Source organism: Nicotiana sylvestris, chromosome 8 (assembly GCF_000393655.2).
Source record: "Nicotiana sylvestris chromosome 8, ASM39365v2, whole genome shotgun sequence".
NCBI lineage: Eukaryota > Viridiplantae > Streptophyta > Magnoliopsida > Solanales > Solanaceae > Nicotiana > Nicotiana sylvestris.
In genome coordinates, this window is record NC_091064.1 from 207,637,255 (window position 1) to 207,709,343 (window position 72,089).

Genomic DNA, 72,089 nt, shown 5'->3' on the forward strand with positions numbered 1-72,089 from the left:
ACAGTGTTTGGGGAGTAGTGGGGAATAAAACCTTCATCATTTCCAATGTGTCAAGACTACTGGAGTATAATTCAGACGTAGTATCTCTTGACTGCATCCGCATTTACTGCTGTGTCGGGGTCATTTCCTTCGATATCACCTAAATACAATGCTCCTCTCGGCAATATCTTCCTTATGATGTATGGGCCTTTCCAATTTGGAGCAAACTTCCCTTTTGCTTCCTCATGATGCGGCAGAATACGCCTCAGTACCAGCTGACCTACTTCGAAATTCCTGGGTCGGACTTTCTTGTTGTAAGCACGGGCCATCCTTCGTTGGTATAACTGTCCGTGACAGACTGCGGCCATTCGCTTTTCATCAATCAAAGTCAATTGCTCTAACCGAGTCTTGACCCACTCGCTGTCTTCGATTTCTGCTTCGACAATGATTCGAAGCGAAGGAATTTCTACCTCTGCCGGTATTACAGCCTCGGTCCCATAAACCAAAAGATAAGGAGTCGCTCCTACTGATGTGCGTACCGTAGTGTGATACCCCAACAATGCAAATGGTAACTGCTCATGCCACTGTCGGGAACTTTGGATCGTTTTCCTCAAAATCTTCTTGATGTTTTTGTTTGCCGCTTCCACAGCACCATTGGCTTTCGGCCGATAAGGAGTAGAATTCCTATGCGTTATCTTGAATTGCTCGCATACATCTCCCATCAAGTGACTGTTCAAGTTTGCTGCGTTATCTGTAATGATAGTCGCAGGAATACCGAAACGACAGATAAGATTTGAGTGTACAAAATCCACTACAGCTTTTTTAGTGACCGACTTGAGAGTGACAGCTTCTACCCATTTTGTGAAGTAATCGATGGCAACCAGTATAAACCTGTGTCCATTCGAAGCCTTTGGTTCGATTGGTCCAATGACGTCCATGCCCCAGGCGACAAATGGCCAAGGTGCAGACATGGGATGCAGCTCCGTGGGAGGTGCATGAATCAAATCACCGTGCACCTGACACTGATGACACTTCCGAACGAAGCTAAAGCAATCCTTTTCCATGGTCATCCAGTAATAACCTGCTCGAAGGATTTTCTTTGCTAAGACATAACCGTTCATGTGAGGTCCGCACACACCTGCGTGTACTTCGTGCATGATCTTTCTTGCCTCCTCGATATCGACCACTTGCATGTCGCCTAATGGTCCTCTTTTGATCTCCAGTAGCGTGCTCGGGGTATTCTTGTGTCTTCAGGAACCTCTTGATGTCATGGTACCAAGGCTGCGTATTTGATCCCGCCTCGATTACATTGCAGTAACCGTGTCTTTCCTTGATTTGGATTTCCAAAGGATCGACGTGGGCGTTGCCCGGGTAGGGTAGCATTGAAGCCAAAGTAGCAAGTGCATCTGCCAGTTCATTGTGACACCTCGGGATATACCTGAACTCTATTGATGTAAAGCGCTTGCTGAGGTCCTCCACATGCTGTCGGTAAGGGATAAGTTTGACATCCCGAGTTTCCCATTCGCCTTGGGCTTGCCGGATAATCAGGTCAGAATCTCCCATAATCAGTAAGTCTTTGACATCCTGATCGATTGCCATATGCATGCCCATGATGCAGGCTTCATACTCAGCTATATTATTCGTGCAAAAGAAACGAAGTCTAGCTGTGGCGGGATAATGCTGACCAGAAGGCGAGATTAAAATTGCCCCAATCCCTACACCTTTGGCGTTCACGGCTCCATCAAAGAACATCTTCCAAACATGAGCGTCCTCTGAGACTACTTCTACAGTATTTACCTCTTCATCTGGAAAGTAGGTATCCAATGGCTGGTATTCCTCATCGACCAGATTTTCGGCCAAATGATCTGCTAGCGCCTGGGCTTTCATTGCTGTGCGAGTGACATAGACTATGTCGAATTCCGTAAGCAAGATTTGCCATTTAGCCAGTCTCCCAGTAGGCATTGGTTTCTGAAATATATACTTCAAAGGATCCAACCTGCTTATGAGGAACGTAGTGTGGGCTTGGAGATAATGTCTCAGCTTTTGAGCAACCCACGTGAGAGCGCAGCATGTCCTTTCCAGCAGAGTGTATTTGGCCTCGTAGCCGGTGAATTTCTTGCTCAAGTAGTAGATTGCTTGCTCCTTCTTTCCGGTTACGTCGTGTTGCCCGAGGACGCAACCGAAAGAGTTCTCCAAGACTGTCAGATACAAGAAAAGTGGCCTTCCCGGTTCTGGAGGGACCAAGACCGGGGGATTCGAAAGGTATTCTTTGACTTTATCAAAGGCTTCTTGACACTCAGTTGTCCATTTAATCGCCGCATCTTTCCTTAACAGCTTGAATATGGGCTCACACGTGCTTGTCAGCTGGGCAATAAACCGACTGATGTAGTTCAACCTGCCCAACAGACTCATCACGTCTTTCTTTGTTCTCGGGGGAGGCAGATCTCTGATGGATTTTATCTTAGTTGGATCTAGCTCGATACCTCTCCTGCTTACGATGAAGCCCAAAAGTTTGCCCGACGGAACTCCGAAAGCGCATTTGGCTGGGTTCAGCTTCAAGTCATACTTCCTTAATCTCTCGAAGAATTTCCTCAAGTCTTGGATGTGATTATCCTGCGTCCTGGACTTGACTATCACGTCGTCCACGTACACCTCTATTTCCTGATGCATCATGTCATGGAAAATGGCAGTCATGGCCCTCATGTAAGTAGCCCCAGCATTCTTCAAACCAAATGGCATGACCCGGTAACAGTAGGTGCCCCAAGGCGTGGTGAAGGCAGTTTTCTCGGCGTCCTCTTCATCCATCAATACCTGATGATACCCAGCGTAACAATCTACAAAAGACTGTATCTCGTGTTTGGCACAATTATCAACGAGGATGTGGATGTTGGGCAGCGGGAAATTATCTTTAGGACTTGCTCTGTTCAGATCTCGGTAATCTACACATACCCGAGTTTTCCCGTCCTTTTTTGGTACTGGAACCACATTCGCCAACCATGTTGTATATTGGACTACCCGAATCACTCCCGTTTTCAGTTGTTTGGTGATCTCCTCTTTAATCTTGTCACTGACCTCAGTTTTGAACTTTCGTTGCTTTTGTTGAACTGGAGGACAATCAGGATGAATCGGCAATTTATGAACCACTAGATCAACACCTAGTCCCGGCATGTCATCATATGACCAAGCAAACACGTCTTTAAATTCAAAAAGAAGTTGAATTATCGCCTCTCGCGTTTTCTTGTCCGTGTGAATGCTTATCTTGGTCTCCCGGATTTCTTCCGGGGTTCCTAAATTTACCGGTTCAGTGTCATTCAGATTTGGCTTAGGTTTATTCTCGAAATATTCCAACTCTCGGTTTATCTCCCTAAAAGCTTCTTCCGCATCATATTCTGGTTCTGGGTTCATTAATTCGCAGTTAAATAGCTCATTGTGATCTGGGCGTGAAGTCCGCAAGCATGTCATATTTAAAGCCGCATTATTATGACTGAAAAGAAAGATAAAAGGAAAAATAACAAAAATCAGAACAAAAGAAAGAATGGGAAAGCAATGATGATTTTTTTTATTTTTCTTTGGAAAGTTGGAAGACAACAATGTTTACAACTTAAGAATTCAAAACAACAATTGAAAAAAAGAAAACGTTCAAGTTATGTCCTGGAGATAACTTGTGACACAGGAAAGGTGGCAGGACAGGTCTACCCGGACTTCCGTCTAGTCGGGAATGGCGTAGCCTCCCAGTTTTGAAGTTTGGCGTTCGGCCCCATGTACATCATCTCAGCAATGCTTGTGCCTTCACCTGATTGAACCATGTGGATCTCGTAGAGCATCTCTATCATCGCTCCACATATATCCTCGATTTCCTCAGCTGTGAAGACCTCATCATCTTCTTCTTCGGCATACCTTGGCCTGATGAAAGTTGCATATAAATCTGGCAGTGGTCGAGGTAACTTCCAACCCTCGTTTTTTCTTTTCTTTGCCCACTCTTCGTCTGCTGAAGTAGGTTTGAAACCTAGTCCAAAAGGTTTCTTGGTGACTGGCAAGGTAATGGGTTCTGTTATTCCCTGAAGGGTTCGTCCAAGCCCCTTCCCTGGCCTAAATCCGTGCTGGATCATCTCTTTGTCCACCATAACCGAGGCGTTAGACAAGAAAAGCTGGGGGCAGGGTATTCCCTCTTCGTACTGCTCTGTCAGTACAATCTCGAAAGCTTGATAGACCGTATGTTCGCTCCCTTCTCTCGGTTCAAGATATGGGATGGATGGGTCCCGATAGATAGCATGCTCATCTTCCCCATGGACCACGATCTCTCGGTCTTCGTACTCAAACTTCACCATCTGGTGAAGAGTGGAAGGCACAGCTCCTGCCGCATGGATCCAAGGTCTGCCAAGGAGAAAATTGTAGGATGTATCCATGTCGAGCACCTGGAAGGTTACTTGAAATTCGACTGGTCCTATGACCAACAACAGGTCTATTTCTCCCATGGTATCTCTCTTGATGCCGTCGAAAGCTCTTACGTAGACATTGTTGGGTCGGATTCTTCCGGTCCCAATTTCCATTCTTTGTAGCGTGGAGAGCGGGCAAATGTCAACACCTGAGCCCCCATCCAACATTACCCGCTTGACATAAAAGTCTTCGCATTTAACTGTTAGATGCAAAGCTTTGTTTTGTGCCGCTCCTTCCGGGGGTAGATCATTCTTGCTGAAAGAGATTTGGTTGACGGCGAAGAATCTTTTCGTCATCCGCTCTAATTGTTCTACCGAGGTTTCAACTGGTACATATGCTTCATTCAGGGTCTTCAGTAAGATCTTTTGATGCTCGGTCGACCTCATTAACAATGACAGCATGGACACTTGCTCGGGGTACTTGCGCAGTTGATCTATCACTTCGTAATCCGGCATTTTCATTTGTTGGAAGAACACTTCCGCTTCTTCAACACTTACGGGCTTCTTTGGCGGGAAGCGCCTTTGTGTGGCGTTGTTCAGTTCTTGGGTATTTGAATACCTTCCAATGAAAGTATTTTCTGGAAGTTCTCCCATGACCTCTTTACCTTTGTACATTACCAAAGTCTTTTGATAATTCCACGGCACTGTGGACGGGTTGGTCATTGGCTTTTGTGGCACGCGTCCGATAACCACTGGCTCATTCGGCCGAGGTGGTTGAATCGTCCCCCGGACCACATAGGCCCCTTTTGGCACGTACATAGGTTTTGTCTTTTTGATTCCGAAGTTCTGCGTCTTCTCAGCTTGACCTCGTGGTATGTAAAGAACTCCATCCTTTACCGGCACCACTTTCTTCTCCACCTTCTTTTCAGGCTTGCTCTTTACAGCCTTGGCCTTCTCCCCTTTTTCTGGTTTCTGGTCTGTTTCGGGCCTCTTTCCCGTGTCGACAATGGCAATTATAGCTTTCAAAGTAGGGTCGAATTCTTTGTCTTCGCAAATCATTCCGATCAACGGCCCATTATTGTGAGCAGGTAATGGATTGTTAGTTACATTCGGGATCTCTTCGTCCCTTAACACTATTTTCCCTTGCTCTATCAAATTTTCGACCACTCTCTTCAACGACCAGCAGTCATTTGTATCATGTCCCTCGGCCCCTGAATGATAGGCGCATCTGACTCTAGCTTTGTAAGAAGGTGACGTCGGGTTTTGCCTTGTTTGAGGGATTGGTTGCAAGAAACTCAACTGGACTAGCTTCGGGAACAAAGTTGAGTATGGTTCACCGATGGGCGTGAAAGTCCGCCTTCGGGGTGGCTCTTGAGGGCGGAAGTTATTCTGCGGGGGTTGTGGGTTATAGTGGTTGCGGTAAGGAGGCTGATTTCTGGGAGGTGGAGCTGGGCCTCGGTTGGCTTGTTGTGGTGGATGGGCATAAGGCTGGGCATTCATGACCATATAAGGTTGATGAGCATATGCCAAATTTGAGTGGGGGTAGTAGTGTTGTGGGGTTCTTTCCGGAAAACGGGGCCTGGGATGATGATACTCCCTTGCTTCCGAGGCTGCCATAGTCGTTTCTTCTTTCTTCTTCCCTCTTGTCATTCCTCCGGACCCGCTTTGGACGGCCTGGGAGGTTGCCCTTATGGCTGCTTGACTCAGAATCCTACCTGTTTTCAGACCATTTTCTACCATCTCTCCAATCTTGATCGCTTCCGCGAATGGCTTACCCATGGCTGACATCATGTTTTGGAAATAGTCAGACTCTTGAGCCTGGAGAAAAGTAGTGACCATTTCCACTTCATCCATGGGAGGCTTCACTCTTGACGCCTGTTCGCGCCACTTAATAGCATATTCTCTGAAGCTTTCTGACGGTTTCTTCTTCAAATTCGACAGAGAATTTCGGTCTGGCGCAATGTCGATGTTATACTGGAATTGTTTCACAAAATCTCTGGCGAGATCATCCCATATATGCCATCGGGACATTTCCTGGTCCATATACCATTCCGAGGCTATCCCTACTAGACTTTCCCCAAAATATGCCATTAGCAGTTCTTCTTTTCCGCCGGCTCCCCGCAATTGGTTGCAGTATTTCTTAAGATGTGCAATGGGGTCACCGTGCCCATCGTATTTCTCGAACTTTGGGGTCTTGAAACCCGCTGGCAGGTGCACGTGAGGGAACATGCATAGGTCGGCGTAAGAGACGCTCTTCTGTCCGCTCAATCCTTGCATATTCTTCAAACTTTGTTCAAGGCTTCTCATTCTCTTGGCAATCTCATTTTGTTCTGCAATTCTGGGGTTCTGATCTTGCCCGGGTGCAAGCTCGCACTGAGGCGGTAGAGGTTAGTGCTGGTGGCGAACCTAGTTGGTTCCATTGAGAACGATAGTGCTTGGAATGTAAAAGAGGATGAGTCAAAGCTTGGTTTGTACGTGGCAGGTTGTGCCGTAATCGGGCAAGGCGATGCAGTAAAGATGTTCACGCTTGCATCGGTGGCTGACATTCGGGGATGAGGCTCAGAAGGCGATCCAGCAGAGAAGGCTGAGGTGGCTGGGTACCCGAATGGGGTAGCATGATAATTTATGGGGACATTAGAAGTCCCACTTGACCTGGAGAATAATTCAGGGAATCCGGGGACGACACTTGGCGGCTCTTTCCCATTATTCCAATCGTCCAACATTTCCAACATGCGGAGCCGTAGGATTCTATTTTCCTCCGCAGTTGTGGATTCAGGTGTGAGGACGGCTGAGATCGAGCACTCCTCGGAAACAGGGATTGTTTGCAATGGAATTTCTGAAGACATTTCCACACTTCCTTTTGACCTTGTGAAGTAAGTGTGAGTACTGCTTCTGGTCCTAACAACAGGTAGTTGAACACTTCCCCTTGACCTCGTGAAGTATGAGTGCGAGGCCAGACTTTCACCAAACCAACCGTCTTTTCAAAAACCCTGGGGATACTCAACGACAAACGCACTGTTAATTTGCAGCAAATAACATATAGTCAATCTCACGTTGGGCATGATGCACCTATACAGTTAAGTGGATTACTACATGTTTGCTACGAGAGCATGCGTCATTCCGGCATTTTCTTCTTATTAGTTTTCCCCCTTTTTTTCTCTTTTTTATTATTATTATTTTTATTATTTTGCAGTAAAAGAAATGCGACCGGATCCGATGAGGATTGCCTACGTATCACGATGCCTACGTGAATCAGATCATTACGTAGTTCGAAAAACACAAATGAGCGTAAAAGAAGCAACCTCTTTATTGTTGAAATGGTCTATTACAAACTACATTTTGCAAAAGAAAAAGCGAACTTTGAAAATAAACCTAGACTCAAAATAGACTAAAAATCACCCTGATGGGAAAAACAAGCAGAAGATGCTAAGATACAGATTTGACTTATGAGTGCATTATGGTTTTGAAAATTGGTGTCCGCGGGGCATCGTTCGACCTCGCCGCGGTCCTAGGCGTGAGATCCCTCTCAAGTTGCTCCAGCTCGTGCATAGTCTGCTTGACATGACCCATTACTGCCGAGAGGATGGTAACGCTGGACATGTTCTCACATCGTAAACATCGTCTGGTGATGGCATGGGCAATGACCTTGATCCTATCTCTGGTTTGCTTCTTCTCTACGAGTAGGCGTTTTATCTGATCGCTGCATATCTTGAAGACTTGAGCATCCTGTACATGCTGATGCCTCAGTCGCCGTACTTCCAACTTCATCTAGGCTATTGAGTCGTACCAGTATCTGCTCTCAATTTGGAAATCCTTGGCCTGATTAACTGCTTTGATCTCAAGTGCAGCCATTTCTCTCTTTATTTTAGCAATAGTTTTCCCGTGGTCGCCTTCCAATTGATTCAGGTATCGGCGATGCTTATCTACTCTTGTATCCCACTGTGCCCTGAGCTCGGCTATGACGTTTTCAGATTTCTCCAAACCATCTTGTCATTCCCTGATTTCGCTTTTTAGCCTTTTTATCAGTTGCTCGTCTGATCGACGCCTTGGCTGTTTACCCGCATCCACCCTTATCTGTTTGATCTGGGCTCTGAGCATTTCGTTTTCCTGAATTAACCTGTTCCGCTCTCCCAGATCGGTAGCAACTTGCACGTTGTGCTCATATTTCAAGCTTTCCACTTGTTGCTTTAACCTGCTGATTTCGGCGCAATAGCCTCTTTCTTTCGCTAACCAATCCCACTGCCTTTGTGATGATTCGGTGAAATTCCGGATATGGGGTCTCTTAGCCGGCCTTTCATGCTCCAGTTCCCTTCTATACCATGCAAGGTAGCCTGGCGTCGTCTCTCCTTTGGCTCGATCCCGCACGCAAGTATCTGATTTCAAATATTGACACTCACTCCAGATTTGGCGAATCTTCGCTTCTGGGAATTGTCCGTTAGGACTTATCTCAACTGCTTGAGTGCTAAGATCTTCCTCATGAGGTACTGTCTGGCATCTTCCGAACTGTCTCAAAACTCGGCAGGGTGCGTAAGGTTGAATGCTCTTAAGCCCCATCAGTAAGAAATGAGTTTTAGCTGCCGACATATATAGGATCTCATCAACAGGCAACCATCCTAGCGTCCATTGTATTTGGCTGGCAGTAAGAGCTTGAAAGAACGAGGTCCATGCCAGGACTCCTTTGGGCAAACTGATCTCTTTGGTTCTCGTGTAAAATTCTTCTATGCAAGTCTTTTCCGGGGAACCATGGCTCAAAATCTCGGAATGATGGCAGAGGTGCTCGGTCATCCATATTTGTAGGAGCAAGTTACAACCTTCGAAGAAATTTCCCCCAGCTTTACAAGCTGTAAGAGCTCGAAAGATGTCAGATACCACCATAGGTGCGAGAGTACTGTCATTTTGTGTGAGTAAAGTTCTGACGACCCCGGATATCTTCAAATCAATGTTTCCGTCTTTCCTTGGAAATACCAGAAGGCCCAGGAACATCATCATGAAAGCTACTCGTCTGTGTTTGTCCCACTTCTGACGAACACCTTTGCTGCACAGTTTGTTGATTGGATTATCGAATCCCCCCTCATGACCGTACCTATCATATATGAAGCATGGAGTACAAAATCCGGCTGCCAGATCTGGGTTGTGGACCGTTCTGGGTATCTTCAATGAATCTAGGAACCGATGTACCGTGACAACTCTTGGGACGACCAAGTATTTTTGCCTCAACGGAAGTTCCGCATTCCCGATGTACCCGGCCATTTCTTCCAAAGTTGGGGTGAGTTCAAAATCAGAGAAATGGAAAACATTGTGCGCCGGGTCCCAGTAGGTAACCAAAGCTCTTATGATATCTCCCCGAGGCTGGATTTCCAACAAACCCACAAGACCTTTCAGATATTTCTTGACCTCATTTTGTCCTTCAACACCTAGATCATTCCACCATAGCCGTAACTTGACAGGGATTTTGGTCATTATTGAAAAATGTTCATTTTGCATCGTGCTCATCCTGCACATTTATTAAGGTGATTTTAACAAAAATGACTTGACTCAAAAATATTTTACAGAGGGGATCAAGTTTTGAACACGGCCTTTAAACACTTCGGGGACGAAGATTTTAAGGCTGTGTGGGTCAACTGGACAAAAATGCTAAACAAGACCCAAAGGTGGTTGTTTATGCAAAGTCAGCCTTCCGGCGTCCCTTTTCGGAATCATTCAGCTATTTATGACAAAACAGCATCACCTGACTTATTTATGACTCTTTAAAAATTTGACACATCTCTTTTTATTTATTTATTTATTTATTGATTGATTTCGGCTATTTTAGCAAAATGGGGTTGAACCCGACGAGGGTTGCCTACGTATCTCACATCCGGTGAGAATCAAACCGGCGTAGTTCGGGATATCGTGAATAGAGAAAATCAAATAAACCTAGAAAACGAGAATATTTTTTTATTATATTTTTGAAAAGAGATAAAGACTAAAGAAAAAATATAATTTTTTTTTAGGAAATATTTGGACTATTAGTCTGATTTTATAAAAAGGGTACTACGAAAGAAACAACATTTTTTGAATTATGAATTTTCCTTTTTTTTTTCTTTTTTTTTTAAATAAATATCTTTTTTTTTTTTTGAAAGTGATAAAACAAAGAAAATTTTTATATTATTTTTTTTAATAGCTCAAACTAAGAAGACAAATTTTGTTTTTATTCTTTTTTTTTTAGAAAAATTCCGGCGAGGTTTTGACATTACTTGGACATTGGTTTTATTTTTCCAAAATAAGTAATTATCTCCCTACGCTGCTATTTTCTTTTTTTTTAGGAACCGGTCAGCATGCGGAATTGAAGCAAATAAATGCGCAAAACAGATAGGAATGCAGCAGGATGGTCTTTTCATTTCAGGTTGCCTGTCCTAGACGGACCCAACCCCTGTGTTGAGTCCCCTAAGTCAAATGCAACATGATGCAAATAAGCGTTTCTACTAGGGATCCGGCATGAAGTCAAGTTATTCTAGGTTCGTAACCTGGGTATTTGTTCTGGACTGTGTACCCGAGCGGACAACTCGAGTCGAGGAGGGGGCTACGTACCGGGGACCCGCGAGATCGTCCGACTTTGTAACTTGTCCGACCTCTTTCTTATTTCAGGTATTGACACTAACAGAATAGGGAGTCTCGACCAGCGAGCTTCTCCCCGGAGGTAAGAAGAGAAGGGTTTCGGCACAGTTTATATACAGTTCAGATAATATCAAAGCGGTAAAAGACAACATTTAGCACGTTATGCAAAAACATGTAATAAAGATCAGATAATAAAGCCAAATATAACAATTATTCTAAGCTCGAATTCTTGAACCCTGAACCAGTGGTTCTGGGTTTATCCCCAGCAGAGTCGCCAGAGCTGTCACACCTCCTTTTTGCGCGCCCGCCCCGAAGGGTTAAATGCGCGGGTGGAGTTTTTCCAATTTAAGTGACAATATTCGAAATGGGATTATTTATTTAATTCAGAGTCGCCACTTGGGAAAGGTTTGGCTTTTGGTGTCCCAAGTCACCGGTTTATCTTGAATCCCAAATCGAGGAAAATATTCGACTTTTCCAAATGAAGTCTGCGAACCAGAAATTCTAAGTAAGGAATTCTGTTGACCCGAGGGAAGGTGTTAGGCACCCTCGAATCCCGTGGTTCTAGCACGGTCGCTTAAATTGTTATAATGGCTAAATATCTGATTTAAATACATGTTATGACTTACGTGCTTTTATTAAGTTTAAACCACTTTTATTATTATCACTCATTTATAGAATTGCAACGTCGTGAAAAATGCATCTCGAGCCACGTCACAATCAATGCACCCGTGGTCGTCAACACATTTTGACTCCGTTGAGACTTGGATTTGGGTCACATCAATGTGCATCCGTGTTTAAGAAGGTAATTTAATTAAGTCGCGCCTAAAGAGTCTAACGTGTTGTTATCTTTGGAGAAGGCAAGGAAATTCACTATACCGCCCATCTCCAAAATCTAAATGTTTATTTATTGCGTGCCCCGCAATGTGTATCTTTCTTCTAACGGGGCTCATCTCATTATTTAAAAGAGATATCCTAAAGTGGCTACATTTTCTATTATGTTTGTCTCTAAAATAAAAAGGGAAAAGGTACGTGCTAAATTACTTAACCAAATCCGGATTTCCTGTCAATCATTTGATTCATTTGGTGAATTGTTTGCAAGATGAAGAATGCAGTATCTCATGGAACCTGCCTTCAATTTTAATGAAAATGACATACAAGCTGGTGAAACGCTACAACTACTCCAAACATTTCTTGAGTTGAATTTAGCTAAACTTATTTAGGCAAGATTAAAGGAATTAACTACTAGGCGTTGTTACTAATGGGATTTGAATGTGATCTTATGTACTGCCTAACGAGACCCAGCAAAAGGACTAAAATAAAACAAGGCAGCATAGTATAAGTTTGGAGTATCCATACCCCGTATTAACAAACAACTACAAACTAAAACATGAAGGACTAAGCTCAGATGAGTGTTAGTTAACATACACTTTCGTACTATTGAATTGTAAACTAACAACTACACAGGCCCATTAATATACCATGAATATTACAACAAATAACTTTGAATTTCCTCAACCTTTTTCATTTCATGCTTTCAAACTGTTTCGGTTACACCAATATGGGACTTGAAATGTGTACCTGGGAGATGCTTACAATGAAGAAAGCAGGAGAGTCAGTTGAGCAGCAGTGCAAACGAAACAGCAGCAGTAGCAGATAAATAGCAGCAGGACAAATTCCAGTGCAAGATGCAATTATAGACGAGGGAAAAGGCCAAATGATGGCAGCACACAGTGTAGTAGAAATAGAACTCCAGACAATCCAATTCCGAGATAAACCAATGCAACAAACACTACCAGTAATCTCGACTGAAACTTAGAAGAAACAATACTACCTAACAGATTGACAGCAGATGAACTTCAAACAAAACCAAAGTTTCTGATTTCCTGTCTGTTTTTTATTTCTTGCTCTCTTTCTATCCCTATCTATCTCTCTCTGTCTGTGTATTTTAAAATCCAGAACCAGTCCCTCAATGTTTATACCTTCCTTGTTTTACTTCTCTGTCTTGTGTTATTATCGAAAATCTCCCTGTGTCTGTCTCCTGTATGTTCTGTGTGTATTAATATGTATGTATTTCAGCTCTCTCCTCTCAAATCTATATTCTCTCTGTTCTCTTATGTCTCTCGCTTTAAACTGATGGAAGTTCTTCCTTTTATAAGCCTAAAGTCTGCCCTTAACAGCCTGTTCATCAATCACCCAAACACCCTCCCATGTGCTCTCCCTTTTTCAGTTTCCACTTAAACCTTTAAGTATACAAACCTCCCATGTGATCTGTTTTCTTTTTCCACTTAATTACTTAAAAAATAAAACCTTCCCATGACATTCCCTGACAGTCCTCTTTCCCATTTTATTTACTAAAAGCAAACATGGGCAGCAGGAATATAATCTGACAAACATGCTGTCAAACTATTTTAATTCAAAAAGGGCCTTTATGCACATGTTGTGCACAAGTGCACATGCCATCAATTCAGATTGCAATTACAGACCAAACCTTAGGTTTCTGAAATCACATTAACAACTATAAGTAACTAAACTTAGTTCTTAATTGATTCAGGCAATGTTTAACAGAAGCAAATCGATTTATTTTTGTTCAGACAGTTGAAACTAATTGACGACACATGTCGACTCGACTATATTAGTTATAACACATACAATCGAAACCAAAATCAGACATTTAACAGTATAGGACACATGATTCGAATTGTATTGACTAAACAGAATTGTATCCGAGGAATCAGTTAATCAGTTCAAATTTGAAATTCAACTAATTGCACAACAAATACATACATACACATTATCAGAACAAGTAGAAGAAGAAACTCAATCAAACAACAAAGGTTCAGGCAAGGTGGATAGGACACAGTTGATCAAACTCAAAACACAGATTTCACGAAACATGAACAGCCTTTAGAACAATCACATGGACTAAAACAAATAAAGAAAAGAAAGCAAAACTCACCTTAAAATCCGAAAAATCAAAAGACCCTAGCTTGGACTCGAACAGACCTTTCTTAAGGCTGAACGGACTTTAATCGAAGTGTTTCTCAGATGAGAAACACTTCGATTAAGGTCCATTAGACCTTAATCTCTTCGGCTTGAACAAGACACGGACCATCGACGAGGAACCCTATGGTTCCAAAAATCAGATCTGGGATTCATGCTTCCCTGGTCAGATTCGGACCAAACCAAGCATGGTTTGGTCACGAGGGGGTCTGGGGAGTGTCTGGTGTGAAACTGGGGTTAAACGGTGTAAGTCAAGTTTTGCTCGAATCTTCAAATGAAGATTCGAGGACCTAGAGGATGATTCGAACTAAACGGACTACAGATCCATGTTCAGGGTGTCAAGGTGGTTTTAGGGTGTTAAGGTGAAGGTCATCGGCGTTCATGCCGCCGGGATTAACGGCGAGGGATAGGGGGCGGCTAGGGTTTCGTGGGGAAGGAGATGAAGACGGAAGCTGGGGTATTGGATAGGGGGTAGGGTATGGTTGGAAGGTTATATATGGGATGGGTGGGTTGATCTCGGTCGTTGGATGAGGCAAGATGGAAAGCCCAGATCTTTCATCTGATGGGGAAACAGTGTCGTTTCGTCCTAAAGGGGTTTGGGTCGGTCCGGGTGGAAACGGGTCGGGTTCCTCAGTGGGTTATGGGGAATTGATCTTGGCCGTTGATCAATTTGAGATCAACGGCCCAGATCGGACTGGATTAAAACGGTGTCGTTTGGAACCCCCCTGAGGCCAGCTGGTCTGGACCGGGTTTACATGGGGTTTGGGCTGAGTTCGTTTGGGCCAATTTGTTTAAAATTGGCCCAAGTCCGAAAAAAGATTTTTTTTATTATTATTATTATTTTATTTTCTTCTTTATTTTTTAAAAACAAAACCTAAGTAAATCAAATTAAAATTAAATAAACACTTAATACAATTATTTGCACACACATTAAAATATTTTAAAACAGGTAAAATCAAACAAAAACAAAATCACGGACAAAGATGCCTATTTATGATTTTCTATTTAACAACCGGATTACGGTTCAAATTATGCATGACACATACATTTTTTGTATTTTGTTTTAATAAAATAAAATGGGCAAAAAAAAAATCATAAATAATTAACAAAGTGCCATGTAAAAATCCAAAAATTGTACAGCAGGGCCAATTGTTATTATTTTTTTATTTCTTTTGGAGCGATTGTCGCGCGAAACAAAAATCACGTTCTCACAAGAGCTGATTCCAAGTTTGAATAAAGAGAAATAATTGCAGTCATTTATCACGAGTATAAACATTGAGTGCGACTAAATTTTTACGGTAAAGATAGTCTTATTATGGCAAGGGGACCTTGGTGTAACCGGTAAAGTTGTTGTCATGTGATCAGGAGATCACGCGTTCGAGCCGTGGAAACAGTCTCTTGCAGAAATATCGGGTAAGCCTGTGTACAATAGAACTTTGTGGTCCCGCTCTTCCCCGAACCCCGCACATAACGGAAGCTTAATGCGTGGGGCTGCCCTTTATAGTCTTATTGTCATGAGTTTACAAATACCTAATTATCTGCTGATTTCTATGCATTTCTTAAAAATTGATATCAAATTATTTTCTGCTTCCAAAATGATGAAGGAACTAGCTAGCAAGTGTTCTTAATAATTACCACTTGGTATGTCTCAATTGAGTATCATGACCATGGTCTCCTTCTAAGTTCTAACTGCATAATTACAAAAAATTAAATAAATACTCTACTTAATAAAAGGATAACCCGATATACAAAGAATTATGTATTCACCCAGGATTCAGAAAAGGGCTGCACTCCAAAAGTGAGATGTAGACGGCCTACACTAATGCAAGTATTAATGGTTGCTTTCACGATTTGATTCCCTGACCTATATATGACAGAGACAATTTTACCGTTGCTCCGAGACTCCCCTTCAATTTTCTTCTACTTCATATTTGCTACAATACATCTTAGATGAATTTTAACTCTTTATTAAATTCATTTCATGTGAAAGTATTTAAGAGTCTCACCAAATGTACTCGGGTATTTCTTTTTTCTAGCTGGCATTTCCCATGAAAATATTTTAATTGCGGTAAGAAAACTATTAAATTATTTTTTTTCTTTATTTAAGGAAAAAAATGTTAATTGCAGCACTAGATGCTTCTCCCCTTTAGTAACTTGAAAAGCTAAATGAAATATTATTGAGAAATTGATAGCACTAAATAAATATATAATTAATTAGTAACACAAAAGGAAATCTTTTAATGCTAACTTTAAGAATTATATATTTTTGGACACGAAAGATCAAAAATTATTAAAAGGCATAGCATGCGTAATTGGTCAATCTAACGACAATTACCTATTCTAATATTCTATGCGTATGAATTACCAGGTCTTGTAATTATTTATTTTCTTTGTTAAGATTATTTACATTACAATGTAATTGTTAGTAACTTGTTTGATATCTACCTTCCAAGTGAAATTAAATATATTTAAGTCAAAATAGTAAGGCTGGACATCAAAAACAATATTTTAAATGATTTTAAAAGTTAATTTTGTATGAATACTATCTTTGTTAAATTTATGTAATCTTTATTTGCTTCTTAAAACGTTCAAATTTTTAAGAATGAATAAAAAATAATACTTTATTCTACATAAGTTTCTTAAATTTCTGTAACTATTCAATTCGAAATTTTACAAAACATTCTTAACATTAATTTTTAAGTATTAGTTTAATTTTCTTACTATACTAATATACTCCAATTAAATGACTAAAATTAAAAGGTGTCCAAATTGGAAAAAGAGTAAAACCAATATTAAATGGAAATTAAGTCATTGACATTTGACTCATAAGTCATAACGAAGACCCAACTCCACATTGACAAGTGTAACATACGCTCCATGTGTCACGTCATAGCAAACCATCGTTAACTCCTAAAACGCTCCTGTAGCGCGTGGTACTAATAAATTCTGATTCTTCTGTATTTCTCCACGACCCAGGGTAGGGGTGATAGGGGGTGGGGGTGCGAGGGGGTGGGGCGTTAGCTTAGAAGAAGCTGAAAATATAGCTTACAGATTTCAGAAACCTGCAAAATCTGTTGTGTGATTCATTCAAAACCATGATTACAAGCCGACGAAAAAACAAACACAACCTTAAGAAAATGAATACACAATGAAACTGCCCACAAACACACATCTTTAAGATTAAAAGAAACAACCTTTTCTCATATACACTCAATTCCAATGGCTAATTCTTCTTCTTCTTCCTCAAAATCCTCCATTTCTCCTCGTCATCCCCCTCTTTTTACTCCTGTAAGTTCACCACTCACTCTCTTTTCCCTTTTTCTCTTTTGGGTTCTTGTCTTTTTTTACTAAGATATTTGGTATCTGATTTTCGAATGGAGCTTGCTGCCATGTGACCTGGAGGTCGAGCCGTGAAAACAACGCAGGGTTAGGCTGCGTACACTAGACCTTCCCTGAACCCCGCACGTAACGGGAGCTTTGTGCATCGAAACTGCCTTTTTGTATCTGATTTTCATTTTTTTTGTGTGTGTTTTTGTTGATGCAGATAGAAGAAGGGAATGAAGAAGAGGAATATTCACAAGGAAGAAGCAGTTTTAGAGCAGAAACAACACCAAGTGAAGTTGAATACAGACACCATTCTACACCTTTACATCAACACTCTAATAATACAGAGAATAAAGGCAAAGGGTGTACAAAAAAGAGGCCAGAAAATGGAGAAGATGAAAGAGGAGTTTTATGCAACAAATGCAGGCCAAGTAACAGAGAGAGAATTACTCATGTAGTTCCTTTAGACAACAAAAACAATTCTATATCAAGTCCACATGGTATTTTCAAATCAGTTCTCTCAACTTTAGTTAAAAAAAGTCCAAGATTATCATCATCTTCAGATGTTGAGTCTTCTACTGGAGGGTCAAGAGAAGAACAATGGAAAATAGCAGTAGCTGAACTTTCACATAAGTTAATTCAAGCTACAAGAAAAAGAGATGAAGCTATTTTAGAAGCATCAAGATTGAAGTTTTCTATGGTTGAGCTTGAAAAAAAGCTAAACAAGCTTGAAATTTATTGTCATAGTTTGAAATCTGGGCTTGAAGTTTGTAGCAACAATGTTAATTCTCAGCACCAAATTACCAAATCCCCTCATCTCCAACGTGTTAAATTTGGTGAAGAAGATAAAGTTATTGAACATTTCTTGGTTATGGTTTCTGAGGCAAGATCTTCTGTTAGAAATTTAAGTCGATCAATGACATTTCAGTTAAGACAAATTGGTGGTAAAGTTTATGATCGAATTGCATTACTTCTTCAACCATATGATATTAAGGTTTCAATTTCAAGAAATCCAAGAGGGTTAATTGTATATCTTGAAGCTTTATTAAACAAAGCTTTTTATGAGGATTTTGGGTCAATTGGATTTCAAAAAGGTTCTTGTAATCAAATCTTGAACCCCATTGATCGTTGTGAAGCAAATTTTGGTTTGTATAATCGTTTGAAGGATTTAACGTGGGAAGAAGTTTTGAGTAAAGGGACAAGATTTTACAGTGAAGAATTCAGTAAATTTTGTGATAGGAAAATGAGTGAAATTGTGGCTATGTTGGGTTGGAACCGTGCTTGGCCTGAACCACTTTTACAAGCTTTTTTTGGTGCATCAAAAGCAGTGTGGTTAGTGCATTTATTGGCTAATTCACTGCACCCTGGACTGCCTATTTTTAGAGTGGATAAAGAAATGAAATTTGACTCAGTTTATATGGAAGATATGGGTGGAGATAAAGCTAAGAAATTGGTTCCAGCCATGGTTCGAATCATGGTCACACCTGGGTTCTATGTCTATGACAATGTGGTCAAGTGCAAGGTGCTTAGCAGGTATAATAATAGTATTAACAATATTTCATTTGATGGTAATGAAAAGGGTTTAACTCCATCACCTACATAACAAATTAGACATATGATCAAATTATTATCATATAAAAATGTTTAGTTTATTTTGGTTGTATGTACTTAGATTTTGGTGGACTTTTTAAAGCAAAGTGAAATATTTGGCGTTTTGTTGGTGTAAGTTTTTGCATTGTTTTTCTCATTACTTGGTCAAATTGGTGATTTTCTTTATCAGACTTTTCTTGTTGGGGATTGGATTCTAACATTTCTTTGGAATGAAAGATTAAAAAGGGACAAAAATTCCTATATGGAATCTCATAATTATGTGCAAACTAGATAGATAGAAGAAGGTACAAATGAATGAATACTACTACTTTTTATGAGTTGTTTCATTTCTTGTGGTACCTAAGATAAATACAAGAAAGTAGTAAAGTTTCTTCTTGGTGTAATGAGTTGTTGTTGTCGTTGACAGCCTTCATCTAGGTTTCCTCATCCTGCATTTTTGTCTTATTAAGAACTTGCTGGGACCAATGCAAGAAGTCCAACTCACTCTTTTTTAAAATCACTTTCATAGATTCACTAATGATCTCCATATATTTTCACACCTAAGATTTGCATATACATCAAATGTTACCTTCTATTAGTACATATATAACAACCACAATAAACCCGATATAATCTCACAAGTAGGGGTAAGGTCTATTAGAAATAGCCTTTATATCCTCACAAGGTAGGGGTAATGTCTACGTACACTACTTTCTTCAGATCCTATAATATGGGATAATACTGAGTATGTTGTTATTGTTGTTGTAATCTCACAAGTAGAACCTGAGGAAGGTAGTATGTATGCTGATATTACATGTACCTTATGAAGATAGAGAGACTATTTCCGATTGACCTCGACTGCTAGTACAGATAACGGCCGATATATCTTCTCTTGAAAGGTTTAGACAAATAAAAAAAATCATCTAGCATTCTTTTGTCTCTATTAGGATTTTATTGTTAATCTCCATCCACTTTATTGATCGTTAGGTCACACCATCGAAGGAAGTTATCTCCATATATGATGACATCTAAGATTTACCTATCAAACAAACACTACATGTTAAGGGAAAACATTTTATCAGACTTTTTCTCTCCCTTTGGAAATAGAATACGTATTGAAAGTAATCTTTATCGGTTACATCTTTATCCTTAAAGATGATGTTTGAATGAAAAACAAACATTTGTCCTAGGTATTGTCATCTATACACATTAATTGTTTTAGAAATGGTTAAGTTGTCATCAGCTAGCTGATGTATTTTGATTACTTATAATATAAGGTCGACCACGTTTACATTAATAATACTCCACTACGTAGTTTTCTTTGTTGGTTGGTGGAATTGAAGTAAAGTTCAGCTAGACATTTGTGCATATACGTGATGCTACTTTTTCTCAGCACACTTGCTACATGGCATTTGCTTGAAAACCATTAGCTCACGATTTGTTGTTTTGCTTTCATATATTATACTACTAATATTGTCCCACCTAGTGTGGCATTATTTACTCAAAATAACACCTATAATGTTAACTTTTACCTTAAAAAATATAGCGGGAGAAAATAAGTTATTAAGTAAGATATTATTGAAAGCATAGTTTAGTTGAGGAAACTAAGAACAGAGGCATGATTTTGACTTTAAGTGAATTTTAGTCTTGAAACTAGTAAAAGGGTAACCTGATACACAATACATCCTACATTCACACAGAGTCTGGGGAAAGGCCGCACCCAAAGGGTGATGTAGAGTGTAGACAGTCTTGAAACTAGAAAAAATTGTATAAATAATATGCGTAATAGATAAGCAGTAGTAATCTTTATGAGAAATTCTGAAATATGAGGAGAGCTGCATAAATTAGAATACGATCTGTAATGCGTATAAAATAATGTTCACTCATCAGCACGAAAATTTAAAAAGAAACAATAACAATATTATCACAGTTTTGGGTGTGGAAGTTGGAAAACATAAAATTGATATGGACAACTTTCTTGTCTATTCTGATTATTTAATTTGAAAGTAGGAGGTACTTATTTAAACAAAAACATAATACAAGGGTCCGCCAGATGAATGAAAAGGGTATTCAATTTTATCAAGAATGGAAGAAAATTTACATAATACAAGGGCCAGCCTTAGTGTGTTACTTATGGCCTTATATTTAGAGGTTAACCATTTATTTAAAATTAGGCTAATGGTCCGAATTTTAATTTTGAATCTCAGATCAGGTAGTCAATTTCACACTCAGACCACTAGTGTAATTTTGAAAATATGACCAACTTCTAGTATAAATGTACAATATCACAAATGAAGCTATTTGTGCAAATCAGCTTAAATGGCTAATTTTTTTTTTTGGTGAAAAATAAATCTTTATTCATCATCCCAAACCAAACATACATATTTTTCATCATTCTTCCTCTATTTTTATTCTATCCTTACTGACTTTCCTCTATCTCAGCTATACTTTCATTATCATGGACTGTTTCTATACATTTCATTTCTATCTAGCTATATAGTGACTCTGTCCAGCTTATTTCTTTCTTGTTTTTCTTCTTCTGTACAGCTTCCATGCACCTGTATTTGCATGTATGTTGTATCTGCTCCAATATTGCTTGTGGTCTTGGCACTTTTTTTATCCATACTGCTTCATTCCTAGCTCTCCATGTGTGGTAGATGACTGCATGCTGCCAGCACTGTCATTGTGAATGCTCTACTTATTTTCCCTTTTGCTTTTCTTACCATCCTTCTCCATATCCCTGTCACCTCATTGTTCTTTATATTCATACCTAGCCATTTGCATACTTCAGCTAAGCACATCTTAGAAAATGTGCATTCAAAGAATAGATGGTCCATTGTTTCTACATTTCCTTCACATAGCATACAATCACTATCTTCTGTTATTTTCATTCTCAGTGTTCTATCCTTTGTCAGCAGTTTTCTTTTCATTAAATAGCTAAATTGGATAAGCTGGACTTAGTACAAGACATATAGTTGAGTCCTATAGTTTCTGGGTCGATATGAGATAGTGCTTTTGCATCTATACCCGGTTTCGGAGTCACAATTGATTCTATACCCGCTTTGCAAAAGTGTTTGCAAGCGTACCCACTTTATGATCAACTTCAAACTTATCGGGTCTGAAGTTAAAAAAGAAATTAGCCTGAAATGAAAAAATTGCACTTCAAATGCACTTAAGACCTGAAGTGCAACCAATGATTTCATGCATTTAAGGCCAATAAGTCTGAATTAAAATATTGTACTTTAGATGCACTTAAGGCCAAAATGTCTGAAGTGCAACAAACGTTTTCCTTCACTTAAGGCCAATAAGTTTGAAGTGAAAAATTGCACTTCAGATGCACTTAAGGCCAAATAGGTCTGAAGTTTAACCAATGACTTCATACACCTAAGGCCAATAAATCTAAAGTGAAAAATTGTACTTCAGATGCACTTAAGGCCAAAAGGTCTGAAGTGCAACAAACGTTTTGTTACACTTAAGGTCAATAAGTCTGAAGTGAAAAATTGCACTTCAGATGCACTTAAGGCCAAAAGGTCTGAAGTCAACAAATGTTTTGCTACACTCAAGGCCAATAAGTCTGAAGTGAAAAATTGCACTTTAAATGTTAAGGCAAAAAAGTCTAAAGTGCAACCAACATTTTCATGCACTTAAGGCCAAAATAGGCCTGAAGTGCAAATTGCCCAGAACCAGAAATTTATTCTTCGAATTATAACAATTAAATATACAATTTAATACCTAAATCTACTCCAAATGAGCTCGAATTTCAAACATAGCCTCCAAATATCAACATGAACAAACCCTAATCATCAATTTGTTAAAACAACAATAAATCTAGTGAACTCATTTTGCAATTAAGAAAAAGAAGAAGAAGAAACCCTATGTAATAGTAAAAATAAAGCGTCATAACAGCTCACCACTATAAAACATCATAAACTATCTTAAAATACGTTCACAAACACCATCTAAATCACTGTCACCCGAAGAAGAAGAAGAAGAAGAAGAAGAAGAAGAAGAAGAAGAAGAAGAAGAAGAAGAAGAGGGGGGATGTCTGAAGTTGTTTAAAAAGTGAGTACAAGTTAAAACTTTTTTAAAAAATGGGTGTAGGTTAAATGGGGGCGACCAAATAGGGTGCCCGTGCAATTTTACACAAACAGTCATTCTTAGGGTGCTTTTTAGAGATTAACCAATATTTATTTTGTCCTGAAATTTTGTACTCAAAATCTTAACTTTAAGACAATTTAGTGCATTTTTGTCCCAAGAAAATTAAACTGATAAATTAAAATTGAGGACATATTGACTAATTCCTAAATAATAGCTTTTTAAAGTGGCTATCTAGTGTCATTTCTACTATCCCTTTTTATAAGACTTAGAAACATACTTTTATCTATTCGTAAATATGAAACTACGTGTATGAATATTACTTTATATATCTTTCCAATGTAAAATGCTTACGTGATTTGATCTTCTCTATAGTACAGTACTTTACTGCAAAATAAAAGTCTGATTAAATATCTAATTTTAAAACTTAACCGAACTAACATAATCAGTTAGAAGATATTCTTCCTAACCCCTTTTTCCTATATGCTTGCAGCCTATTTAGAGAGGTTTTGCAAACAACATATGACAGTCTCTTTTCTGGAAAGTAAAGTTGGTGGCCAAATTATTGCCCATTTCTCTGTTTAAATAAATTGTTGTGATAAATCTCATCCTAATCCCCAAGGAGTAGTTGATATAGTCGCGATCATGCATGGTGGTTTCACCAAATGTAATACATGAACTTCGATTTGTATTACACGTACGTCCTTCTAGGTTGTCGTTCGACCAATTTGCTTTTAAGCTCGTATCGTTCCAGATCAAGCTAGAATTTGAAGTTTATAGGTTCAGAAATTTATCTTGTTTAACTAACTAGCATTTCGATTAACAAATCGTACATATATAAATAATTTCTCAAGATACATAAAAGATTTAGACCAAAATTATTGATTCTGTCAAACCTGTAACTCAAATGCTAGCTTCACCCTTGCATGGTTTTAATCGGTGGCGAAGCCAGAAAATTCCCTAAGAGTGTTTAGACTTGAAAAAAGTAAAAAGAAATTCAATACAAAGAGTGTTTAATATATGGTATATACATCTAAAATCTAATATTTCACTTATATACACAATATAAATTTTTCGTACTATTTTGATGACCACCCTTTAGCAAAAGGTGGCTTCACCCCTGCCTCCACTTATATAATATTGATATACATGGATGATTCTAATGTTCTAGAATTAGGAAGAACTTAACCGCGTGCATAATTTTCTAAATACGGCATTGTTTCTGAAACAATCAAAGCCAGGTGTTTAACCGTAATTCTCCAGACTTTCCTAATTAGGTCCTAGCTACATATTCCTGGCAGTTTCCTTTGTAGCATTCTTTTTCGTTCCCTATCAAAACAAAGCTCCGTATGACTTCCGCTGAAAGACATTTCAAAAATATACATTTTTATAGATCATGTGAAAACTAATATGTCACAATTTTTTATGGTTAACCTTTTAAAAGTAACACTTTGATCTATCCGTTTCAAAAATAATAAACTTATTTATTTGAGAAGTCAAACACGGTTTTTTATGATCATATTTTTGCAAATAGTTTTAAATATTCTAACTTTTAATACCTCTTATATAAATTTTAAATGTATAAAATTTATTTTTTAAAAAAAAACTTAAAGAATTTATATTCAAATTACACCGAACTCCAAAAAGATTCAAACAAATTGAAACAGAGAAAGTATAAAACTTGTACTAGTATAATAAAATTCTTTTGGTTCTTTAAATGGGAATATTCACTTTATTTTATTTTACATGACACTATTACTATTTTTGACTCAAATATTTTTTTTTTCTAATTTTTTAAATACTTGCTGAATTTGTATTCTAAAAAATGAAGAATTAAAGTACTTCTTGTATAATATCAAATATGTTAAAGATTAAGAAATAAATGTGAAATGAGACTACGAATTAGATAATTTGACCGCGTATCTGAAGCCACTTTATTCTTTTCGAAACGGCGTTTGGACGGCGGCTACATACCCGTTCGACCCGGTTCAATCTCCCGACAATGTGAATTTCGGGTCATAGTCATAGCGTCGGAGACAATTCAACTTTGGGGCTTTCAACAGTCAACGTTCGAAATTTACCTCATATTACGACTCAACCCCTTTTTCTCTCTCTCTCTCTCTGTTGATTGTTAAACCACTGAGAATTTCAAATTCGATCACAAAGTCACAGCGATCTGTTTGATTGATCAATTATTGAAGGTCACAAAGAGAGAGATATACATACATATAATTGAAACTATTGTTGGTGAAAATAAAAAAATGTCGATGTCTGATTCCGATACATCGTCGCAGGGAAGCGATTACAAGTACTTCCGGCAAGTTTCCCGTGACAGTGAGTATTTTATTTGCATAATTTGCTTAACTTTTTGCTTCCAAATGATATGATTTCAGCCTAATTTGGTGCTACTTTAAGGGTATTAATGATCGCAATTTTAGTTGAATAGAAATGTATCGTCTTGATCCAGTCTCGTAAATTGTGTTGTGAGGAATTATAATTACTCCAGCTCCTTTTGAAATCTGTAACATATATTTATGTAGCTACTTTCCATCTCAAAAAAAATATTTTTGTAGCTACTGAATGATTTTTCTTTAAGACAAATTGTAATGATCCTTAAAATTTTAAGACAAATTGTTTACCGTTGTTGTAATGAAATGTGCTAGAATAAAGCGGAGCGGACTAGTTGGGAATCGAGGCATAGTTTGTTGAATGATTGGATGCTTAATTTATGTTAACTTGCTTATGTTCATTTGAGAATTAGTGTTTGGTGATGTAATCAGCGAAGTCCTTGATTCTTTTTTCTTTTTGTGGAAGATAAAATGTTAGAGTATTGGATTGAAATGAACGCGAGTCCTCAGGATAGTATGTTATATTCATTATCAGTGACCTAAAATTAGGCTACCTCACGTGTTTAAACCCTGCAGTAGGCAAAATCTTGCTATTTAAGTGGAGAAGGGTAGGGGGCATAGCCTATTATCCAGCGAGTTTCAAATCGTGATATCACTAGCCCTTGGGGATTTCGCGGTTATAAACAACAACAACAACCCAGTATAATCCCACAAATGGGGTCTGGAGAGGGTAGTGTGTACGCTGACCTTACCCCTATACGGAGGCGAGGCTGTTGATTTCGCGGTTATAAAAAACTTAGAATTTTATTGTTAACTAATGTGATTGTCGTGAAGTCTTGTATTAAAGTAAGATTTTTTTACTGCATCTAGGTGGTAGTATAATTAAATTGGTGGCGGAGGTTTATGGTGTTGGATTTGGGTTCTGCAGCCTATAATGTTGCATTATATTGTGGGAAGCATATGAACCTCAGGATATTTGGTGCTGAGTCTCCATTTCTGGAAAATGGTTAAGAGTTTTATTCTTCATGCGTAAATTCCTTTAGATTACCAGACAACTGTTGCGGCTTTTATCATCCACTATGTCCAGCATCATTAACTGTAGCTTACTTGGTTGTTCACCGTACTAATAATGTGAGCTTGAAATGATACCCTTTGTTCTAGTGTAAGCTAAGAAAATGATCTGGAGTAATCGTAACTAATGTAATAAAGAAATATTTACTCTACAAAATCTAGGAAGTACTAACGGGACTTTTAGGGGTCGTTTGGTTTGAAGACAAGTTATGTTGGGATTAGCTATGCTGAGATTAGTTATACGGAGATTAGTTATGCTAGGATTAGTTACCTTGGTATTATTTCTTATTGATGTTTGGTATATTGTATTAATTTTGGTTATTGTCAATTTTACTGCGTTATCCTGGGATAACTTATCCTGAAATAACTATTCTACCCGCTGGCAGGTATAAGTTATCCCAGCACTATTTTTAATCCTGAGATAATTTATCCCTGGATTAGTAACCAAACATAAGGTTATACTAAATTTTTATCCCAAGATTAGTTTTGTTTATCCATCATACCTTTTCGTTGACCCCTTATTATTTAAAGAGAGACGTCAAGTTTATTGGTTGAACTAAAAAAGACAGTAGGTCATTTTCTGTCGGATGGATGGCATGCAACTCATAAAACTGACTCTGCCACTACATATGAAACTATAAACTCCTCAACAAGAAAATGCTAGGACAAATGATTGAATTATCTAAATGCCTCAACAAGAAAGGATTGTTTTGGAAATTATTAAATCTAAAACCATCATTACTTTACACTTCATAACATCCACAATCTCCCAAGTTTGAAATAAATTCTGGATGGAGTGTCTTGTCAGGGCAGTTTTTGGCATGGGATTTTAAAGGAAGTCATGGTCAACACAAATGTAGTGATAGGGAAGTTAACCTCTGGGGCATGGCATTCATACACCTATAAGAACCATGCAAATATGCGTTATTGAGTTAAATGATTGTTGGTTGTAACAAACCGAGATGATATTGTAATCATGATAGTCAGATAAGATTATACGACATCAGATAATGCATAGATTTAAGTTAGATATATATTTCTGGTCAGATGTTGATGATTCAGAATATAGGGGCTTTAGACTAGCATCGCATTCGTCTTGCAATGTTTAGACTTCCTTTTTAACAACTTTATCTCTGAATTTTAATGCTTTAATCCTTTGAATGGCCTTAAACAATGTTATCTTTTATCCTTGTATAAGCAATTTCATGGCATAAGATAATTTCTGAATATGCTATATTGTTAATAGGGATCATAGAAAACACCCAGTTCTATACGTTGTTGCTTAAATGTGATGCCTTATTTTAGATATCAAACAACTGCCCTAGTTTGGACTTCTCGCTTTTGGTACAAGTTCGTTCTACTTGTTATTTTTAGAACTTCCGTAATATCTTAGGCAGGATATGTCTAGGCCCAAGACAATGTTTGTGGACTTTGAGAACAAGTGCGACTTTCTTTTACCCATTTGGACTTGCACTACCTAAGCCCCAATGATTTTTTGGACTTAAGAGTTATTATTAAGCCATCAACTCCAAGCTTGAGTCCTATTTTTTTCCTCTTTTCTCCTATCGACAACGGGCTCTACATTTCTTTTCCTTTTCTTGATAAGGTGAGGTAATTTTATTAATATCAGTACCAAGAAGGTATGAAATAGAGTACAAAAGAAGCAGAATATCAATTTATGCTATTGACTCAAAGAGTCTGAAAAGGGGTTGCTATCAAGAGGGGTTGCTCTGATGGTAAGCAACCTCCACTTCCAACCAAGAGGTTGTGAGTTCGAGTCTCCCCAAGAGCAAGGTGGGAAGTTCTTGGAGGGAAGGATGCCGGGGGTCTATTTGGAAACAGCCTCTCCACCCCAGGGTAGGGGTAAGGTCTGCGTACACACTACCTTCCCCAGACCCCACTAAGTGGGATTATACTGGGTTGTTGTTGTTGTTGTACTCAAAGAGTCTGAAAAAATCCAAAAACTGTTACATACTATCCTAATGTGTTTCCTTTGCATCAGAACTATAAGTTCTGTAAGAATTTAAACTTGACAAAAGAAATATTCTCACCCTTCCCTTCAACACACATCCTTTTTGTTTCAAGCCACACAGTCCAGATGATACACATACACATGGGAATAGTCTTCCAAATCTATTTGCATCTGCTGTCCACCCTATGTCCTTCCCAACATAGTAGAAGTTGTTTGACATCTTGTGGCATTACCCATCTTACTCCAAACAGGTTGAGAAATAGAGACGAAATCTGCCAAGTGTAGCTGCAATGTAACAATAAATGGCTGCAATTCTCCAAAGAACTACTGCAAAGAAAGCATCTGTTACATAGTGAAATACCCCTCTTCAATTTATCTTGAGTAAGACATTCTCCCTTGCTGCTACCAAAGCAAAACATGAAACTTTAGATGGAACGATAGATTTGCAAATCAGTTTCCGAGGCCCAATCAGCCGGCTGCTGTAGGAATCATATATAGGGACTACTAACAGAAAAAGATTCAGACTTGCTAGCCAACCAAACCTGGGAATCTCTCGTATTTTCATCTAGCACCATGTTGCAAAATCATCAGCATAATCTAGAATTTGAAGTTACCGTTGTTCAAGGTCAGAGTTGGCTTGAATAGGTGCTAGAGGTGCTCTGCTGGGGTTGGCATTTGGTTTCAAGCATCTAAAATACTTGAAGTCAGCGAGCTTGGAGTCTTATTACTGCCAGCAGTCAAATGTCACTCCTTAGCACTCGTTAGCTGGAGGCGGAGGGCAAGATTAGTGGCACTAAAACCAAAATAAGGTGGACCATAGAAAAGACTTAAAATGGACTTGTGACTGCTGTTCTTTCCCCTGTTTTGGAGAGAGATAGAGAGGTGAGTCAAATGATTGCCTAGCAATGGCAGGAGCCCATTGGCCATTTGTCCAAAGCTAGGAGCAAACAAACAGCTGCTAGATATAATGAGGTTATGACGTGAGGATGCTCATTTAAGGAGCTGAAAACCATTGAACAGCTTGTTTTACCAAGAAAAGGATAAGGAAAGCTTTTGCGGCATCCATTGAAATCCTTCAGTCAATCAACTAGCCTCAGTTTCAAACTAGTTCGAGTCGATTATATGAGTTCTATATATCCTTTTCACTCAATTGAACACCTTACTTACTTGTTTTGCCAATGTTGCACTAAGATTATAAGGGAATATAGCAGATTGTCACCCTGGGAATAGACAAATGAGGCTGCTCTAGTGACAAGAACACTCTACCTCCAATCAACAGGTTGGGAGTTTGAGACAACGAGGAAGCAAAGAGGGAAGGACCACTGTTGACTCCTGCTTGGGAGGGTTGGGAGAACGGGGCTTTACCATATAAGAGAAAGATTGACACTCTAGGAGTAAATGGAAATGCTTTGCAACTAAAGAGAGAAGAAGTAGCTACGATGTTGATACACATCTTAACCTAAATTGTCTGCGCCTGTCACAACGACCTCCCTGTTTGTTTGCCTGTTTAGCTAAGCACTCTGACTGAACGCGTAATTTCCAGCACTCTGACTGAACGCGTAATTTCCTTTCTAGTTCCCTTTTCATCTAGAAGAATATTATTGAAGTATGTTGCTAAAAACCAAGAATTGTTGAAATATGACTAAGCTTTAGATGAGTGGCTCTAAGAGGAATTTGTCAATGTTCAGTTGGGATATTTATTATTTTTTTTTAAATTGTTTTTGATCACTTATGATGTTTGTGATGGGAAAAGGGTTCTCATTTATGGAGTTGTTACTTGCTTCTTTCTGCCATGATTTCTTGTAAGGGTGTTAAACGGGCTGGGTCAGCCCGGTTCCGGACCGGCCCAGACCAGTTAAAACCGGAACCGGTCCGGACCGGTAGAAGAGGGCTGGGTTAAGGGTGTAGGGGGGGTTTGGTCCGTTCACATTTTGACCACCGGTTAACCGAACCGGTCAAACCCGGTCAACGAACGACACTGTTCATCCGGTTAACCGGCCCAGACCGGTTTAAAGGTAACAATTTTTTTTTTTTTTAAAATGTGGGCTCAGATTCTGACCGTTGGCAACGGTCCATTTCACATTATGGCCGTTGCCCAACGGCTTAATTGCATTTTTAGCCCATTTTTGTTTTTTTTTAAAAAGAATTAACCCCCCTTTGAAAAACTATAAATACCCCCCCCCCTTCCTCATTTCTTCACTCATCTCTCAATTCTCAATCTCAATTCAAGACTTCAAGTTAAATCATGCCTCGTACTTCTAGAGTGCGCTCATATGTTTGAGAACACTTTGAGGTGGTAGAAGAAAATGAAGAAGTTCAGAAAGTAAAGTGCAAGAACTGTGGTCAAGTCTTAAATCTTCGTTCAAAGTCTGGCACAGGCAGTTTAAAGAGGCATATAAAGTATTGTCTTGAGCGTCCTCCGGAAAATCGTATTTAAGTTGGTTTGAGACATTTTGTGTTATTTTAAAATTATTAGACGTATTTATGCTTAATGTTTTAGTTTGTTAGATTAATTTGAAGTATTATTAATTTATTATGCATGAAAATTTAGTTATACTATTTTTTTGTTAATTTACTTGTTAAATGCAAACTTCAATTTTGTAATTTTGAAATAAATGTAGCACTTGCAATTTATAAGTGCCATTTTTTCCCATCTTCATTGTATTCTTTATATTTTTACTTTATATTAATATAACTTACAATAGTTATACAAAATACACAAAAAAAATTAAAAATACACTAAATCCGGCCCGGCCCGGCCCCCTCAACCCGTACGGTTCAATTTTACCCCGATGAACCCGAACCCGTTAAACCCGGTAAGCCCCAACCTGTAACCGGCCCGGACCATAACCCGTATGGGTACAAAAAATCCCAACCCAGCCCGGCCCGGCCCACTCGTTAAACACCCTTAATTTCATGTCAGCATGTTGCTAATTAATGCACTTCAGGATCTGCTATAGGTCTCCATCCAGTTAATCATTTTCTACTGTCTTTACAAATAGAGCTCTCAAGTTGCAGCCTTATGAGAAATACATGATAAATTATGTGTTTGTTAGCAACTAATGATTATCTCAAGTTCTGCCTTAAGAGTCTTATTCCTTCGCCACTTATTCTCACTTGCAGTGAAGTGTATTCGTCTAATATTCTGTTTGTATCAACCTATTCCATCCACTTCTTTCTATATTTTGTAGGATTACTATATGAAATGCTCAGGTCAGCCAAGGCAAAAGACTCAAAATCAGCATGGAAGGTACAGCGACTACAATCTGTTTCACAATTTGGAGAATTTATGAAAATTTTCACTGCAAATTATGTGATTTCAAATGAAAACGTGTTCCTTATCTATTCAATGATATAAATTTTGAAACTCCTAGCTTTATGACACTGAATGTTGCTTGTAAGTATTCTTTAGGAACTATTTTTCGGAAAAAGTTAGGAACTTCGTCTTATGTGTAAGATCTCATAGATATCATTTATGGTACAAATTGTACTCTTCTGCCATCACACACCCTCCAACAAAATCTGATGCCTTTGAGGTTAGAAATGATTTTTGTTGCACTTTCACATGCTGCTAATGTTGCATTTATGGTGTGATCACCTTTAATTCAACCTTTTTTCTTTTTTCGGAATTATAGCATTTTAGTTACTTCACACCTCAGATATTTATATAAATAGACTCAGGTACTCGTCCTGGGGGTTTTCAACTTCGTGCTTTCTGTTGGTGCTTGTCATATATCGTTGTTATAAAAAGTTATGCCCTCACTTTTTGAAAGGTTATGAATATACCAATTCATGACAAGGTTATGCCCTCACTTTTTTTCAAAGTGGCCGGAATACTTCTATTAAATTCCGAAAGACTACAGTTCGATGAAACACATAGACAGCTCTTCTATTGATTGATCCTCTATCCTGCAGGTACTCATCATGGACAAACTAACTGTTAAAATAATGTCATACGCATGCAAGATGGCAGATATTACAGAGGAAGGAGTTTCATGTAAGTATTAAAAAACCAGTCTAATTGATGGTTGTGTATAAGTTTACCTTATCAAAACAAAAAAGAATAAATTTTTGTATAAGGTTAACATGCTTTCAGATGTGAGACGTACTTATGTATTTGTGTATACACTTACACATACGAACATTTTCCGTGTCCAGATTGTATAGATGGCTCTCGACATGTAGTTAAATATGCAAATTGTTTTCTTTTCTTCCTAGGTTTATGTGGTCTTAAAAGTTTCACTGGAATGTATAGAAGATGATGCTTGTAGCGTCACAGAATGAAGTAAAGAACATAAATGATATTGGTGGTGTCATGTAGCGGGTGACATCTCTGTTGCAGACTTACAGTTATAATCTTGCCCTCTTCAACCTATTCACCTTTTACGTCACTGAATAGGATGTAGTGTTTTTACTTTTGTGCATTTCTATTCTAGCAAGCTACATTTTCCAGTTTACCATATATATGAAGTGCAAAATTACCTTATTCATGACATTTCTGCGGATTATTATCTTTTCCTCTGAAGGTGTAAGTGCAATTTATCTTTTACTGGTCGCCTGGTGCTTTTCTCCCGTTTCTGTTAAAGATTGTCAAACCTAAAGTTGGACCAGAGAAACATGTATTAATGCCTGAGGAAGAATATAAAACAAAGTCTTATTGCTATAGAATGTAGCAGTTAACAAAAGTTTCATGGGACAACACCATAGCATGTTCTGATCCTGTGGTTTGTCTGTTACTATTGTCTATTGGTGGATGATTGTTAATGAAAATTGATCTTGAACGAGTGAAATAGCAATTGCTGACTGTGTCTGCTGGGTCTTCAGTTCAGAGGTGTGGGGTTATGTAAATTCACTGGTTACCTCTCTTGTATAATACTGAACTTGATCGTTAAAAGCATCCGCTTCTGATGTTTTTTTTGCAGTGGTTGAAGACATATACAAACGACGGCAGCCACTCCCCTCAATGGATGCTATATACTTCATCCAGCCAACAAAAGAAAAGTACTGAATGCTCCCCTTATAATTTCTTTGTTTGTCTTTCATATCGTCTAGCATTTTTAGGTTTATGCTTCTATGTTGCAAATTAAGTTCTTTTCGCTTTGTACCCTCAGGGTGCTTGATTTGCACCACCGCATGGTTATTTTTCTCAGAAATGGATGCTATATGCTTCATCCAACCAACAAAAGAAAAGTACTGAATGCTCCCCTTATATTTTCTGTGTTTGCCTTCCTTATAATTCAATCTTTCATATCGTCTAGCATTTTTAGTTTTATGCTTTTATGTTGCAAATTAAGTTCTTTTCGTTTTGTACTCTCAGGGTGCTTGATTTGCACCACCTCATGGTTATTTTTTTCTTAGAAGAAAATAAAATGATAGGCTTCTCAAAAAGAAAATTAAATGATAGGGTGCAAGAAGCATGTACTGAGAGTGCAACTCAAAGAACTCCGTATTTTTAGAAAAATGAAGATATTAAGTAGTCATAAAAATATAAAATATAGAGTGCAAATCACAAAAAAGAAACAACATTAGGTTGCAAAATGCTGCAAATAAGCATTTTTATAAATTCTGGGTGCTTAAATATTTATGGAATTAGTTGATTACATTTGTTGAGTTTGATCGTTATACCTCCATTTTGGAATCTTTATATTTGGCACAATGTAATCATCAATGCTTACAAACTCCACAAACTATTTAGAAGTTGAATTACTGAACTATTCAGAATTGAACTCTTGTAGTGCTTTCCTCTTAACTCATGTACTTTGACCAATATGATATACCCATAAAATTAGCATTTATAATCCTATCCAGTCAAATGATGTCAGATAAATGGGACGGGGAAGACTTATACCATTTATTCTAATATGAATCAATATGCTCTTAATAAATCTATTCTACTTCATTATTTTCTTTTATAAGTATGGTAAACTTTTATAGATGCATGACCAGCAATAAATCTATTCTGCTTTCAGTTTTGGTATCCTTCACCATAATGTATGACGATAGAAGTTAAATTGGGGTCACTAAGAACTTTTGAGGTTGCAGCATGTTAAGTATGTGATAATTTTTGTTTTTTAATCATGAATTTTTGACCCTGATCACGGAGGAGTATGGCTTTGTATCTTGTCTATGAATGTTTTTTTTTAATCTTTTCCTTTTGATAGGCAATCTTATCTATGCATGTCATTTAAAGGTTATCTTGTCTATGAATTTGCTTTGAACATAAGTTATCATGCAGAGTTTAGAGGGACACACAGATATTACGAGCAATTGGTTTAATCACTCTTATCGCAAGCTCCATTTGTAATAGAGGTTTTACCTACCATTCTGTTTTGGTTCTTCTCCAAGGGTGATCCACAAATTTTCCTATTATTTTTTTCAACTGAGATTTTGATATAGAAGGATCTTTTCATTTCGTCTTGCCGCAATCATCAAAGATTATATGTAGATTCTCTACTTTTTGGTGTACTGCTTGTATACGGGATGTTTCCCATTATCAATAAAATTTGTTACCTTATTGAACAAAAAAATCACCAAAGATTATTGTGACGCTATTAGCAGAACTTCTGTTGATAAGTGTTGTTATTACTAAGCTAGCCCTTATGTACTTGTTACTAATATCAGGCTTGCTGTTGATCTATATTTAAATATGTACAGGTAGCTTCTCTGTCTTTACACATGCAGAACTTGTCATTAACCTTTTATTTTGTTTGCAGTGTTGTGATGTTTCTATCTGACATGGCTGGTAAATCACCTTTGTACAGAAAGTACGTCCTGAAATATCTTATTCTTGAGTTTCATTCTCAATGCCTTTTGTCTTGGTCATATGTTTTTATTGACAAATGTGCTCTAGTTTGTTAACTTCCTTTTGATAGAAATAATGAATCCATGTATTATAGCTATAAAGGCACTAATTCATATAATTGAAAGAAAGAAGTTACTTGACATCCTGTTTGATGGGGAAAAAGATACTATGTATAGGCGGAGGACATTTTGGGAGAAGAATTGTCTGCTCCAAGTCTAAGTTGATAAAACGCTTTCTCACTTAACCCCGTACGTCCAATCTCTCTGCCTCTCTTATATCTAGGAGCTTTTTTCTAGACTAGTAAGATTCTATCAAGATTGGCCTATGCAGTAATTAACTTAAAGATAGATTGCTCTTTGTGAAAATCCACGTTTTCTTTTACTGAATGCACTATAACATAGTGCACATACAGTCCCACCTAAATGCAATTTGTGTGAGAAGACAGCTGTGTAATAAGTTACCCACATTTAGGCCTCTATCCTTTTTATGAGGACGAGAAGGTCCCAATGCACATATGAATATTCATGGTATGAGAAGCCAGCTGTTTATCTCAACTTGGTCTATTCTCTATATCCTAAAGCCTGATTGTCAAAACTTAGCTTCCCTTTCTAAAGATAGAGGGAAACTTGACTTTGTCAAAAGGATAGGGAAACCTTAATATCTTATATGTCAAGAGTCTGATTTGCTTGGTTATCGCTTCTCCTTTCTTTCTCTCTCATCCTCTACTCTTCTTCATTTCCTTTCAGGGCATTTGTCTTCTTTAGTTCACCTATTGCTAAAGAGTTGGTTAGTTACATAAAGAGGGATTCAAGTGTTCTGTCTCGCATTGGTGCCTTGAGAGAAGTTATCATCCTTCTTTTGTGAAATCTTTTCTTCAGCTATTTTTACTTCTTATTGGTTGAATTGGTCACAGTTCTTATTGAGGGTTTTGTTATGCAGATGAATTTGGAGTATTTTGCTAATGATATCCAGGTATGTGATGATGCATCACTCAGAAGGTCATGAATTTTTTGTGATTACTCTGCTTTGATTCCTGTGCTTAACTAGAGAATTTAAGTTCTGGGGGGCTTTCCTTTGTTATCATTGATACTGCAGGAAACCGAGGACCATATTGTAATATAGCAAACTGCTTGACTGTTACTTTCTCTTATAAGAAGGTATTTCGATGCAACAGCTCTAAATATGGCATATTTTTGCCAGCAGATTTTCCCCTGGGGTTGTATAGAATACTGGTCTATGAGGTTGCAAAATGGATTGATCCTTGTTCTTGATAATTTTAGAAGAACCAGAGTTAAATAACATCATGCCCAGTTGGATGTCTTACCTGAACTTTGCTTTTCTTTCATTATTTAGAGCAAGGACATAATAACAAAGGAACTTTATGTAGTGTATCAATTCCTCTCCTCCTTCCATGGTGTATGCATGTGAAAGGAAAAAAGAACATGATAGGTCCAATTATTTATTTGATATCCTGACCATATCCCCTTGGCTCTCAAGCACTTTTATCCTCTTCCGTGCAGTTATTACACGCACGAATTATCACCTAATATGAGCTTTTTAACCGAAAAATCCTCAAGGGACAGCTGGCGTATAGCTTCTAACTCGATGGATAATGAGCCCACGGTAGGGTTCGAACTCGTCACATGTGTCTAACCTAGACATTAAGCTACGCTGTTACCATTGAACGAAAGCCCTGGGCTCAGTCTGGAGCTTTTTCCTAAGTCATTCTTTTCAATCCACTTTAGTTCTTTCATAGTGAAGGCATGTCCATATTTGATTTAAGTGAAATCTTTTCATAGCTCGCATTTCTTACTTTCTATGGGTCATCTAATTAACAACTTGAAATGATTCAACATGAAAACAAAAGTGACATTGTTTTATATATCTAGAGTTTAACAACTGTATCATAGTTGTCAGTTCCAGGAATTTCAGAGCTTCTTACTTAATCTTTTGTCGTTAATCTGAATGAGAAATGAAATTATAGAGGGGAAGGTGGCCCTTCAGCAATGCATTGTCTGGGGAACTCTTTTGTATTATTTACTAATATGGTCCTATAGGTTGATAAACCATCTCTCTGAGGTTTTTGTAATTGATCTATCACTTTCTTACACATGCATATTACCCTACAGTGTTTTACCACCGATAATGAGAGGGCGCTTGAAGAACTCTATGGAGATGAGGAAGGTTCTCGGAAGGGTGATTTGTGTTTGAATGTGATGGCCAACCGTATTGCTACAGTTTTTGCTTCATTACGGGTAAGCATTTAGATCTTGATCTGGAGCTTTCGAGCATGGAAACGCCCTTGCTAAAATTAATTTCTACAGGAATTTCCTTATGTGCGCTACCGTGCTGCGAAATCGCTTGATCCTACTACCATGACAACCTTTCGGGATTTAATTCCTACGAAGCTTGCAGCTGCTGTTTGGAATTCTCTTGCAAAGTACAAATCTACTCTTCCTCACTTTCCACAGACAGAAACATGCGAGTTGCTTATTCTGGATAGATCAGTAGACCAGGTTTTAGTTGATGTTGTTTCCTCCATTCTCATTGTAATCTTGTCTAGTTTTCATTTTCTTGAGTTGCTTCTCTGTCACCCTCTGTTTTACAGATTGCTCCCATTATACACGAGTGGACATATGACGCAATGTGCCATGACTTGTTAAACATGGAGGGAAATAAATATGTGCATGAGGTGAGTTGTGCCTTCTGAGTCTCTATAATGGAAATGCTGTTGAATATACCCTAAGAGTGACATTTTACTGTAAGGCTAGGTTCCTGGCAAAGCAGGTGGCCCTCCTGAGAAGAAAGAGGTTCTTTTGGAGGATCATGATCCTATCTGGTTAGAGCTCCGCCATGCACACATTGCAGATGTAGGTCTTGTGCATAGCTAGCTTTTAAATCAGGAATAGAATGTGTTTATGCTATCTCTAACCAGTAATTGGTTTGTCAGGCTAGTGAAAGGTTGCATGAGAAGATGACAAACTTTGTGTCAAAAAATAAAGCTGCTCAAATGCATCAAGGTTCAAGGTCAGTCGCAATTAACGCAATTTATGAAACCTTTTCTAAACGTTTTCACTTGAGTGTGAGTGAAAATGCTTTGTCATGATACAAATTGAAAATCTATGCGATCTGCAAGAGGTGACATCTGGGATTCTGGTTGATTCGGACAATATGGGACCTGAGAGTATGTGAGATGCTGTAGAATTCTTAATCGAAAACTTCATATTTACAAGTTGAACACATGTTAGGCTATTTTCATCTACTAGAAAACGTCTTATCCGTTTATTTGTTAATCCTAAAACAGTTTGCAGCATGAGATCCTATTTTTATTTGGGTAAACTGGAAATACCTGCAAGTTTGGTCATCCAGGCACTGTTTTCCCTCAATTCCGTAGATTCTAACTCTGATAGGTTATGTTGCTTAATCCACCTTTCTCGAAATTGTAGAGACGGTGGTCAATTATCTACACGGGATTTGCAAAAGATGGTTCAGGCTTTACCTCAATACAGTGAACAAATTGAGAAGCTTTCCCTCCATGTTGATGTGAGTCTTCTGAAAATTTCACTTGGTAGTTTAATCTTTTAAGTCTGAAATTTGATGCTTTATCTGCACTTTTGAATGTAAAGCAACTAAATATGCTTCTGTCATTTGCTTTTCTGGATAAGAAACACTGTTTATGTAATTCATTAAAGCCTAATTGTGAACTAATGTAGGCTCTTGCTCTCTGTAATTTTATCATGTCTATTCTGGTATTATGGCAAATTGCAGGTCACTCAAATGTGCGTAATATGGGTTTACGTCATGTGTGCAAGTTAGATGAAGTTGTCAGAACTTTTCTACCATTTTGGCATTAACACATAATTTGGAAGGAAGATGATTAAAACTAATAGTTAAATTACATCCAAATTTTTAAAAATTGTTTATGAAAAAACTACAGGCATTTGGGATTCTATGTTAACATGTTTCATCTAGTCCAGATTTCCTTCGGAAAAGTTATTATTTTTCCAGCTATATTAACATTACTCTACTTATATAAAATGCAAGTCAAATTAACTCAACGTTCCTGGTCAAAACTATCTTAAACAACATAAAAATGGAGGTGAAATATATTTGATCAACATCCATTATCCCTAAGAGTGCCAGACGAGCTGATTTTATCTTCCAATGAATTATTATTCTTATTCTTCTAAGAGGCTGCTAGTCAGATTTACTCAGTTCTTATGTCTAGCCAAACTCTGTTGTATTAGATAGAGAGGGAGACATATATAGAAACACATCTAGATGCTCCTAACAAGTGCCAGAAAAGATGGCATCTTCTGATAAATCATTGCCACATCTTATCCAGAAAAAAAGAAAGCTAAATGCACATGAACAGGTTGCTGAAAAGATCCATTGACCCTTGCAAGTATTAAAACACACTGTATTTTTCTAGTGCTTCACTTGAGTTAGCACAATATTCTGTGTGATCTATGAGTTTATCTTTGATAGGGAGAGTTTCATTGTGATGGTGAGTGGTCAGGGGACGTTGTGAGTAGCTGTAGAGTAATTCTTTGTTTTTATGTGTGCTGGCGGAATAACCTTTAACAGGTCATGCTTTACTTGAGCACATATTAATTCAGTGTTTTGTGGATATGGTGGATAAAACCTTTTATTGAAGACCCCATCGGTGTTCTGATGGCCATGCATTTTTTCCCTAATTCAGATTGCTGGGAAGCTAAACAGAATTATTAGGGAGTCAAGTCTAAAAGAAATTGGACAATTAGAGCAGAACCTTGTTTTCGGAGACGCAGGAACTAAGGATCTGATCAATTTCCTGAGGGTTAATCAGGTAGAGATGGTATAAGGTTGTTAGACCTCCATAATGTAGATCTGTTTATCTGAGCAATTAGTTTCCATCTGCAGGATGTGACACGGGAAAACAAGTTACGGTTATTGATGATTTATGCAGCCGTTCATCCTGAGAAGCTTGAAAGCGACAAACTCTCCAAGTTAATGGAGGTTGGTGATTTGTTGTTGTCATCTCTAATATCTATTTCGAATAAGTATCACCATATGTGGAGATTCTTTTTATCTTGGGTGAACTATTAACAGCTTGAAAATCTGAATAAAGTGGTCGCTACTGCATGTTATGGTCTCCCCAATGGTCCAAAACACAAATTTGCTGTTTGATTTGAATTCTCTATATGCATTATTTAATTCTGATTGCTTTTCATGTTAACTTGTGTCATCTGGAACTGCATTGACTATTTTACTTTAATACTATTCTGAATGGTTGACAACGTTGCTTTAAATCTATGGGGACTACTTTATACATATGAGCACTCACATTCTTATCCCGTTAGTTGGCGAGATTGCCCCAAGATGACATGAACGCTGTGTACAATATGAGATTGCTGGAGGGATCATCAGATAATAAGAAAAGCTCACTAGGACCTTTCTCTCTCAAGTTTGACGTTCACAAGGTACACAATTGGCTGTCAAATAGTTTTCATTCATGATGAGCTCCTTCTGATGTAGTTTTCCTTGTTCTATTTTTTATGACAGAAGAAGCACGCTGCTAGAAAAGACCGTACTGATGAAGCAGCAACATGGCAGTTGTCTCGTTTTTACCCAATGATAGAGGTAGGCCATAGGCGACATGGGGTGTATTATGACACCATTTCTATGAATGGCTGATTCTGACTATGTTTAGTTGTCATGGTTCTAGATATAAAGCCAAATATGTCAATAAGCTTGACAATTGAGGTCCCTTCCACATTCCTTTCCCCTCACATCCCCCCCCCCCCCCACAAAAAAACACACACACACACACACACACACACACACAAAAAGTGGGACATGACTATTAGCTCCGACAGCAAGAAGAAAATCTAATATCAGGGTCTGGACACTGTAATTCATCACATTGATGGGTTGGGACGAGTTAGAGACTGAAGATACTGCTTTGTGTTGGTCGAGATAACTGATCAAAGCTTTTCTAATCTTGCAGGAACTTGTTGAAAAACTCAGTAAAGGGGAACTACCAAAGAATGACTATCCCTGCATGAATGATCCAAGTCCAACTTTCCATGGGACCTCTCAGTCTGCATCAGTACAAGCAAATCAAGTTCCAACTCCCCATTCAATGAGATCGAGAAGGACAGCTACGTGGGCCCGCCCTCGAAATTCTGATGATGGATATTCGAGGTACATCTTATTGCATCTGACCATTATACCTCTTGATATCATTTGTGCCAACAGTAGGCAATTATTGACAGGAAGTGCTTGTTTTCCCTTTTCACTGCACATTTGCCCATCCTCATCTTGCACCTGAGGGGATTAGCAGTCTGAATTCTTTCATTTTCTTGTAGTGATTCAATTCTCAGGCATGCATCAAGTGATTTCAAGAAAATGGGTCAACGTATTTTTGTATTTATAGTTGGTGGGGCTACGCGATCAGAGGTATTATTTTCTCAATCTTTTGCACTTCCTATTTTAGGCTTATATTTGGTTTTCTTGGTTGGATTTTAATGTTTTAGATTAAATGTAACATTCGTTAATCTCAAAGTTATTTCCTTCTATGTTTCAGTTGCGGGCTTGTCATAAGTTAACTACGAAGTTGAAGAGAGAAGTAGTTCTTGGTTCATCTAGCCTCGATGACCCTCCACAATTCATTACGGTATGACACTCCATCTGCTTCCTCCCATACTGCTAATTATTGTTTTCTACAGAATTGGAAGGTGCTTGCTTTTTTTGATTTCGAGTTCCTGAATCTTGTTTTATGTTGTTTTTTGAATACCTGCTTCTCTTGCATTACTTTGGACCACAAATAATGTTTTGTAGAAAAGCAGGAGACACATGAACCGTCTGGACTCCATGATTTGTTAATTGGAGAACTAGTTGTTGAGCTTTACTATCTACCTTTTCTAGTTCTATATGCTGGAATACTGATAGTCCAGTATCCGCGTTGAAGTTTAAGATATAAATGCCCATACTGACATGTGATGGTTGATTGTGTTGCAGAAATTAAAGCTCTTGACTGCAGATGAACTCTCGTTGGATGATTTGCAGATCTAAAAATGAATTGCTGGCGGAGATTGCGAGCAAATTCTCTTATTTCCCAGGCTACCTTTCCATTTGTAATCATACCGAACTACGTTGATTCATTTCCATTTTTGACGTCTTTTGGTAGATGTCTGGCACGCTGAAGGGTAATGCAGAGTTGCGGGAGCATTCAGATTCCCTAGAATGTTATGCGACAAGTTATGCTTTATCAATGTGCCAAAAAAATGGGGTTTTGGGTGTGTTGTATCATTTTTATAGGTCCCATTCAAGACTGCATTGTGTGTATAATGTCATTTCTGTTAATATAGAGGGCCATTTGGAAGGAAAATGCTATAATTTGGTGTTTCTTCTCTTAGAAACCTTTTTTTTTTTTTCACATCTCTTTTCCGCACAGAATTTAGATTTAGAGAATAATAAAATGAAAATTTCCTAATTCAAAGAACCAAAAAACTTCTTAAATGTGTAGTAGTGGCTACTACTAGTGAGTAACAACTACGTCCTAAACAAGTAGGGGTCGGCAAAGTCACCACTACTAGTAAGTAATCATACAAATTGCATACAAGACTAAAACTCTTACGCGTTATTTTTTCCAAGTACCAAAAAAGTGGAGTGCATCGTCAAATTGTACAATGACAACAACAACAACAACAAATTCAGTATAGTCCCATAAGTGGGGTCTGGGAAAGATAGAATATACGCAGTCAAACAATCCATGATTTTAATGTAGTTTTCGCCCTTGGGGATATAATAGTTCCTTCAAATCAGTAGTCAGTATCCATAAACAAACAGGTTTGGGGAGGTTAAAATGCTAACTACGCAGTTCCTTTGCCTTCTTGTCGAAATATACTTCTGCTTTTCTTTTCTTGCTTTCGCCTACAAGTCTTTTGACGTATGAAATATATCCATCCACGTTGAATTTCCTCTTGCAACCTGCATAGTTCATGTACCGTATTTTCCCAAATACGGGACGCTCTCGCCAACCCTGTAGGCCAAACATGAAAAATCTCAGTTCAGTTACTGATGCAAGCAAATAAAATGTCATAGAGAGTTGTTTCACTGAAGTTACAAACTTATTCTTTTCATACCCGAACCACACAAGCAGTTGACTACCCACCACTCCTACCGATCAACTACGAGCATTATTATTGGGGTGATAAGTAATTATCAATGTTGTTACCACTTTGTATTTCTTATTTTTTTTTATTTTTGATAACCATCGTGTCCGAGCCAGCTTGCGCGCACCTCGACTAATTCGAGAGGATACCTGCCACCTCCCACCAGCAACAGGTACCAGGTAGGTTTGGATAGATGGGAAGAAATCACTTAGTGTTTTTTGCCTCCACTGGGATTTGAACCTGAGACCTCATGGTTCTCACCCACTTCATTGACCACTAGTCACTCCCTTGGGTGCTATGTTAACACTTTGTATTAGATTTTGCAAAGCTTGATTTGATGTGAACACCGAGTTTAAGAAAGTATTTTTTTAAAGGAGGTAATCACATGTTATTATTTGGATAAGAGCGTGATCAGTAATAAAGAAAATAACTCAATTAGTTTAATGCGACATTGAAGGATTGAGAATAATGCACTAAGAACCTGGTCGTGTAGGCCACATATTGACCACATGCATCCAACATAACCACTAGGATCTCTTCCATCTATATGATACTGCAAAAAAGAAAGCAGATTTAGATCAGAACTCTGATGCATCTCCAAAGGCAATTCTGTTGGCAGATTACCTTGTCATTCAAATATATCGTGATGGCCAGAGCTTCTTCTGGTCCACTTGTCCATTCAAGTATCTTTTTAGCCCAATACATCCTGCAAAAAAATTCGCAATCTGGAACTTAGCAAAAAGCAATAAGTTTGTTCAGTCTTCTTCCCTTTTCTGGTTTTGGTCAAAGAAACAAACGAGAAATTAAGCACTGTATCTTGATAAAAGAAGAAAATTCTTGAGAAAAAGAGCAGACAGTAAAATCACAGAATGAAAGAAAGTTATTGAGAAGAAGAGCAGAGAATGCTGAGTAGAATCACAGAACAGAATATTAGTAGAAGATCTCAATTTCTTGGTGAATCAAAGAGAGTGTAGCCATAAAACATTAACTGCATGAAAACAACACGCTAATAAAAGCTGACTTGTTCTATACAATTATGCACCAGTTTTTATCATTATTCATGTCAGCAAGAGAAGTGAGAAGCACCAAGAAATGGAAAACCTGCTATGTTAGCTGATAAGATCTATTCATCAAATTACCTTTTCATTTCACTTCCTTTTTAATTTTCAACTAGAAACCTACATCTCCTTTTTCGTTTGGCTGATAAGATCAGTTTCTGAAAGGATTTAACTAACTTGTGCTTCTTCTATCACATTAGAAATCTAGTTAATCCAGACAAGGTTCTCTTCCATATAAATTCATATGGAATAATACTATACTTCCTAAACATCTTCTAAACAGCCTTGAAAACCAAACAGATACAATACAAGAAACAAGCATAATTAAGTGAAGTAGAAGACCAGATAACATATCAGGGTGGAATAACTTGTCATGAATTCAACTAGCAGGATCAAGACATAAATGCCCAGAAGCATTACTTGCCTCATAAAACCATGCATTTTTCCATAGTGAACCATCTCTAACTGAGAAGCATTCCAAAGCTGAAACCCAAAAAGAACCACTAATCAATAAACAAGTTGGAAAACATATTAGAAAGCATAGTAACTCAAACGGAAAAAAAAGAAGACCATGTCACTGCAAGATGTGAGGAGGATTCTGCTAGAAGCCTAAAAGCAACAGACGAAATAGCAGTGCCATGCTAATATCTTCAAATCAGATGGATAACTCGTTCCTCACTAGATAATGTTATCACGCTTTTGGCACTGCTTGTTAATGTAAAAATTAAGATGAAGAGGTAACTTACCGGGTCTGCAGTTTGTGCCTTCTCCAATTGCTCTCGCCTGCAAAAGACCATATTCACTTCCAACTTCAACACCATGTAAAAGTAGTTACTAGCATCTTACGACAAGCTTTTTGTTTCATCTTCAAACAAACTCTTATCAATTTACGATTCGAAGAACATATAGGTAAGAAGCTTCTTCTTTTTCTTGCTTACTTTATCTACTGAAAAAGCAAAAGAAAACATTTTACTCACGTGTATATATGTTCACGCTTATCAGATGCATGTTCCATCAAGGTTTTACGTGCCCATTCCCATGCACCCAGTAATGAATCATATCGAGGCTGGTAGTAGCAGAAGTTATCAGCAAGCTCTCTGCGCACAATCAATTCCTCCAGAAATGTGTCAACTGCCTGCATAAGCAATAATTAACCAAATAGGCTTCACATCAGGACACTGATAATGGATAATCAATCTTGAGGCAATATGAAACTTAACAAAAATGAGAGCAACTACTAAAAGTTCCAAATATGTTTGAAATTCTCGCACTGCACACCAGGAGAGCTTATCTTACAGTCAATGAATCAACTGTAACTAAAGCCATGTTTGGTTGTGGTGAAAAAGGGAGGAAATGGAGGAGTGGAAGTAGATGTGGACCGGTAAAGTTCATTTGCAGCATTTGATAAGTAAAAGATGAGATGAAGTGGAGAGAAGGAGTAGCCCCTCCACAGCTCTCTCCAACACTTGAATGAAGGGAGGAACAATACCACTTTAATTAATTTTGAGATGATGTGTATGTTGCGGAAGCCAAATGTATATAGTGTGAATAAGTCACAACTACTATACCAAAAATTATGACAGCCACCAAATAATAAATAAGACAATAAAACAACAATAAAGGGAACACCAGAATTTACGAGGTTCGGCTAATTTTGCCTACTCCTCGGACACAACCAAATATTTTATTCCACTCCAAAAATACAAGTGAAATAATACTAAAGAGAGAAGATACAAATGCCTTAAACAGATGAGAAGGCAAATGAGAGGTGTGTTTCAATCCTAAACATTAGGCCTTCTTTTATAGGGGAAAAATCCCCTCCAAACTTAACTCCCAACCAATGTGGGACTTTGGCATTTTGCCAAACTTCAACAAATCTCCACCTTGGCAAAATTCCACATTTTCAATTCTCTCTCAATAACAAATTTTGGTTGTGTCTTCATCTTCAATCTTCAGTGTTCAACAATGTTGATCAAATCCAAACAATGTTGAAACTTGACCGCAGTCACCACCTTTGTCAGCATATCAGCAGGATTCTCTGTAGTATGAATTTTCTTCACCGTGACTCCACCTTCTTCTATGATTTCTCGTACGAAATGATACCGAACATCAATGTGCTTCGTCCTTGCATGATAAACTTGGTTCTTCGCTAATTGAATAGCACTTTGACTATCACAAAAAATTGTGATACCTTTTTGTTCAACACCAAGCTCCTTTAGCAATCCTTGAAGCCAAATTGCCTCTTTCACAGCATCTGTAATAGCCATGTACTCTGCCTCTGTTGTAGACAAAGCAACTGTTGACTGCAAAGTAGACTTCCAACTAACTGGTGCCTTTGCAAAAGTAAACACATAACCAGTAGTTGATCTTCGTTTGTCCATATCACCCGCAAAATCTGAGTCACAATATCCAACTACAGACTGATTGTCTTCCTGCTCAAAAACTAACCCGACATCTACAGTATTATGAATATACCGTAGAATCCACTTCACAGCTTGCCAATGCTCCTTCCCTGGATTGTGCATATATCTGCTAATAACTCCAACAGCTTGTGAAATGTCAGGCCTTGTGCAAACCATTGCATACATCAAGCTACCAACAACATTTGCGTATGGTACCTTTGACATATACTCTCGTTCAGCTTCATCCATTGGCGACATAGTAGTACTTAGCTTAAAATGGGAAGCAAGTGGAGTACTAACTGGCTTAGTCTTGTCATCTATGCCAAAACGTTGAAGTACTCTCTTCAAATATTCCTTTTGAGATAAACAGAGTTTCTTTGAACGTCTATCTCTAATTATCTCCATGCCAAGAATTTTCTTTGCCTCACCCAAATCCTTCATCTCGAACTCCTTCTTCAGTTGAATCTTCAACTTATCAATTTCTTCCAAATTCTTGGAAGCTATCAACATATCATCAACATATAGGAGAAGATATACAAAGGAACCATCTTTAAGCTTGTGCAAATACACACAATGATCGTATTTGCTTCTCTTGTACCCTTGCCGCAACATAAACTCGTCAAATCGCTTGTACCATTGTCTAGAAGATTGTTTCAATCCGTACAACGATTTTTCAAGTTTGCACACCATATTTTCTTTTCCAGCAACTTTGAATCCTTCTGGCTGAGTCATGTAGATTTCCTCCTCCAAGTTTCCATGTAAAAACACAGTTTTTACATCCATCTGAACTAGTTCCAAATCCAATTGTGCTACCAAAGCCAACATAATTCTAATGGAGGAATGTTTTACAACTGGAGAAAACACTTCATTGTAATCAATTCCCTCCTTTTGAGCATATCCTTTGGCCACCAATCTTGCTTTGTAGCGAACATCTAATTGGTTAGGAAATCCTTCTTTCTTTGCAAATACCCATTTGCACCCAATTGCTTTCTTTCCCTTCGGGAGATTGGCCAATCTCCATGTATGATTCTGATGAAGGGACTGTATTTCATCATTCATGGAAATCCTCCACTTATCTTCTTCTGAACTTTGGACAGCGTCTTTATAAGTAGTAGGAACATCATCAGCTACAATTGAGGTTGCACAAGCAACCGTCTCTATGAGACGAACAGGTTTCGTTATTGTTCTTTTTGGCCTGCTGGTTGCTATTGATTCAAGTTGTTGTTGAGATTCCTGAGTTGGAATCTCCTCTACTGGCTCTCCTTCCAGAGGGTAATCTTCATTTGTTTCCTCCTCTGCTTCTTGTGTAGGAAAAATAAATTTTCCCTCAAACTCCACCTGCTTAGAAGCACCTTCATTTTGTTTGGTATCTTCTGTTACCTTATTTACCATAGCAAATTCATCAAAGGTAACATCTCTGCTGAATATTACTTTCTTTGTCATAGGACACCATAAGCGATATCCTTTGACTCCAGAAGTAATTCCCATAAAAATAGCCTTCTTTGCCCTTGGATCCAATTTTGACTCCGTCACATGATAATATGCAGTTGAGCCAAACACGTGCAAAGAGTTATAATCTACAGCAGGTTTTCCGTACCATTTTTCAAATGGTGTTTTGCCATCAATAGCAGCAGATGGTAGACGATTAATGAGGTGGCATGCATATGTAATTGCCTCAGCCCAAAATTCTTTGCCCAAGCCAGCATTGGACAACATACACCGTACCTTCTCCAGCAAGGTCCGGTTCATACGTTCTGCCACTCCATTCTGTTGTGGTGTATGTCTAACAGTGAAGTGTCGGATGATGCCATCATTTTCACAGACCTTATTGAAATGATCATTTTTGTATTCACCTCCATTGTCTGTGCGAATACACTTGATTCTCCTGCCTGTCTGATTTTCCACCATCGTCTTCCATTTGAGAAAAATTCCCAACACTTCATCTTTGCTCTTCATTGTATACACCCATACTCTTCGGGAAAAATCATCAACAAAGGTTACAAAATAGTGCTTCCCACCCAATGAAGGTGTTTTGGAAGGACCCCAAACATCAGAGTGTACATAATCCAAAATGCCTTTAGTATTATGGATCGCTGTACCAAATTTAACCCTTGTCTGTTTCCCTTTAACACAATGCTCACAAAACTCCAAGTTGCAAGCCTTTACTCCTTTTAACAATCCTTGATCTGATAGAGTTTTCAAGGATTTTCCTCCAGCATGTCCCAAGCGCATGTGCCATAGCTTGGTTGCTTCTGCCTCTTTGTCGTCACTGGATGTTACTGTCGCTGTCCCAATAACTGTACTGCCACGATAGCGGTACATATTATTATTCTTCCGATTAGCCTTCATTACCACTAGTGCACCGGAGCATACTCTCATCACTCCATTTTCTGCAATGATTTTGAACCCTTTTGATTCTAGGGCTCCCACAGAGATGAGATTCTTCTTCAAATCCGGTACATATCGAACATCTATCAATGTTCTGATCATTCCATCATGGTTCCTTAATCGTATTGAACCAATGCCATATGAGGTAAGAGGGCTGTTATCCGCTGTGTGGATGACTCCATATTCTCCTTCTTGAAATTCCATGAACCAGTCCTTGTTGGGACACATATGATAGCTACAAGCCGAGTCCATCAACCATATGTCTGATGATGTTGATGACTCTGTTGTAACTAATGAGAAGTCTGAATCATCACAATCAGCTACATTTGAATCCATAATGGCCTTTCCATTGTTATGTTTGGCCTTATTCTTCAACTTCGGACAGTCTTTCTTCCAGTGCCCTTTTTCTCGACAAAAGGCACATTCATCTTTGCTGGGTCTGGATCTTGACTTGGATCTTCCCTTCTTTGTCCTCGTTTGATTTTGAGGACGACCCCTCACAAATAGTGCTTCTCCTTCTCCGCCCTTCTGTTTTTCTCGCTTTCTTTGTTCATAGCTGTACAAAGCCGAACAAACTTCTCTGAGAGAAACTTCGTCATTTCCATGGAGTAGAGTAGTTTCAAGGTGCTCGTACTCATCAGGAAGTGACGCCAACAACATCAAGGCCAAGTCACCATCATCATAAGTTGTATCCATATTTTGCAAATCTGTAACCAACTTATTGAAACTGGTGATATGTTCATTCATCGTGGTACCAGGAACATAGGTGAAGTGAAACAGTCTCTTCTTCATGTACAATTTATTTTGACTGTTTTTCTTCAAAAATTTATCCTCCAGTGCTTTCCATAATTTACTTGCAGAAGTTTCCTTTGTGTATGGATATTTCTGCTCTCTAGCAAGGTAGGATCGAATGGTACCGCAAGCAACACGGTTGATAATTCTCCAATCTTCTTCTCCAATAACATCTGGTTTCTTTTCTTCAATGGCCAGATCTAGCCCTTGTTGAAAAAGGACATCTAGAACCTCGCCTTGCCACATCCCAAAATGTCCGGACCCGTCAAATATTTCGACCGCAAATTTCGCATTTGACACAATTCTTGTCATAAGCGAAGATGCCAATGATGACGTATTGTTGACACTTGATGTAGATTCTTCTTGTTTATTGTCTCCCATCTTTGACACAAATATTATTTAATAGCTGACGACACAAATCAAGATTATTTCCTTTCTGGTGTGGAAGATCAGACTAAGCTGCAACCACAGAGCATACTCAGACAGAACCTTGACTCAGTTACCAAGATAAATCTTTTCTGATGTGGAAGATCAGACTATGCTGCAACCACAGAGCATACTTAGACAGTACCTTGGCTCTGATACCAATTGTTGCGGAAGCCAAATGTATATAGTGTGAATAAGTCACAACTACTATACCAAAAATTATGACAGCCACCAAATAATAAATAAGACAATAAAACAACAATAAAGGGAACACCAGAATTTACGAGGTTCGGCTAATTTTGCCTACTCCTCGGACACAACCAAATATTTTATTCCACTCCAAAAATACAAGTGAAATAATACTAAAGAGAGAAGATACAAATGCCTTAAACAGATGAGAAGGCAAATGAGAGGTGTGTTTCAATCCTAAACATTAGGCCTTCTTTTATAGGGGAAAAATCCCCTCCAAACTTAACTCCCAACCAATGTGGGACTTTGGCATTTTGCCAAACTTCAACAGTGTAGAGGAGTATCCCTCCACAAGTCCCCCCAAAACTGGAACAAAGCGAGGAACAATGCCACTTTAATTTTGAGATGAAGTGGAGAAAAGGAGTCCCTCCACAACTCTCCCAAAACTGGAAGGAAGGGAGGAACAATGCTACCTTAGGTTTCTGTCCAACCATACCAAAGAAATGGGGAAAAAATCATCAACACTTCACCTATGTGAAGCAAAACACCCAATTTTATCTCCTTTACCCCACAAGTCCGTCCTGCAACAAAATATAGCGCAACAGGAGGCAAGTGATTTATCGACTAATTCTATAGACTGAAGAAAGGATTTCGTAGTAAGCAGAATTATAGCACAAACGTAAATAGATGGATATGATTCCACAACCTGGGTATAAAGCTTCCGAACTTTGTGTGCTTCTAAAGCACATCGCTGTGCTGATATCTGCCCAAAGTGCAAATAAGGAGAGAGACCAGAAAGTGCTTGGGGTTTCAGAGGGTTGTTCCGCTCTGTTGAATAATTTTTCAACCTAGCTGTCAGGAACCCATTTTTACTTCCCATAAGCACTTCCAATGCAGCATCTTCACCTGGTTCACACCATTCAAGTTCAGGAACTTCTGCTCCTTTCCTGGTGCAGTGGTCAATTTATAGCATTTGTAGGCCAAAAATAAAAGTTAACTACATTCTTAGACCAGAGAGAATATCTGACCTTACAACATCGGCAATTAATTTTGGCCAATCTATTGGAGGATTTGGAGATAACCACTTTATCTTGGGAGGCCCTATTGCAGGTAATTCGATTAGATACTCAGGAAGCAGCTTATTTATTTTACCCCGTATGGTTTTCGCACTGTATTCCAATTTATTCGATGCCACCCAAACAGGAACAACATTGTGCGCATCAACCTCGTGTACTGTTACCGATTCACTCACTCTCTCACAAATTTTTTCCTTCCAACTCCGCACATCCCTCAAAGGTGAGAAATCTGTTACTAAAAGAGAAGCTCCACATTCTTTCAGAAAATTGGGAATTGTGTCGACAGCTTCTCCCTGTTTGAGACAAGCCATTGCATAATGAGCTTAAGAGGGATTTCTAATAAGTTAGGACAAAAGAATATATGGAAAATGTACCATAATAAATATCAATATAATGGTTATCTTCCGCGTTTCAGTACAAAATCATGGGCCAATTAAAATCTAGAAGCATATGCATATATGCAATGGAACAGCGGAAAAGACAATGAAACACAACATGATGTTTGATCATAACTAATCAATCAATTAATGGATCAACTACTCTGGATCAACTACTCTCAATCTTAAACTAGTTGGAGTCAGCTCTACGAATCTTCAATATCCATTCTGCTGTATTCGTGCTCATTTCATTCTAATGCTAAAACTCATAGGAGTTCTCTAAAACTGGAAATGATCTAAATCTCAATTTATCCATGCCGTTCATAATAAACAAGTGAAACGAACATCTTTTAGATACATTTCTACTTTACGGATAATTAAGTTAATATTTTTTTTTAAAACATGTTTTACATTATATAGGTGTTAGTGACAATTTCAGCAGCTGATTAACTAAAACATGCTAATAAAGAAGAGTTTAAGCTGTAAACACGCACAAGATAAATAATTAAGTATACCTAAATATGAAAATATATATAAAAAAATAACAAATCTTTTACCTGAAATAGAAAAAAGGGAATTTGAAGAGTATTTTCGAGGTTGCTGTGAAGTTTTTGAAGGCCTCTAAGCATAAACCCTAACTGTCTAGCTTTTGCGCCTAAGAACTGATCGAACAAATTGAAAGCAATAGCTACTGGTACATTTGCTTTGTTAGCCTCATCAACGGCGTGGATTAATGCCCAGTTATCTCTTATCCGTTGATCTCTGAACATCCAATACACTACCGGTCCAACCAACGGTCCTGATCCTTGCTTCAGAACCCGGATCCGACCAGACTGAACGACTGGGATCGGAGATGCCATGGGAGAAACACGGCCAAGCACCAACTGTGCTAACGTGCGCCGGAGTGCTTAGGTTAAAGGGTTTTCTGTGATTTGTGTGAACAATTGGTGAACTTCGTGTTTTGGGTTCTCGTACAGCTCAGAGTTAATGGAGGGAAAAATTAAACCGTTAACGGTTGTGGTATTTGAACGGGACACGTAATGTATTCTGATTGGTTGATTTGTTGGGTATTTCGGCTTTTATGATTTTGGGCCGAAAGAATTGAGTCCAGCCTTATAAATCCATTGGCACGAGCCCAAGGCGATGAACGTCTGGCCATAGTAATCTTTTGAGAAACTACCGGTTATCTCAGCGTGGAAATGACATGAGGTAGCCACTTTTAAGTATGTTGTTTAAAATATATTTATAATTTATAATGTATTTAAAGAATAGCCAATTTCACTCAAATTTCAGGACATGACGTCCTAGAGTTTAAACCTCAAAATTCAAACTTCAGGACATCGTGTCCTAAAGTTCGAAAATTATATCCTGAAGTTCAAATCTTATGTCTTGAATTTTAAATTAGTGGTTCAGAAATTCAGGACATTTATTCCAGAATTTCAAATTAGCAGCTCAAAAATTCAGGACACTAAGTCCTGAATTTCCAAATTCAGGATACTTAATCTTGAAGTTTGTATAAATTGGCTAATCTTTAAATATATTGTAAATTGTGGATATTTTTTAAATAGAGAAATTAAAAGTAGCTATTGCTGCACTTCGCCCTATCTCAGTTCATGAGCAATTAATATAAAAAAATTAGTCAATTCATAAAATATTATCAATATTAGCTGAATGCTACCAACATAGCCAATTAGCTATTTGTTGCCAAAAAATGTCAATTTTTTGCTTTCTGTGGAGTAAGTGTTGATTGGGTACATCTTAAGGAGTTTGAATCTCCGTTTTGGGATGATTTGATAAAGTTTTGAGGTGGTTTGAGGTGAAAATTCAAAATAGAAGATGAACATGAAAAAATAAATATATCGTATGTATTCATATATACATGTATGTGAGATACACACAAAAGAATTTTTAAACGCAATTTTACTATAAAATTTGATATTAGTCCATATCACTTACAATCTTCCTCAAATTTTTACTGCCGAGTTAAAAGCTGCGGTTTTACATTTCAAAAGCTAAGTATTGGATAAGTGTTTGACATGAATGTTGGCAATAATAAACCACGTTTCAATTAGTTAAAGCAAATGATGCTCTACTCTTTTTTCCTTTCTTAGCGCTCAATCAACCATTATTTGATTATGACTCTCTTGAAGTTCTTCTGTATCTTATATTTTTTATTCACATTTATTCACAACCCATCAATACATGAAAAAGCGTAAAGATTGATCAAATTCCAAACTAGTTGGTATTTATTTAATTCAATGTTCTCCCTCTTTACATTATTGTTCCATTTTTTCCGGAATCCCAGAAAAATTTGGAGCCGTTACAGCTTCTACCACAGCCTTTGTCCTTCGGGTGAGCAATCTGTAGTCATAGGATAACCCCCTCCCTCTACTGTGTACCAGCCTACAAGCCACATAGGAGATGTAGACCGCACTAGGCAAGTCCTGTGCGACAGACTCGACTCATAAGGCATTGAGCGGGAGATGGGGAGGGGGGTCGATCCCAGGTCATCTGTATGGATGACCGCCCTCCAAACCAACTTGATCATCCCGAAGGGATCTTTTCCATTTTTAAATAGCTTAATTTTGAGGACTTCTCTTATTTTTCAGTAACCTTATGGTCAAATACATTTATCACATGTAAATACTATAGAAAAAGTAGGCTGCTAAGGGAAATAATGTGGACCTATGGACATAAATACAGCCAACATCTTTTGTGGTAAGCAACCCACTAAATCTTGGAATTATACATCACCAAATCTCCTTTAAATATCTTCTTGATGAAAAAGACAATTATTTCCATCACATAATGATGTAGTTTGTCCTCCTACATTTCTTGTTGTACGTACAAATTTGCATTTTTAATTGATTGTCACACCAAATATTTAAATGTCGTAATGTAATGACACCAATAAAAGTCTAGTATAGATTATTAAGTGTCTCTTTTTTCCGCGACAGATAATTAAATTTCCACCAACAAAGTACAAAAAATCGTAAAAAGTATCATGTGATTTTGTCCGACTTAATTGGTTATTTATTTCTTTAGCTATACGTTATAAGTTTGAGAATTGAGTGATTTTTAATGGAAAAATGATGTCACTCTCAAAATAATAGCCGAAAAGTGTGTGTATATATATATGCATACACACACTCTCTATATGTTATATATAAAAATTATATAAATTTTATACACTTTTTTGACTACTTAATATAAATGGTTTCTGATCGGGCTAAAAGTAAAAAACCTCATTTTTAATAGTCAGTAATATATCCCATTTACTCTGGAGCACTATTTTTGTATTGAAAGAGAGAAAATTTCTTTGGCTATGTTTTGTCAAATATCTTTTGTCAAAGTAATGATTTCAATTTTAATATATAAATTTTCCTTAAATTAAAAAAATCAATGTTTGAAATATTTACACCAAAAAGTAATTGCATCCGTCTTTGTACATCAAATTTTGTTGTCTTTTGGAAGAGAGCAAGGTATAGATATTTATGATGGAAAACGACAAAATGGTCTCTTATGGTTGGAGTAGGTTTTAAATAGTCCTCTAAATATATTTTAAGCAGTTTTGGTCCCTTGTATTTTTAAAAAAATTGAGCACTTTTGGTCCCATCAAATATTTAACAAACTTGTTAAATTTACTGAAAATTGTGGGGAAAAAAGTCTCAGTCTATTTGGTTGATATAATTTTTAGTTTGACCAAAAAGAAATTTATGGGGAAACTATAACTAGAAACGACAAGAAAGCCCCTTCAAATCACAAAAATTATAACAGTAAAAATCGTATAAACACCAAAAACAAAACAATAATAACAGAAAATACCACCTAAAAAAATGTATCATACAATAAAATAGATGGATAATAGTAGAGACTGCAAAAATTAAACCTCCAAATGTGAAATCGAATCAAAGTTTTCTTTTTTCATGGTTGATCTAACAACCAAAATTTGCTAAATATCTAACGGAGACCATACGTGCTCACTTTTGACAAACTGAAAGAACCAAAGTTGCTTTGGTATTTTATTAAGACACCATTTTAGACCTGCCCCAAACATAAGGGGCCATTTTTTCCTTTTTCTCTTTAAACATATTCTCGATGTCTAACTAAACCGAAAGAAACTAGCGCACCACTATAAATTATTGGCCTCATGTTAGTATTCTACGTGCATAATTATGCACCTATACATAATTTAATAAAATAACAATCAAATCAAAGCATGACTAAGCCAGGAAAAGTGGGAAAAAAGTAATTTTAAACCTAAGAAAAATGGGTACTCCATTTAAATGATCATACTCATGGATTTACCCCAAAAAAATAAACAAAAGTGGATCCTCATTTGTCACCCTATATCATTAAATTAATGCTAGACCTAGATATGAATTAAATAAAACGCTTGCAAAATGTGCACCAGCAAGCAAAAGCTGTCTTACACGAGAAAAGAAACAAATTTAGAGTGTAACATAAGATTTGTAAAATTCCGGGGAAAAAAAAAATCCAAGTAAATCTAGTACTCTCTCCGTTCACTTTTAATTGTCAAGTATTCTAAAAATAAATTTTTATTTTCACTTGTTACTTTTCGCATATCAAGAGAAAAATAATTTATTTTTCATGTTCTGTCCTTAGGATTAATTACTCATTTCAAATCATTTTCCAAATTCATTATGACAATACACCAATTAATTTGGGTATCATAGTAAATTAAACACTTTATTTATTGGAGTATTTCTTAAGGGTGTGCAAAGTCAATAGTAGGCAAGTAAAAATGAAACCATGGAGTATTTGAAAATTAAAGTTGTCTTTGGACATGAATATAATTCGGAGTTGTTTTTGAGTTTTTATGAGTGGTTTGAAGTTAAAGTTCTGAAAAACAGCTTTTGAAGTTTTTCAAATTTTCAAAAAATTTCGAAATTTAACTTCAAGTGAAATATGAATTTTTTATGGTCAAACACTGATTTTCGAAAAAAGTGTAATATTTTTTATGGCCAAATGGGTTAGAATTTTCAAATTGCTATGAAATATAACTCAAAGTAACAATATGGAACAAGGAAATAAAAGCAATTTAGTAAAACATGAACAAGAAATGGAGATAGAGAGAAGGAAGAGATTTTCTTCTTCAATTGTGTGTATTTTCCTATCTATTACAAGGCCTTTATATAGGCATGAAAAGTGAAGAAAATATGTCATGGAATATGTCATTAAGCATTTGACATGAAGATCATGGAGGAAGAGTAGACATTCACCATAATATGATATTTATCATAACACTTCCCCTTGGATGTCCATAAATAATGTGCCTCGTTATAACCTTATTAGGAAAAAACCCTATGGGAAAAAAAATCCTAATGAAGGAAAAAGAGTAGACATATTTAGAAATACGTCTTTTGGTTGCCTCGTTACAAACCTTGCAAGAAAAACCCGGTAGGACAAAACCTTGTAAGGGAAAAAGAGTACACCGCGTATTAACTCTCCCTGATGAGAGCATCAGTTCACATCCTTCAGCCTTCGCATCCCAATCTTGTACACCAGTTTCTTGAAGGTTGAGGTCAGTAGAGATTTGGTGAACAAATCAACCATATTATCACTTGAACGAATCTGTTGTACATTGATATCACCATTCTTTTGAAGATCATGTGTGAAAAATAACTTTGGTAAAATATGTTTTGTCTTATCTCCTTTTATGAATCATCCCTTCAATTGGGCTATGCATGCTGCATTGTCTTCATACAAAATTATGGGTAGTTTGTCACACTTCAAACCATATTTGTCTCGGATAAGATATATTATAGACCTCAACCAAATACATTCTCGACTTGCTTCATGAATAGAAATTATCTCAGCATGATTAGAAGAAGTAGCCACGATTGATTGCTTAGTCGATCGCCAAGATATGACAGTGCCTCCACATGTAAACACATAGCATGTTTAAGATCAAGCCTTGTGTGTGTCAGATAAATACTCTACATCGGCATAACTAACAAGATCGGGATTGCAATCATTGGCATAAAATAAGCCCACATTGGTAGTCCCTTTTAGATAACACAATATGTGTTTGATTTCACTCCAATGTCTCCTTGTAGGAGCAGAGCTATATCTTGTTAAGACATTAATTGAAAATGTTATGTCACGCCTTTTAGTGTTAGCAAGAAACATTAGTGCATCAATTGCACTAAGATATGGTACTTCAGAACCAACAAGTTCTTCATTATTTTCATGAGGTCGGAATGGATCTTTATTTATATCGAGTGATCTCACAACCATCGGGGTACTAAATGGATGTGCTTTATCCATATAAATTTGCTTTAAAATCTTTTCAGTGTATGCTGATTGATTGATAAAAATTTCATCTTTCATATACTCAATTTGTAGACCAAGAGAAAATTTTGTCTTTCCAAGATCTTTCATTTCAAATTTTTTCTTTAAACAGTTTACTGCTTTAGGAAGCTGCCTGGGAGTTGTAATGACATTTGAATCAACATACACAAAGATTATAATAAATTCAAATCCAGATCTTTTTATAAAGATACAAGGACAAATTGAATCATTCTTGTACCCTTCTTTCAATAGGTACTCACACAGGCAATTATACTACATGCGCCTTGATTGTTTCAATCCGTATAAGAATTTTTGAAGCTTTATTTAATAGATTTCTTGGAAACATTAATATGCTTCAGAACAATTTTAATCCTTCAATAATTTCCATTATACGAATATCAAGTTTTCATGTATTACCAGATTAAAACCTAAAATAATTATATCCACCATAAGAGAACATGTCTCCATATAATCAATGTGAGGATATTTACTAATTTTCTTATGTCACAAGTCATCTTTATGTCTATCGACATGAACCTTTTGCACAAGAATACATTTATACCTCCATTGACTTTATACTTTCTGGTGTTGGGACTATCCGCCCAACTTCACATTTTTTCAAGTGAAGTCAATTTTCATTGCGTATTTTTCATTTGGCCAATCATTTATCTGTCCAAATTTCATGACAGATTTGAGCTCAAGATCCTCGTCAATATTAATAATATTGAGCGCTACATTATGTTAACAATATCGTCGGCGATCATTTTATATCGGTTCAATTATTATACAATAAAGACATAACTTATTGAGATCTCTTTATCTTATTATTTTCAGGTACCTGAGACTCTCACATGAGGTCTTACGAAGTGTTATGTCGTGGTGCTCTTCTAGAGCACTTGCCTCCTTATTATGACCATTTTGCCCCTCTCTTTCTTCAAGGAGTTTTATCTTTGGAACCGATTGGTCTGTTACGCTTCATGCATGCCATAGACTCTGTCCCTCATGGGGTTAAGTCCCCAGCAGAGTCGCCAGAGCTGTCACACCTCCTTTTTCCGGCACCGCGAGGTGCGTAGGGAGTTTTTTCCAATTAAAGGACAGTCGAAACGGGATTGGTTTAATTATTTCAGAGTCGCCACTTGGGAGATTTAGGGTGTCCCAAGTCACCAATTTTAATCCCGAATCGAGGAAAAGAATGACTCTATATTACAGTCTGCGTACCAGAAATCTGGATAAGGAATTCTGTTAACCCGGGAGAAGGTGTTAGGCATTCCCGAGTTCCGTGGTTCTAGCACGGTCGCTCAACTGTTATATTCGGCTTATTTATCTGATTTTTAATACAATTATGAACCATGTGCAAATTTTATCTTTTTACCGCTTTATTATTATAATTATTATTTTTTTTAGGAATGTGAACATCGCTTAAAACATATCTTTGGATTGTGTCACATGAAATGCACCCACAATACGAAACATATTTTATTTGATGTTTTAGGATTTAGATTTGGGTCGCATGAAATGCGCATCCGAGTTTAAGAAGGTAAAATTAATTAAATCGCGCCTAAAGAGTCTAACGCGTCATTATCTTTGGGGAAGGAAGTGAAATTCACTAAACAATCCATCCCAAATTCTAAGTAATTTTTTTTTAATAATTAAATAAATAAATGAGATTGGAGAATCCTATAAATTTTGTATTATTTACATCTATTTATTTTTAGCGATATCCTTTAATAATATCCTTTAATGACTACATTTTTATTATTACTAAGTTTTTTATACATATAAAATCAATATCTACATTCTTGAAAATGACATATAAAATAGAAGAGAAAAACAAATATTAACAGAAAGTAATAAAATTATAATCATAAATACAACATGGAATTATCGAAAAGTAAAAAAAATAAAAAAAAAACTAATTATCCCATAGTTGGATTAAAATTCAAATTATTAGTAAGACTTAAGCTTATTGAAACTAATTATTTACAAATACTGAAAATTGAAAGAAATAAAAATAAAAACTTGAGTACTAAATCATATTTCTAAAAATTTAAACAATTTAACATTAACTAACTTTGTTTTAATTCATCATGTCCTAATACTTGTTTGCAAACTAATTCATGTTATAACTGAAATTGACTACATGATTCGGATTAACTTATCGTTGACGAAAAACCTTCTGAATAAGGAACTTAGTTAATTTTTTGCCAAACTGATTCAATAACGCCATTTTTACGTTATTTCTTCTATTTTTTTTTATTAAACAGTTTTAATTAATAATCAGGCTTAAATATATTTCCTAATAATCTGGTAAAGGCGTTATTTAATATGTCGCTATAATATGCCTAGTTATGCCGATGACAGTGATTTACAGAATAATAATACATGAATAACCTAAATACAATACAAAAATTAAATTAAACTAAATTAAAAATTTAACACTCCATTCTTCATTTCAGCTTACAAAATGCCAAAATTACAGTTGTGTACCTGATATTGTCAATATAAGAAGAAGAAAGTCAGCAACGTAATACGTAACACAGCAACAGCAACAATAACCAGCAATAACCAGTCAACGAAAATCCCAGTGACAGCTTTGAAAAATTCAAAATAAAATCCAGGAATGCCGAAAATAATGGACAGAAACCAAAGGAAATTTTCAGATTTTTGAAAGGCTAGTTAATCTTCAACCCTTAATTTCTACACCTGTATACCAGAATATTTCTCAGGTGTGTACTACTTTCTCTTCTAATTTTCAAATTTTTTTTTCTTTGTATGTTTTTTCTTTTCTTGAGAGTTTCAATGTTTTTTTTTTTCGGAATAAATGTTCAGCTTTTTTTTTCAATCTCTTTTTTTTGTCTGTATTTTTTTCTCCCTTCTTGTGTTCAAGACTTCACATATATATATCCCATCCCATAAATCAATTAAAATCAATCCCTTTCTCTACCAAACCCATTATCTTCCCACTCATCCCCATTATATTAAAAAAACATATCACACCACCCCATTTCATTTTGTCCCCCATGCTTCTTTTAAAATAATGCAAGATTCCCCTTTAAATTAAATCTTGTCCCCCCTTTATATTAAATAATAATATCACAAACCACCCCATTTCATTTTGTCCCCCATGCTTCAAATAAACAATTACAAAATGTACAATTCCTAAACTACCCCTTCCGACCTTACTGAAATTACCAAACTACCCCTGAACGTATTACAAATTTACCAAACTACCATCAGCTATAACACATCAATTAATCAAACTTAACCAAAATATAGACAATATGATCAATTTCTAACAATGTTCAAACAACAATATGAACACAGATGAACATCATAACAACAATATCATATGAACATGATTTTAACAATATTTCAACAACAAATCACATGACATAAATTGAACAACCAAGAACAACTAAAATTTGATTGAACAATATTTTAGCAACAAGCAATCCTATTTTCGGATTCAAACCAACAACAAACAAAGTATGAAGATTTCTAAATTCAATCATATTGAACTTAAAATCAACTCTAACAACATTACAACAAACAATTCTTATATTAAACTTTAAACAAGATTATGAGAACAATTCAAACAATAATCATAAATGGTAAACAAGAAATCAAACTATACAAAAATTCGGATTCAAGAACAATCAAACAAAGTATGAACATGGATGAACTATTTTAAACAACAAACATGACGGATTAAACGATTAAAACAACATTAATAATTTCTGGAAAATATATAACAACATGAAACAAATTGAAGAAATAATCAATTAAATTTCAATTTGAATCTAACAAACAATCAAACTAACAAATTCTTACCTAAACCATAAAACAAACATGAAATGAACATGAAAAACCACTAATTAAATTTCCATTTGAAATCTGAAAATTAATTCCACAAAACATATGAACATAAACAAAACCAAAAATCAAATATCTACCGATTTTAGATTCGAGAAATATCAAAACGGAACACGAAAAAAAATAAAACTCAAAATCTACTAACCGGATTGAAACGACGAACAAGTGACCAACCAACAACGAACTCGAACAGTGATCGACGACATCGACCAAAACTCATCCATGTGCGCGAACTCGACTGGCGTTGACGCCGAAGTGAAGCAATAGTCGATGCAGCAGCGTGGTTTGTTTTCAACTGTTCGACGTGCACATAGAGTCGTGTGGGCTGGGAGCAGCTGCTTAGTAGAAGGAGGAGAAACAGCATCAACGAACCTTGATGAAGGTAGAAACAACAGCAGCTCAACGGAGGAATTAGTGGCGATAGCCGCGGCGACGAAGAGAAGACGCAGTCGCGACAGCAGCCATGAAACGCGAGCAGCAGTAGAAGAAAGTTGAAGCAATAGCAGCGACAACCATGGCAGCAGCACGAAGAAAATGAAGCTCGCAGAACAGGAGCAGCTGGCCGCGACGGGGTTGTTTGGACGTGACTGAGTTTATGGAGCTAGGAGGAGGAACAGTGTCGACGGTGTGGAGGAGCAGCGGCTACGGTGTGGAGGACGACGAAGCAGTGGCTATGGCTATTCGAGTTGAAGAAGACGAAGTGAGGCAGCAACTAAGAGGATGCTGAAGCAGAAGCAACGGGTAGTCCATGGTCGAGCTTGAGCTTCAATGGAGAAACAACGTTGGGGCGATGGACTGTTGCGTCGTTTGTTCGTGTATGTGTGTGTGAGTGTGACGACGTGAGGGGGTGTTCGTGGTGTGAAGGTGAGTAGCCATGGTTGGCTATGGCAGCCATTGGAGCTTGAAGTTTTGAGGAAGAAGAAAGAGAATAGGGGGGGTGCGGATGCTTTAGGCATTTCTTAGGGTTTTCTTAATTTTTTTTTTTTATTTTTTTGTTTTGTGTCTTTGAAATGCAAGATAGGGGTATTGGGTCTTTTGGGTTATGGACTGGGTCGACCCAGTTCGGAATGGACTGGGTCGTAGGGAAGATTGGACCATTTTTGGGCCTGTGGCTTGAAGTTGAAGAAGAGGCCTAATTCCGATTTTCTTTATATTTTCGCTCTCTTTTCTTCTTTTATTTTTCTAAAACTAAATTATAAAAATACTTAAACTATTATTAAGAACTAAATTAAGCGCAAATTAACTCCTAATAATAATTAACGCACAATTAAGTATTAATTAAGCATAAAATTGTATATTTGGTCATTAAATGCTAAAAATGCAACCGATGCCTATTTTTGTAATTTTTAATTTTTGTAAAACAAATTTAATTACTAACAACTATAGAATTAAATCCTACATGCAAAATGCGACATATTTTTGTATTTTTTATTAATTTATCAAATAAACACGCACAAACAAATACAAATAATTATTCAAAATATCACAAAATATCACAAAATTGCACACCAAAGAAAAATCATTTTATTTTTGGATTTTTTGGGAGTAATTCTCATATAGGGCAAAAATCACGTGCTTACAGCTGCCCCTCTTTGCCCGGATACACGAAGGGTTTTCGTGCAAAGATAAAGCGAGCGATTTTTGCCCATCCGAGTACTCCGTGTGAAGCATTTTTTGTTAAAAAAGATTTGACCGAACCTTTGCTTCAAAGGTTTCCTACATATCCTGGGCTAAACAGGAATCAGGTCAATGTAGTTCGGGAAATTTTGGTAGCTGGGACTACCGTTGGACTGCAATGTTACTGTTGTTGCATGCTATTATTATTGCTTACCGATCTCCTTGTTACACCGTGCTTAAAAAAACAAGAAGCTAGGCTAGAGTACAATTTATTTTTGTTGCCTTGCTTCCTTGTCTGCTTGCATTTCTTTCGGTGCTTTTCTTCCGATGCTTTTCTTCCTTTTGACACATGGACTTGAGTTTATGCTGGGACCTCTTGTTGCAACCTTCTGCTTCCCGGTGCTGGGGGATTTTATTGTTTATTGCTGGGGATTCCTGTTGTAACCTTCCGCCTTCTGGTGGGGTTACTGATTCCAAACTCTGTAATACAAGACTAAAAAGTTGCTTCAATGCAAAATTATGAAATGTATGCCCGCATTATACTGGTGGACGACCTAGAACTGAAATGTATTCCCGCATTTTACTGGTGGGCGACCTAGAACAGAAAAGTATTCCCGCATTATACTGGTGGGTGACCTAGAACTTAAAAGTATTCCCGCATTATACTGGTGGGCGACCTAGAACCTAAATGTATTCCCGCATTATACTGGTGGGCGACCTAGAACTGAAATGTATTCCCGCATTATACTGGTGGGCGACCTAGAACATGAAATGAAAAGATAAATGCATACCCGTATTATACTTGTGGGCGACCTAGAACATGAAATGAAAACATAAATGTATACCCGCATTATACTGGTGGGTGACCTAGAAATGGAAAACTGAAATGTATGCCCGCATTATACTGGTGGGCGACCTAGAATATGGAATGAACAGACAAAATGTATTCCCTCATTATACTAGTGGGCGACCTAGAACTGAAATGTATTCCCGCATTATACTGGTGGGCGACCTAGAACTTAAATGTATTCCCGCATTTTACTGGTGGGCGACCTAGAACTTAAATGTATTCCCACATTTTACTGGTGGGCGACCTAGAACTTAAATGTATTCCCGCATTTTACTGGTGGGCGACCTAGAACTTAAATGTATTCCCGCATTTTACTGGTGGGCGACCTAGAACTTAAATGTATTCCCACATTTTACTGGTGGGCGACCTAGAACTTAAATGTATTCCCGCATTTTACTGGTGGGCGACCTAGAACTTAAATGTATTCCCGCATTTTACTGGTGGGCGACCTAGAACTGAAATGTATTCCCGCATTATACTGGTGGGCGACCTAGAACTGAAATGTATTCCCGCATTATACTGGTGGGCGACCTAGAACTTAAATGTATTCCCGCATTTTACTGGTGGGCGACCTAGAGCATGAAATGAGAACATAAATGCATACCCGCATTATACTGGTGGGTGACCTAGAACTGAAATGTATTCCCGCATTATACTGGTGGGCGACCTAGAACATGAAATGAAAACATAAATGCATACCCGCATTATACTGGTGGGTGACCTAGAACTGAAATGTATTCCCGCATTATACTGGTGGGCGACCTAGAACATGAAATGAAAACATAAATGCATACCCGCATTATACTGGTGGGTGACCTAGAACATGAAATGAAAAGACAGAAATGTATTCCCGCATTATACTGGTGGGCGCCTAATTGGCAAAGAATAATTTGAATTTGTTTCCTCGATTCTCCGAGAAAATTTCCACTTGTGGTAGAAAATTTTATGCCCCAATTCTGGCGATCTTTCTTATGGCGTATCTTTAGGCCATCATCAACACTTTATTTTCCTGTTCAAATCAAAGAAAATTTAGTTAGTTTTTTTTTTTTTTTTTTTTTTGAAATATGGCGAATGGTCATGTCACTCCTGATGGGGATGATTGTTCCCTTTCCCTTATTCTTGTTCGGCGTTCTCAAAACTTGTTGGGGATGATGTTATTTGCTGGGGATAACATTCTGCTGGGGACGGTTTTTCCATTTATCCCTTCACCATTTTGTATCTCAAAAATTTCTGGAGGTTATTTTGCCGAAGATGAATTTTCCTTTCTTCCCTTCCCCTTCTGTGTTGTCCGACCACCTCGTAGCTTGGTCGATATTCGGTCGGAGTACTCTGGGGATCGTCTTGGAACTTGGCTTACAATTTCCTCAACATATTTTTTTTTTTTCGGCTCTTCCCCGTACTTTCCTTGCCATTTTAGGACAATATTATTCGGCCTAGCAACCAACGTCTTTTGCCTTATTGCCTTGTCTCTTGCCTGCCCTTTTCACTTTTTATGTTGTACCATTTTGGCAACTGGTAGTAAGCTCTGAAAGACCTTCCTTAAAACATAAATTTCTAGAAAAATTCTTTTAAACAACAAAATGAAAAGATAGAAAAATGAGAAAATCTTTCTGAACAAAAAAATGAACTTATCTGGGTGATACAACCGATTCCAATGATCATGTTGTGCATTCCGGATTAATCAACCCAGTCTATTTGTGTCGATCAAACTTTCTGATGTCTTCACTTGCTGGGGATAAATAGGTGCCCAATTCTTCGCAAAATACGGATCTTTTCCGTCAATCTATCTTGTCGCCTTATAGTGCCCTTCGCGGGGTTTTCACTAACAAGGCTCTCTCATTTCTCACAACTCCCGTCGCCTTATGGTGCCTGTGAAGGTTTTCACCGATAAGACTCTCTCATTTTGTATTTCTCAGCTTACGTCGCCTTATGGCGCCTGTGAAGGTTTTCGCCGATAAGACTCTCTCATCTTATTTTCTCAGCTTGGGATTGGAGTGTTGCCGATAAGATTTATCTCTGCCGGGAATTCTTTTGGCTAAAAATTCTTTCAATTCATGATCCTCATTCAGTCAGGGACCGATGTTTTATTCTTGGTTTTCATTTGCCTATCTTAACACCTCTCGGATACTGATCGGGAGGTCTTTTTTGGATATCAATATAGGTTTTAGAAGAAAAGGATATAAAATTCAAAATAACTTTGATGGGTAAAGTATTACAACTCTTGGAATCAAACTCTTTTTTTTTCTCTTTTTTTTTTTATCAAAATTTAGAAACATAATTTCTGCCCCAGTTTTCTTACTTGGGGATTTTTCTTTTGATTTTTTTTTTATTTTTTTATTTTATTACCTTATGACCGAGCCGTGAGGCGCCTACGTATCCTCTTTGAGGAATCAGGTCGAACGTAGTTCACTGACTCCTTTGTTTTCTTGCGACCTTCAAAAAGTTTTTTTTTCATACATTTTTTCATTAATGATTCCAAGAGAGGGGTATAAAAAGATAAGTATGGCTCAAAGGGGTAAAGCAAAGGTTAAAAGTGTTTGGATAGAAGAAAGAATTGCCTCCGTCATTTCATTATCCGATAAGCACTAAGTATAAACAAACAAATAAACAACAAAAGAAATTACACATAATATCTTTTGACTGCATCAGAATTGATAGCCATGTCGACGCATCTTCCTTCAACATCCGTCAGACGTAAAGCGCCATTGGATAATACTCTGGTCACAATATACGGCCCTTGCCAATTCGGGGCGAACTTGCCTTTTGCCTCAATCTGATGTGGGAGGATCCGTTTCAATACTTGTTGCCCTACTTCAAATTTTCTGGGGCGCACCTTCTTATTGTATGCTCTTGCCATTCTCTTTTGATACAACTGGCCATGACATACTGCTGCCAATCTTTTTTCATCCATTAAACTCAGCTGCTCTAGTCGGGTTTTGACCCATTCATCATCGTCAATCCCGGCCTCAGCGATAATTCGAAGGGAAGGAATTTCAACTTCTGCTGGTATTACTGCTTCGGTTCCGTATACCAACAAATAAGGAGTCGCACCTATTGAAGTACGAACAGTAGTGCGGTATCCTAACAACGCAAATGGTAGCTTTTCATGCCATTGTCTGGATCCTTCAATCATTTTCCTCAATATCTTCTTTATATTTTTGTTGGCTGCCTCAACTGCTCCATTCGCCTTGGGCCGATACGGAGTGGAATTACGGTGTGTAATCTTAAACTGTTCACATACTTCTCTCATCAAGTTGCTGTTAAGATTAGCACCATTGTCCGTGATTATTATATTTGGGATCCCAAATCTACAAATGATATGGGAATGGACGAAATCCACCACTGCCTTCTTGGTTACAGACTTAAAAGTTTTGGCTTCAACCCACTTAGTGAAATAATCGATGGCTACCAGAATGAACCTGTGACCGTTCGAAGCTGCCGGCTCGATAGGCCCAATGACATCCATGCCCCATGCTACAAATGGCCATGGTGCGGACATTGTGTGCAATTCCATTGGTGGAGAATGAATCAGATCTCCGTGTATCTGACACTGATGGCATTTTCGTACGAAACTGATACAATCATGCTCCATAGTGAGCCAATAATATCCCGCTCGCAGAATCTTCTTTGCCAACACATATCCGCTCATATGGGGCCCACAGACTCCAGCATGTACCTCTGTCATCACTATCGTGGCTTGACCTGCATCAATACATCTCAGCAATCCCAGATCTGGGGTTCTTTTGTACAACATTCCTCCACTGAGGAAAAATCCATTTGCCAGTCGTCGAATGGCTCTCTTTTGATCTCCGGTTGCCTGCTCCGGGTATATCCCCATCCTGAGGTATTCCTTGATATCATAAAACCATGGCTCGCCATCCATTTCTTCTTCTATTATGTTGCAGTAGGCATGCTGATCACGAACCTGAATATACAATGGGTCAACATGGATTTTGTCTGGATGGTGCAACATCGATGCTAAAGTGGCCAAAGCATCGGCAACCTCATTGTGAACTCTCGGGATGTGTCTGAACTCCACTGATCGAAATCGCTTGCTCAAATCGTGCAAACATTGTCGGTATGGTATAAGCTTCAAATCCCGTGTTTCCCATTCACCCTGGATCTGATGTACTAGGAGGTCCGAGTCTCCCAAGACCAAGACGTCCTGAACATCCATGTCTGCAGCCAATCGTAGGCCCAAAATACATGCCTCATATTCAGCCATGTTGTTGGTACAATAGAAACGTAGCTGAGCTGTAACAGGATAGTGATGTCCTGTTTCTGAAATAAGTACTGCTCCTACTCCAACTCCTTTTGCATTAGCAGCCCCGTCAAAGAAAAGCTTCCACCCTGGTTTCTCATTCAGTTCTAACTCCTCTATATGTATCACTTCTTCATCTGGAAAATACGTCCTCAAAGGCTCGTATTCTTCATCAATAGGATTCTCAGCCAAGTGATCGGCCAATGCTTGAGCTTTCATGGCCGTCCTCGTCACATAGACAATGTCGAACTCTGTGAGTAATATCTGCCATTTTGCCAATCTTCCTGTGGGCATAGGCTTCTGGAAAATATACTTTAATGGATCCAGACGTGAAATAAGGTAAGTAGTATGTGACGACAGATAATGCTTAAACTTCTGTGCTACCCAAGTTAGAGCACAACATGTTTTCTCAAGTTGAGTGTACTTATTCTCATAGACTGTAAACTTCTTGCTGAGATAATAGATGGCTTGCTCTTTTCTTCCTGTGATGTCGTGTTGACCCAACACGCAACCAAACGAATGATCCAGGACCGTTAGATAAAGGATTAATGGCCTCCCCGACTCAGGTGGAACCAATACAGGTGGATTAGATAAATAACCTTTGATCTGGTCAAATGCCTCCTGACATTCTGCCGTCCATTCTATCGCGGCATCTTTCCTCAACAATCGAAAGATGGGTTCACAAGTTGTTGTGAGCTGAGCGATGAATCTGCTGATATAGTTCAACCTTCCCAACAGACTCATTACTTCTGTTTTGTTCCTCGGTGGCGGCAATTCCTGGATGGATTTGATCTTTGACGGATCCAACTCAATGCCTCGCCGACTGACGATAAATCCTAACAGCTTTCCAGATGGAACACCAAATGCACATTTGGCTGGGTTGAGCTTAATGTCGTACCTTCGAAGTCTTTGGAAAAACTTCCTAAGGTCTGCTACGTGGTCTTCCTGACGCTTGGATTTGATGATCACATCATCTACGTACACTTCGATCTCTTTATGTATCATATCATGGAACACAGTAGTCATTGCTCTCATGTACGTTGCCCCAGCGTTCTTCAAACCGAATGGCATTACCCGATAACAATAAGTCCCCCATGGCGTAATGAAAGCTGTTTTCTCTGCATCTTCTTCATCCATCAAAATCTGATGATACCCAGCGTAGCAATCCACAAAGGAGCCGATTTCTTTCCCGGCGCAATTGTCGATCAAGATATGGATATTGGGCAATGGAAAGTTATCCTTTGGGCTTGCCCTGTTCAGATTACGGTAGTCGACGCATACCCTGATCTTCCCATCTTTCTTTGGTACTGGCACTACATTAGCCAACCAATCAGGATATCGAGAGACCCGAATAACCTTTGCTTGCAGCTGCTTGGTTACTTCTTCTTTAATCTTCACACTCATATCTGTCTTGAACTTCCTCAGTTTCTGCTTGACAGGAAGACAGGCCGGGTCAATGGGCAATTTGTGAACCACTAGCTTGGTGCTTAAACCCGGCATGTCGTCATATGACCATGCAAAAATATCTTTAAACTCAATGAGTGCTTTGATTAATTCTTCCCTGATGCCAGGCTCAATGTGGATGCTGATTTTGGTTTCTCGGACATTATCCGCATCCCCTAGATTTACAGCCTCGGTGTCATTCAGATTAGGCTTGGGTTTCTCTTCAAATTGGCATAGTTCTCGGTTTATTTCCTCGAAGGCTTTATCCTCATCATATTCAGACTCATAATCGATCTCTTGTATCATTAAATCAGAGTCAGATTGATTTATTAGACTAGGTCGAAGATCCGTCGTGCATGCCATGTCATTAGAACCAGTAAAAAGAGAACTGTTCAGAAAGAGAAAAGAATAAAACAAAATTAAAATGAGACAAGAAAAGAATTTTATTAAAATGCGGGATAACAGGGTTCACACTTTTACAAGATAAAATGAGATTTGGATTACACCCTGAATAATCCGAAAAATAAAAAAGCAAAAATCAAAGCCTACTACCAGGACTCTCCCCGAGTAGGAAGAGGAGTAACCGTCCAATTGTTGGTTTTGGCTTCAGGCCCCATAAACTGTATGTCTGTTCCACTGGAACCCTCTCCGACTTCTACCATATTGACATTAGTGAACAATCTTTCGAAACTCTGATTCAGATCCCCGTCAATCCCAATCAATCGCCCGAGAACTTTCGGGACTGGTGACCCCTTGGCGCTTGCTCTAACAAAAGATCTTGAGAGACGTGGCACAGGTTTGGGAAGAAACCAAACTTTCTTCTTCATTTTCCGAGCTCGTTTTACATCTGCCGCAGTCGGTTTGAACCCCAACCCAAAGGTCTCCAAATTCTTGGGCAAGGAAACAGGTTGAACAATTCCCTGAAGTTCAGCTCCCAAGCCTTTTCCTGGCATAAACCCATTACCTAGCATTTCTGAAACCATCATAACCGTTGCGGAAGCTATCCTAGGATGCTGAATGATTTCACCCTCGGGGATCTTGTTTGCCGACACTGCATCAAAAATCTGGTAGACCCAGGGACCTTTGTCATCATTAGTCTCTATGAAGGGTACAATGGCGCCTCCTACGGTGCACGCAGTGTCCTCGCCGTGCAATACGACCTCTTGTCTATCCCACTCGAACTTGACCATCTGATGCAAGGTGGATGGCACTGCTTTGGCTGCATGGATCCACGGACGTCCCAACAGAAAGTTATAAGATACCGTAGCATCTAATACCTGGAATTCCATGGTAAACTGGACTGGACCGATGGTCAACTCAAGTATAATATCCCCCACGGTGGCTGTTCCATTTCCGTCAAATCCTCGGACGCAAATGCTATTCTTTTGGATTCTTCCGTGGTCGATCTTCAATTGGTTCAGGGTGGATAATGGACAAATATTGGCACTTGAGCCGTTATCCACTAATGCCCGAGTAACTGCCGAATCTTCACATTTGACAGTTAGGTAGAGAGCTTTATTATGTTCCGTGCCCTCCACTGGCAGATCATCATCTGAAAATGTTACCCTGTTCACCTCGAAAATTTTGTTGGCAATCGTTTCCAGGTGATTTACAGAAATTTCATTGGGCACATGAGCTTCATTCAGTATCTTCATCAGGGCCCGACGATGTTCATCCGAATGGATTAATAATGATAGCAGTGAGATCTG

General features: G+C 37.9%; 3 protein-coding genes across 3 annotated transcripts; 2 read left to right on the top strand and 1 right to left on the bottom strand.

Moving 5' to 3' along the window:
* The first annotated feature begins 17,005 nt into the window (after positions 1-17,005).
* LOC104218876 (IRK-interacting protein) lies at positions 17,006-19,002 on the top strand. The gene is made up of 2 exons (XM_009769463.2): positions 17,006-17,240; positions 17,497-19,002. Exons 1-2 carry the CDS (start codon positions 17,172-17,174, stop codon positions 18,877-18,879), a joined length of 1,452 nt encoding a protein of 483 aa, XP_009767765.1. The 5' UTR covers positions 17,006-17,171; the 3' UTR covers positions 18,880-19,002.
* A 5,927-nt stretch (positions 19,003-24,929) lies between these two features.
* LOC104216413 (SNARE-interacting protein KEULE) lies at positions 24,930-42,526 on the top strand. The gene is made up of 21 exons (XM_070155553.1): positions 24,930-25,295; positions 31,544-31,602; positions 32,268-32,349; positions 33,275-33,353; positions 35,066-35,116; positions 35,901-35,997; positions 36,094-36,126; positions 37,284-37,409; positions 37,479-37,670; positions 37,763-37,846; positions 37,926-38,024; positions 38,105-38,181; positions 38,601-38,697; positions 39,857-39,982; positions 40,057-40,152; positions 40,497-40,616; positions 40,699-40,776; positions 41,144-41,340; positions 41,505-41,595; positions 41,723-41,812; positions 42,157-42,526. The coding sequence occupies exons 1-21, from the start codon at positions 25,223-25,225 to the stop codon at positions 42,208-42,210; spliced, it is 2,001 nt and encodes a 666-aa protein (XP_070011654.1). The 5' UTR covers positions 24,930-25,222; the 3' UTR covers positions 42,211-42,526.
* A 224-nt stretch (positions 42,527-42,750) lies between these two features.
* On the bottom strand, positions 42,751-53,006 carry LOC104216412 (deoxyribodipyrimidine photo-lyase). The gene is made up of 9 exons (XM_009766438.2): positions 52,579-53,006; positions 51,597-51,937; positions 51,275-51,515; positions 45,349-45,506; positions 45,118-45,154; positions 44,796-44,854; positions 43,938-44,019; positions 43,795-43,866; positions 42,751-43,180 (listed from the first exon to the last, which is right to left on the bottom strand). Exons 1-9 carry the CDS (start codon positions 52,879-52,881, stop codon positions 43,007-43,009), a joined length of 1,467 nt encoding a protein of 488 aa, XP_009764740.1. The 5' UTR covers positions 52,882-53,006; the 3' UTR covers positions 42,751-43,006.
* Positions 53,007-72,089: the final 19,083 nt, after the last annotated feature.

Excerpts from the sequence above, each read along its gene's own strand:
- LOC104218876 (XM_009769463.2), top strand. The coding sequence starts at position 17,172 with ATGGCTAATTCTTCTTCTTCTTCCTCAAAATCCTCCATTTCTCCTCGT. Across the intron at positions 17,241-17,496 it reads ATCCCCCTCTTTTTACTCCT|ATAGAAGAAGGGAATGAAGA; the intron begins GTAAGTTCACCA and ends TTGTTGATGCAG.
- LOC104216413 (XM_070155553.1), top strand. The coding sequence starts at position 25,223 with ATGTCGATGTCTGATTCCGATACATCGTCGCAGGGAAGCGATTACAAG. Across the intron at positions 36,127-37,283 it reads ATTTTGCTAATGATATCCAG|TGTTTTACCACCGATAATGA; the intron begins GTATGTGATGAT and ends ATTACCCTACAG. Across the intron at positions 37,847-37,925 it reads GAAATAAATATGTGCATGAG|GTTCCTGGCAAAGCAGGTGG; the intron begins GTGAGTTGTGCC and ends CTGTAAGGCTAG.
- LOC104216412 (XM_009766438.2), bottom strand. The coding sequence starts at position 52,881 with ATGGCATCTCCGATCCCAGTCGTTCAGTCTGGTCGGATCCGGGTTCTG. Across the intron at positions 45,507-51,274 it reads TTCGGAAGCTTTATACCCAG|GCAGTTGACACATTTCTGGA; the intron begins GTTGTGGAATCA and ends TTGCTTATGCAG. Across the intron at positions 45,155-45,348 it reads AAGCGTGAACATATATACAC|GCGAGAGCAATTGGAGAAGG; the intron begins GTGAGTAAAATG and ends GGTCTTTTGCAG.